The sequence below is a fragment of the Leptonotus elevatus genome, chromosome 1 (genome assembly GCF_054856555.1).
Source record: "Leptonotus elevatus isolate MCC_2025b chromosome 1, RoL_Lele_1.0, whole genome shotgun sequence".
NCBI classification, from domain to species: domain Eukaryota; kingdom Metazoa; phylum Chordata; class Actinopteri; order Syngnathiformes; family Syngnathidae; genus Leptonotus; species Leptonotus elevatus.
Genome location: NC_141239.1, coordinates 1 through 52,678, shown reverse-complemented (window position 1 = coordinate 52,678; position 52,678 = coordinate 1). Strand labels below are relative to the sequence as shown.

The 52,678-nt window shown below is 43.1% G+C and overlaps 8 protein-coding genes and 1 long non-coding RNA gene across 9 annotated transcripts; 1 reads left to right on the top strand and 8 right to left on the bottom strand.

Annotated features, from left to right (window-relative positions):
- The first annotated feature begins 823 nt into the window (after positions 1–823).
- LOC147180187 (uncharacterized) lies at positions 824–2,080 on the top strand. The gene is made up of 2 exons (XR_015096223.1): positions 824–1,080; positions 1,771–2,080. It is a non-coding gene; the product is annotated as an uncharacterized LOC147180187 (long non-coding RNA).
- Positions 2,081–11,318: 9,238 nt separating this feature from the next.
- On the bottom strand, positions 11,319–14,961 carry LOC147180186 (uncharacterized). Its single transcript, XM_086079464.1, has 2 exons — positions 13,795–14,961; positions 11,319–12,871 (listed from the first exon to the last, which is right to left on the bottom strand). Exons 1-2 carry the CDS (start codon positions 14,959–14,961, stop codon positions 11,360–11,362), a joined length of 2,679 nt encoding a protein of 892 aa, XP_085935590.1. The 3' UTR covers positions 11,319–11,359.
- A 1,814-nt stretch (positions 14,962–16,775) lies between these two features.
- On the bottom strand, positions 16,776–20,418 carry LOC147180185 (uncharacterized). Its single transcript, XM_086079337.1, has 2 exons — positions 19,252–20,418; positions 16,776–18,328 (listed from the first exon to the last, which is right to left on the bottom strand). Exons 1-2 carry the CDS (start codon positions 20,416–20,418, stop codon positions 16,817–16,819), a joined length of 2,679 nt encoding a protein of 892 aa, XP_085935463.1. The 3' UTR covers positions 16,776–16,816.
- A 1,814-nt stretch (positions 20,419–22,232) lies between these two features.
- On the bottom strand, positions 22,233–25,875 carry LOC147180184 (uncharacterized). Its single transcript, XM_086079244.1, has 2 exons — positions 24,709–25,875; positions 22,233–23,785 (listed from the first exon to the last, which is right to left on the bottom strand). Exons 1-2 carry the CDS (start codon positions 25,873–25,875, stop codon positions 22,274–22,276), a joined length of 2,679 nt encoding a protein of 892 aa, XP_085935370.1. The 3' UTR covers positions 22,233–22,273.
- A 1,567-nt stretch (positions 25,876–27,442) lies between these two features.
- LOC147180183 (uncharacterized) lies at positions 27,443–31,058 on the bottom strand. The gene is made up of 2 exons (XM_086079222.1): positions 29,892–31,058; positions 27,443–28,968 (listed from the first exon to the last, which is right to left on the bottom strand). Exons 1-2 carry the CDS (start codon positions 31,056–31,058, stop codon positions 27,457–27,459), a joined length of 2,679 nt encoding a protein of 892 aa, XP_085935348.1. The 3' UTR covers positions 27,443–27,456.
- Positions 31,059–32,872: 1,814 nt separating this feature from the next.
- On the bottom strand, positions 32,873–36,515 carry LOC147180182 (uncharacterized). The gene is made up of 2 exons (XM_086079111.1): positions 35,349–36,515; positions 32,873–34,425 (listed from the first exon to the last, which is right to left on the bottom strand). The coding sequence occupies exons 1-2, from the start codon at positions 36,513–36,515 to the stop codon at positions 32,914–32,916; spliced, it is 2,679 nt and encodes an 892-aa protein (XP_085935237.1). The 3' UTR covers positions 32,873–32,913.
- A 1,814-nt stretch (positions 36,516–38,329) lies between these two features.
- Positions 38,330–41,972, bottom strand: LOC147180181 (uncharacterized). Its single transcript, XM_086079005.1, has 2 exons — positions 40,806–41,972; positions 38,330–39,882 (listed from the first exon to the last, which is right to left on the bottom strand). Exons 1-2 carry the CDS (start codon positions 41,970–41,972, stop codon positions 38,371–38,373), a joined length of 2,679 nt encoding a protein of 892 aa, XP_085935131.1. The 3' UTR covers positions 38,330–38,370.
- Positions 41,973–43,786: 1,814 nt separating this feature from the next.
- Positions 43,787–47,429, bottom strand: LOC147180180 (uncharacterized). The gene is made up of 2 exons (XM_086078763.1): positions 46,263–47,429; positions 43,787–45,339 (listed from the first exon to the last, which is right to left on the bottom strand). Exons 1-2 carry the CDS (start codon positions 47,427–47,429, stop codon positions 43,828–43,830), a joined length of 2,679 nt encoding a protein of 892 aa, XP_085934889.1. The 3' UTR covers positions 43,787–43,827.
- Positions 47,430–49,243: 1,814 nt separating this feature from the next.
- Positions 49,244–50,765, bottom strand: LOC147180179 (uncharacterized; the record flags this gene model as incomplete). The annotated part of the gene is made up of 1 exon (XM_086078711.1): positions 49,244–50,765. A coding segment is annotated over one exon (1,481 nt), but the record flags the coding sequence as incomplete, so codon positions are not given.
- Between the last annotated feature and the right edge of the window lie 1,913 nt (positions 50,766–52,678).

The window sequence follows — 52,678 nt, the reverse complement described above, 5'->3', positions numbered from 1 at the left end:
CGCCTTTGTATCCTATGTAAACACTATCTACAAATACATTTTATTGTAGATGTTATGTATAATTGAATTGTAATTTTTTATTTATTCAATAGGAGTGGCCTTTGTTATATATGTAATCACTATCTATTAAAACAATAAAACAAAAACAATTTAAAAAAAAAACATAAAAAAAAAATATTATATAAAAAAAATAGTTGTAATTCCTAATGAGTATAATTAAATGCAAGTGTGCCTTGACAAGGTTTGGGCTGTAAAGAGCCTTCTTCAGGTCGAGCACACGACAATTGTTCAATGAATTGTCTGAGATGTTGCCTCTTGGAAAAGCAAATCCAAACTGAGCTTCCTCTAACAGGAACCGAACTATGGAGGTAAATTTGGTGCAAAACTAACTTGTGCAAAAAAATTTGTACCTGTAGAAAAAAAGTCTAAATTTGTATCTGTAAAAGTCGTGATTTGTATCAGTAAAAAAAATGTGTGCCTGTAAAAAAAAAAAAAATTGTCTGTAAAAGAAATTTGTACCTGTAAAAAAAAAATGTGCATGTGTAAAAGAAATTTGTATCTGTAAAAACAAATTTGTACCTGTAGAAGTCATGATTTGTATCTGTACAAAAAAAAATTTGTACCTGTACAAAAACTATAAATTTGTACCTGTAGAAATGACAACTTGTAGTCAAAGAAGTCGCCACTAGGAGTCACAAGTGGGTTTTCTGCTGCTGTTCAGTGACGTGAGTTTTGCCCCATTTGTCGCGCTACAAATGGAGCAAAACTAATTTGTACTTGTAGAGCGCCGTGATTTGTACTCTTAGAAGAAGAGGGCGGGCTCTGGAGGATTTGGGCGGGCTAAAGCTCAACCTCATTGGTTGAGCGAACGACCGTGGGTTGAACTCAAATGACGCCCATAAATCCGCAATTCCAAACAGAGTAGCCACACTAGTTTACGCGTCATTTTGGAAGAAGAGGACGTCCCAGGCGTGAAAATGTCAACATGGTTAAATATACGAACACCGCGTGGAACAGCTTAAACGTTGGTTGACATGCAGAGCACTCCAAGTGGGCAGAAAGAAAAGTTTTAGTATGAAGGTAAGATTTATTGTACGAACATAGCTCGTAATCCGGTGCTAGCTAGCTAGCTCATCTCATGTTGTTGTCACGAAAACTGAACACATTGAAGTCACGATTTGTATTTCAAGATTTGAAGCCTACCAGTGTAAACATACGATCAATAGCTTGTACCTGTAAAAAAAAAAAGTGGACAGTACTCAGCTACTTGTATTTGACTAACATTATATTCAAGCATCTGTACTCTTACTATCATAATAAAATGAAAACAAAACGTTTTTACTGCGAGTGGATCTTTAAGCCGCTCCAGGTATTTCAACCTCAACCCTTTATCCTCTGTATTTAATCATTTTATTTCAAATATTATAATTTATTGATAAATGTCAGTATTTTTGCAATGTATGCTTTGCAAACAGTTAAAATAAAAGGCTCTTACACTTTTAAACTTACACATTTGCTTTCAACACTGAAGCCAAATAAAAAGAATGCAAATGGGAATGTTTATAAACAATGTCTGTCTATCAGTATTCCCACTATTTCTGATATTAAGATGTGACAAAATCTTTTGTTTTTTTTCTGGCTAACAAGATAAAGCTAAACATTTAACTGATTACGTATAATGTCAGTGGCTGTGTTTTGATGACACAGCTAGGAAGCTATGATTATTTTTTATTGTATGAATATGCTGACCCAAGCATTCTATTCGCACAGATGCCAGCATGCAGTCAATCAAAGCTACTTCTTGATCAATCGCTAGACGGTGGCACATGGTGTGACATCAAACCTGCTTCAAAGTGGCTTTGAAGTCCAACAAATGAGAATCCTTGATACACTGGTTACGGTTCTGAGATCATTTCACTGCAAACACCTTTGGGAAAGTGAAGAAATTATGCTTTCTAAATGTCTTCCAATTTTGAGTTTGAAATGTTGCAGGAGTACAATTTAATCCATATTGAGAGTTATTTGAAATAGTCAGATCAAATAACAACATGTATCATTCAATAAACAAGATTGTGCATCATTTGAAATGTTTTATTTGATGTCCAGAAGAGCCGTTTCTGCATCCATCCAAGACGAGAACAGTATTCTTCTCACAAACAGAACAAAAGTTATTGATGGAGCTGTATGAGGAATTCAAGACTCACCAAAAAAGGCAATACTGCTGCTATCACTAAGACGAGGGAAATATGATTGGCAAAAAAGAAAAGAAAAAAGCAGACCGACTAAATATATAAGTTATAATTGTTTCATGTTAGATGTGTATTTAACATTAATCGTGTTATTAATTATTGATTTAATGTAAAGCACCTCGAATTTACCTCCATATTCATTCTTCACTGTTACATCTCAACAGTAGCCAAAAGCGATCATGGCAGCAAGTCGGCAAGTAGCCTATAACAATATATATAAAAAATAAGACTAAATAGGTGTTGCCCATTATTGTAGCCACCAGAAAAAAAGACTGACCACTGCCACAGGCAGATCTGCAAAATAATTTTCCATAATCCAGTTTGATGGAATACCCCCAGGTGTCATCTCCTGTCTCTTGGCTGCTTTCTGATGGAGTGGGTCATCCTTTTCACTGATGCTTCAGCAGTGTCTCCAGCAGTTGTCTCCACCTTTTTGAGCAAGATTTTGAAATATATGAGATTCTCATTTAATTAAAAATAAATAAACTAACATTTGACCTAGTTACTTTTGTTAAAGTAGCTGCGTGACAGTGACACTGCTCACATCTTAGTAATACAGATAGACTGGCATTTCAAAAGCAGAATAGCCAATATTTAAATAAGAGTAATGTTACATTGGAAAATGTAACTCAAGTAGAAATTAAAAGCACAGAAAAAATACTTGCACAAATATTTGAGTACTGTGAGTGATGAGTAAACTAAGAGTGTAAGAGCAAAATACTGACATTTATCAATAAATTATAATATTTGAAATAAAATGATTAAATACAGAGGATAAAGGGTTAAGGTTGAAATACCTGGAGCGGCTTAAAGATCCACTCGCAGTAAAAACGTTTTGTTTTCATTTTATTATGATAGTAAGAGTACAGATGCTTGAATATAATGTTAGTCAAATACAAGTAGCTGAGTACTGTCCACTTTTCTTTTTTTTTTTACAGGTACAAGCTATTGATCGTATGTTTATCGTATGTAGGCTTCAAATCTTGGAATACAAATCGTGACTTCAATGTGTTCAGTTTTCGGGACAACAACATGAGATGAGCTAGCTCGCTAGCACCGGATTACGAGCTATGTTCGTACAATAAATCTTACCTTCATACTAAAACTTCTTTCTTTCTGCCCACTTGGAGTGCTCTGCATGTCAACCAACGTTTAAGCTGTTATTGACATGTTATTTAAATACCCATGTCACTATTGTATCTCAACAATTGTTTTATTAATGTATTCATGCTTTTTATGGTTTGTTAATTATTTAGGGGTTAGGGTTGGCATAGCCAGTGTTTAGGGTTAGGTTTGGGGTTTAGGGTTAAGGTTAGGGTTTCAAACTAGGGCTAGTGTTTCAAATTAGGGCTACAAAATAGGATTAGTGTTTCAAACAAGGGCTAGGGTCTCAAATTAGGGTTTCAAACTAGGTCAAGGGTTTTAAATTAGGGTTTCAAATTAGGGCTAGGGTTTCAAACTAGGGCTAGGGTTTCAAACTAGGGCTAGGGTTTCATATTAGGGTTTCAAACTAGGGCTAGGTATCAAATTAGAGTTTCAAACTGGGGCTAGTGTTATAAATTAGGGTTTCAAACTGGGGCTAGTGTTACAAATTAGGGTTTCAAACAAGGGCTAGGGTCTCAAATTAGGGTTTCAAACTAGGGCTAGGGTTACGAATTAGGGTTTCAAACTAGGGTTAGGGTTCCAAATTTGGGTTTCAAACTAGGGCTAGGGTCTCAAATTAGGGTTTCAAGCTAGGGTTTCATATTAGGGTTTTAAACTAGGGCGAGGGTTTCATATTAGGGTTTTAAACTAGGGCGAGGGTTTCATATTAGGGTTTTAAACTAGGGCGAGGGTTTCATATTAGGGTTTTAAACTAGGGCGAGGGTTTCATATTAGGGTTTTAAACTAGGGCGAGGGTTTCATATTAGGGTTTTAAACTAGGGCGAGGGTTTTAAACTAGGGCGAGGGTTTTAAACTAGGGCGAGGGTTTCATATTAGGGTTTTAAACTAGGGCGAGGGTTTCATATTAGGGTTTCAAACTAGGGCGAGGGTTTCATATTAGGGTTTCAAACTAGGGCGAGGGTTTCATATTAGGGTTTCAAACTAGGGCGAGGGTTTCATATTAGGGTTTTAAACTAGGGCGAGGGTTTCATATTAGGGTTTTAAACTAGGGCGAGGGTTTCAAATTAGGGCTAGTGTTTCAAACAAGGGCTAGGGTCTCAAATTAGGGTTTCAAACAAGGGCTAGGGTTTCAAATTAGGGTTTCATATTAGGGTTTGAAACTCGGGTGATGGTTCAAAATTAGGGTTTTAAACTTGGGCTAGGGTTTCAAACTAGGGCTAGGGTTTCATATTAGGGTTTCAAACTAGAGCTGGGGTTTCATATTAGGGTTTCAAACTAGGGCTAGTGTTTCAAAATAGGGTTAGGGTTTTGAATTAGGGTTTTAAACTAGGGCGAGGGTTACAAATTAGGGTTTCAAACTAGGGCGAGGGTTACAAATGAGGGTTTCAAACTAGGATTAGGGTTTCATATTAGGGTTTCAAACTAGAATTAGGGTTTCATATTAGGGTTTCAAACTAGGGCTTGGGTTTCATATTAAGGTTTCAAACTAGGGCTAGGGTTTCAAATTAGGGTTTCAAACTAGGGCTAGGGTTTCAAAGTAGGGTTTCAAACTAGGGCTAGGGTTTCATATTAGGATTTCAAACTAGGGCGAGGGTTAAAAATGAGGGTTTTAAAGTAGGTCTAGGGTTTTAAATTAGGGTTTTAAACTGGGGCTAGGGTTTCAAATTAGGGCTAGGGTCTCAAATTAGGGTTTCAAACAAGGGCTAGGGTTTCAAACAAGGGCTAGGGTTTCAAATTAGGGTTTCAAACTAGGGCTAGGGTTTTAAATTAGGGTTTTAAACTGGGGCTAGGGTTTCAAATTAGGGCTAGGGTCTCAAATAAGGGTTTCAAACTAGGGCTAGTTTTTTAAACTAGGGCTAGTTTTTTAAACTAGGGCTAGTTTTTTAAACTAGGGCTAGTTTTTTAAACTAGGGCTAGTTTTTTAAACTAGGGCTAGTTTTTTAAACTAGGGCTAGGGTCTCATATTAGGGTTTCAAACTAGGGTAGGGGTTCCGAATTAGGGTTTCAAACTAGAACTAGGGCTTCAAACTCGGGCTACTGTTTCACATTAGGGTTTCAAACAAGGGCTCGTGTCTCAAATTAGGGGTTTAAACTAGGGCTAGGGTTCAAATTTAGGGTTTTAAACTAGGGCTAAGATTTAAAATTAGGGTTTTAAACTAGGGTTAAGGTTTCAAACTAGGGCTTGGGATTCAGATTAGGGTTTCAAACTAGGTTAGGGTTCCAAATTAAGGTTTCAAACAAGAGCTAGTGTCTCAAATTAGGGTTTCAAACGAGGGCTAGGGTCTCAAATTAGGGTTTCAAACAAGGGCTAGGGTCTCAAATTAGGGTTTCAAACAAGGGCTAGGGTTTCAAACGAGGGCTAGGGTTTCAAATTAGGGTTTCAAATTAGGGTTTCAAATTAGGGTTTCAAATTAGGGTTTCAAATTAGGGTTTCAAATTAGGGTTTCATATTAGGGTTTCATATTAGGGTTTCATATTAGGGTTTCATATTAGGGTTTCATATTAGGGTTTCAAGCTAGGGTTTCAAACTAGGGTTAAGGTTCAAAATTAGGGTTTTAAACTAGGGCTAGGATTTAAAATTAGGGTTTTCAAATAAGGGTTTCAAACTCGGGCTAGGGTTTCAAATTAGGGTTTCAAACTAGGGCTAGGGTTTCAAATTAGGGTTTCAAACTAGGGCTAGGGTTTCAAATTAGGGTTTCAAACTAGGGCTAGGGTTTCAAATTAGGGTTTCAAACTACGGCTAGGGTTAAAAAAATAGGGTTTCAAACTAGGGCTAGGGTTAAAAAAATATTGTTTCAAACAAGGGCTAGGGTTAGGGGTTGGGGGTTAAGGGTTAGGTTTTTGGAAAGGGGTTAACTCCCGGGTATCTCCCGCCTCATCATTTTGACTGGACGGTTGTCATTCCGCAACTCTTATGCTTATGTCTCTCACATCAGTTTAATAAAAAAATCTTAACAAAGATGTGTCTGTCTCTTGTTAAACATGTAACCTCCATAACTAGGGTTGGGTTAGGGGTTAGGGGTTAAGGGTCAGGGGTTAAGGGTCAGGGGTCAGGGGTTTCAAATTAGGGCTAGGGTCTCAAATTAGGGTTTCAAACAAGGGCTAGGGTTTCAAATTAGGGTTTCAAACAAGAGCTAGTGTCTCAAATTAGGGTTTCAAACAAGAGCTAGTGTCTCAAATTAGGGTTTCAAACAAGGGCTAGGGGTTAGGGGTTAAGGGTCAGGGGTCATGGGTCAGGAATAGGGTTAGGGTTAAGGGTCAGGGGTCAAGGGTCAGGGGTCAGGGGTTTCAAATTAGGGCTAGGGTCTCAAATTAGGGTTTCAAACAAGGGCTAGGGTTTCAAATTAGGGTTTCAAACAAGAGCTAGTGTCTCAAATTAGGGTTTCAAACAAGAGCTAGTGTCTCAAATTAGGGTTTCAAACAAGGGCTAGGGTTAGGGGTCAGGGGTTAAGGGCCAGGGGTTAAGGGTTAAGGGTCAAGGGTCAGGGGTTTCAAATTAGGGCTAGGGTCTCAAATTAGGGTTTCAAACAAGGGCTAGGGTTTCAAATTAGGGTTTCAAACAAGAGCTAGTGTCTCAAATTAGTGTTTCAAACAAGGGCTACGGTCAGGGGTTAAGGGTTAATGGTCAGGGGTTAAGGGTTAAGGGTCAGGGGTTAAGGGTCAAGGGTTAGGGTTAAGGGTCAGGGATTAAGGGTCAGGGGTTTCAAATTAGGGCTAGGGTTTCAAATTAGGGTTTCAAACAAGGGCTTGGGTTTCAAATTAGGGTTTCAAACAAGAGCTAGTGTCTCAAATTAGGGTTTCAAACAAGGGCTAGGGTTAGGGGTTAAGGGGTTAGGGGTTAAGGGTTAAGGGTCAGGGGTTTAAAATTAGGGCTAGGGTCTCAAATTAGGGTTTCAAACAAGGGCTTGGGTTTCAAATTAGGGTTTCAAACAAGAGCTAGTGTCTCAAATTAGGGTTTCAAACAAGGGCTAGGGTTAAGGGTCAAGGGTCAAGGGTTAGGGTTAAGGGTCAGGGGTTAAGGGTCAGGGGTCAGGGGTTTCAAATTAGGGCTAGGGTCTCAAATTAGGGTTTCAAACAAGGGCTAGGGTTTCAAATTAGGGTTTCAAACAAGAGCTAGTGTCTCAAATTAGAGTTTCAAACTAGGGGTTAGGGGTTAAGGGTCAGGGGTCAAGGGGCAGGGGTCAAGGGTCAGGGTTGAGGGTCAGGGGTCAGGGGTTTCAAATTAGGGCTAGGGTCTCAAATTAGGGTTTCAAACAAGGGCTAGGGTTTCAAATTAGGGCTAGGGTCTCAAATTAGGGTTTCAAACTAGGGTTAGGGTTAGGGGTTAGGGGTTAGGGGTTAGGGTTTAGGGGTTAGGGGTTAGGGTTAGGGTTTGGGGTTAGGGTTTGGGTTAGGGTTAGGGTTAGGGTTAGGGTTAGGGTTAGGGTTAGGGTTAGGGTTAGGGTTAGGGTTAGGGTTAGGGTTAGGGTTAGGGTTAGGGTTAGGGTTAGGGTTAGGGTTAGGGTTAGGGTTAGGGTTAGGGTTAGGGTTAGGGTTAGGGTTAGGGTTAGGGTTAGGGTTAGGGTTAGGGTTAGGGTTAGGGTTAGGGTTAGGGTTAGGGTTAGGGTTAGGGTTAGGGTTAGGGTTAGGGTTAGGGTTAGGGTTAGGGTTAGGGTTAGGGTTAGGGTTAGGGTTAGGGTTAGGGTTAGGGTTAGGGTTAGGGTTAGGGTTAGGGTTAGGGTTAGGGTTAGGGTTAGGGTTAGGGTTAGGGTTAGGGTTAGGGTTAGGGTTAGGGTTAGGGTTAGGGTTAGGGTTAGGGTTAGGGTTAGGGTTAGGGTTAGGGTTAGGGTTAGGGTTAGGGTTAGGGTTAGGGTTAGGGTTAGGGTTAGGGTTAGGGTTAGGGTTAGGGTTAGGGTTAGGGTTAGGGTTAGGGTTAGGGTTAGGGTTAGGGTTAGGGTTAGGGTTAGGGTTAGGGTTAGGGTTAGGGTTAGGGTTAGGGTTAGGGTTAGGGTTAGGGTTAGGGTTAGGGTTAGGGTTAGGGTTAGGGTTAGGGTTAGGGTTAGGGTTAGGGTTAGGGTTAGGGTTAGGGTTAGGGTTAGGGTTAGGGTTAGGGTTAGGGTTAGGGTTAGGGTTAGGGTTAGGGTTAGGGTTAGGGTTAGGGTTAGGGTTAGGGTTAGGGTTAGGGTTAGGGTTAGGGTTAGGGTTAGGGTTAGGGTTAGGGTTAGGGTTAGGGTTAGGGTTAGGGTTAGGGTTAGGGTTAGGGTTAGGGTTAGGGTTAGGGTTAGGGTTAGGGTTAGGGTTAGGGTTAGGGTTAGGGTTAGGGTTAGGGTTAGGGTTAGGGGTTAGGGTTAGGGTTAGGGTTAGGGTTAGGGTTAGGGTTAGGGTTAGGGTTAGGGTTAGGGTTAGGGTTAGGGTTAGGGTTAGGGTTAGGGTTAGGGTTAGGGTTAGGGTTAGGGTTAGGGTTAGGGTTAGGGTTAGGGTTAGGGTTAGGGTTAGGGTTAGGGTTAGGGTTAGGGTTAGGGTTAGGGTTAGGGTTAGGGTTAGGGTTAGGGTTAGGGTTAGGGTTAGGGTTAGGGTTAGGGTTAGGGTTAGGGTTAGGGTTAGGGTTAGGGTTAGGGTTAGGGTTAGGGTTAGGGTTAGGGTTAGGGTTAGGGTTAGGGTTAGGGTTAGGGTTAGGGTTAGGGTTAGGGTTAGGGTTAGGGTTAGGGTTAGGGTTAGGGTTAGGGTTAGGGTTAGGGTTAGGGTTAGGGTTAGGGTTAGGGTTAGGGTTAGGGTTAGGGTTAGGGTTAGGGTTAGGGTTAGGGTTAGGGTTAGGGTTAGGGTTAGGGTTAGGGTTAGGGTTAGGGTTAGGGTTAGGGTTAGGGTTAGGGTTAGGGTTAGGGTTAGGGTTAGGGTTAGGGTTAGGGTTAGGGTTAGGGTTAGGGTTAGGGTTAGGGTTAGGGTTAGGGTTAGGGTTAGGGTTAGGGTTAGGGTTAGGGTTAGGGTTAGGGTTAGGGTTAGGGTTAGGGTTAGGGTTAGGGTTAGGGTTAGGGTTAGGGTTAGGGTTAGGGTTAGGGTTAGGGTTAGGGTTAGGGTTAGGGTTAGGGTTAGGGTTAGGGTTAGGGTTAGGGTTAGGGTTAGGGTTAGGGTTAGGGTTAGGGTTAGGGTTAGGGTTAGGGTTAGGGTTAGGGTTAGGGTTAGGGTTAGGGTTAGGGTTAGGGTTAGGGTTAGGGTTAGGGTTAGGGTTAGGGTTAGGGTTAGGGTTAGGGTTAGGGTTAGGGTTAGGGTTAGGGTTAGGGTTAGGGTTAGGGTTAGGGTTAGGGTTAGGGTTAGGGTTAGGGTTAGGGTTAGGGTTAGGGTTAGGGTTAGGGTTAGGGTTAGGGTTAGGGTTAGGGTTAGGGTTAGGGTTAGGGTTAGGGTTAGGGTTAGGGTTAGGGTTAGGGTTAGGGTTAGGGTTAGGAATGAGGGATTGAGCCCTTCCTCGACCAGGATAGGGGAATTGATCCCCCCTCCTGGAGCGAAAGGGAATCGCACGGTCCTTCCGTCCTTGGTACCTCCCGTCGTCACGTTCCTTCCACTGATGTGTGGGCTGGCGTCTCCGCCCATTGCGGACAACAGTCCACCCACCATCCATCATACTTTTTTTTGAATCTCTGATTCCTTTTTATGGTAATTGATGTATAATAATGTTTTTAATCTTTTATTTAATAGTTAGGAGTTGCCTTTGTATCCTATGCAATCACTATCTACAAATCTATTTTATTTAAGATGTTATGTATAATTGATTTTTAATCTTTTATTTATTCAATAGGAGTGGCCTTTGTTATATATGTAATCACTATCTATTAATATAAAACAATAAACAAAAACAATCAAAAAAAATGTTTTATATAAAAAAATAGTTCTAATTCCTAATGAGTATAATTAAATGTAAGTGTGCCTTGACAACGTTTCGGCTCATCCAGAGCCTTCTTCAGGTAAATGGCACAATGAAACAATGAAAATGCAATTAAGCTCTTCCTGGCGAGAGATGTTGTCTCTGCAACGACCAAACTCCAACTGAGCAGCTGTGAGTCTGCGATCCTTTATATACTTGTGAAACCAGCCCGCCCCCAACTCAAATTGAACACGCCCACTCCATGTACAATGAAAAAGCAAACCTCATGAAATAACCTTGTAAATATCCAACCCTATTAGTTTATACACTTATGTACACTTAGTATTTAACTTTAAAGTACATATATATCCCCACAAATGTATTGTACATATTTACAACTCTTTAATTATGCATGCATTATATTTTAATCGTATTAACCTATTTTAACATCATGAATTAACTGTCCATTTTAATATCCCACTAATTATGCACCTATGATATTTTGATCTTGTTTAACACCATGAAATTGTGTTATTACCGTGTAATACAACACATGTATGTCATAATACAACATTCACACAATATACAGTTTTCATATTTACTATATACATGTAATTCACATCCCACTAGGGTTAGAAAGGTGTCCAGGGTTATATACAATTATAGGGTTGAGGTTAGGGTTAGCACTCAGTAGGGCCATAGTACATCCACTAGGTTAGGGTTAGTATAGCTGGGGTTGGGGTTAGGGTTAGGGTTGGGGTTAGGGTTAAAATAGCCAGGGTTGGGGTTAGAGTTAGGGTTGGGGTTAGGGTTAAGGTTAGGGTCAGGGTTAGGGTTAGGGTTAAGGTTAGGGTTGGGGTTGGGGTTAGGGTTAGGGTTAGGGTTAGGGTTAGGGTTGGTTAGGGTTAGGGTTAGGGTTAGGGTTAGGGTTGGGGTTAGGGTTAGGGTTAGGGTTAAGGTTAGGGTTAGGGTTAGGGTTGGGGTTGGGGTTGGGGTTAGGGTTCCAGGGTTGAGGGTTGGGGTTAGGGTTAGGGGTTAGGGTTAGGGGTTAGGGTTAGGGGTTAGGGTTAGGGTTAGGGTTAGGGTTAGGGTTAGGGTTAGGGGTTGGGGTTAAGGGTTGGGGTTTAAGGTTGGGGTTGGGGTTAGGATTTGGGTTGGAGTATATTTTAGCCTACACATTTAAACCCACCGGGACCTTAGTCCCCAATCTATAAATCCACTTTCTCTCCCAAGCTTTTCGTTTTTGATCCGTCCATCTGGTGTCACTCTGCAGTCCCGCTATCTGGAGCGCCTCAATCCCATGGTGTAAAAAATGAATGACCAAAGGTTTATCCATTTCTTTTTTATTTTTGATATTGTATCTATGTTGTGTTAAGCGAGTCATCAATGAATTTTTTGTCTCGCCCACATACTTTGCCCCACATTTTTTGCAAAAAATCAAATACACGATATTTTCCGATTTTGGGCAGAATTTTTGGTCTAATTTTATTATTGATTTGTCCCGTGCGTTTCTCACGAATGTCAATCTCGTAAAATATCTGCTCAGAGGTTGCCGTTTCATGGTTTGTAAGGTTGGTAATTTAGCCCGAACAAGCAAGTCCTGCAAATTCTTGTTCCTTCTGAACGCAGATATTACTCTTGATTGCGGCATCCAATCGGTTGGTCCCAAGATCTCTGCAAAGTTCTTCTTTATTCTGTTATGGAGAACCTTGGCCACCGAGAAGTACGTTGATATAAATGGGATAAGCTTGTCTGGGTTTTTGGTTCGTTTCTCTTGATATGATTTCAGACATTGTCTTAGAAATGACCTCGAATAGCCTCGTTTTTTCAGGGCATTAAATAGAACCTTCACCGCTTCCCAAAAATCTTCCATCCTGGTGCAGATTCGATAGAACCTGAGGATTTGGGACTTCACAATCCCTTTGAAAGTATGGGCCGGATGAAAACTCATTTTGTGGACTAGGGCGTGAGTATCCGTGATCTTAAAGTAGACTTTTATATCTAATTGGTGATCAATATTAAATTTTGGTCCCTTGAATACCGTAGTATCTAAAAAGTTGATTGAATCTCTGTTTATTTCTGCTTTAATTTGTATTGATGGGTCGTGTGAATTTAGAATATTTACAAAATTTTGGAACTCCGCCTCCGTCCCGGTCCATATGCCCCATATGTCATCCAAATACCGCAGATAGCCTATCGGTTTTTGGACACATTTGGCCAAAACTTCACATTCCCAATTTGCCATGAAGATATTTGCATAAGATGGGGCGAATTTCTTCCCCATCGCTGTTCCTTTTATTTGGAGGTAATATTTTTCATCAAAAACAAAGTCGTTCCTGGTCAAATTTATTTCTAATAATTTCAATAAATCCGAATCTGGTCGCGTAGGGTCTGGAAACTTCTCAAATATTCTCCTGACGCATTCTATCCCCGCTGAAATCGGGATGTTTGTGTACAAGCTTTCAACGTCCATAGAGAAAAAATAAAAATCGGAAGCGACTCGCACCCTTTTAACCATTTCGATAAAATGGTACGTGTCTCTAACAAATGATGGATGCCTCGTTGAGAGCGGGTTCAAGTAGTGGTCCAAGAATTCGGCCGTGGCATACGTGTCACTCCCGCAATCCGAAACTATCGGTCTCCCAGGCGGGACTTCATAAGGAATTGTCCATTTTTCCGGGTCCTTGTGGATTTTGGGAAGTATGTAAAAACGTCGCTCTCTAGGATTTGACTGTCCTATTAAATATTGGCTTTGTTTGGCATTTATAAATTTATTCTTTTTTAAGTTATTGACAATTTCGGCCACCATCGGCATCGTATCCCAATAAATTGGTTTAACCAGTTTTTTATAATATTCAGAATCATTTAATTGTCGTTCAACCTCCATTATGTACTGTTCCCTACTCAGGATGACAATTGCAGAACCTTTGTCAGCTGGTTTTATAACAATGTGCTTAGCTTTCATCAGCTCTCTCAAAGCTTGCACTTCCTCCACTGACAGGTTTAGCTTTTCTGGTGACTTTATATAATGGTCGCCAAATGTTTTTAAGTCCAAATCTATTAATTGGCCAATTTCTAATGGTAAATCGCCTATTGGAGGGATCCATGTGGAAGGTCCGACAAAATGTGGCGGCTCCCTTTTCCCCGAGTCCCTAAAATATGCTGTTAATTTTAATTTCCGATGGTAATTTTGTATATCCAATTGAAATTGAGCCTTCTGGTCCTTAGCAAGTCCCAGCGTGGGTATAAAAGACAGACCTTTGCTCAAGACCGAATGCTGTAGGTTTGTTAACTTGAAATGTTTGGCTAAAACCACCACATCCTTCGCCACCAAGGATCGAGCATCCCTAGTCACTCGGATGTGTGCTCTTTCTGCCCTTGCCCGGTCATGGCTTAATGGGCGGGTGCGTTTAAAAACGTCATCCAGTGATTAAAAATGGCTGTCGCGGTCTCCTCCGTCCAATGGATGTCGTCTGGTTCCACCTCAAATTGGTTAGCAGGCAATAATGGAATATACCCCATATTCCTCTCAATGTGTTCATTGATGATTTGGAGATTGTCCTTCTCCTCTGTGGGGAGTAAGTCCGAGAAATTAATTAATGGAACCCACACTTCTGCATAGGGAAACTTCCTCTTAGTGGACCGTATCGCCCCTTGCAGGTTCTTAATAGTGGTCTCCCTGGATTTATTCCCCCTACAGTTTATTCCAAACGCCAGTACGATCTTTTCTACCACCAAGCTCTCCGGCGCCAATGTCTTCTCCATGAGCGCTTGCCCATGGCGAAAGTGGCTTCCCGGGAAGCTGTCAAGCTGCAGATTGGCATTCCAGTAGGGTGGTATGCGAGCTAAGTTGGAGTCTCCAATAATCAGCCACTTTTTGGTGACCTGTAAGTCCCAGTCCGTGAGACGTCTCTGCGTATTCTGGTGGCAATTCACCCAATATCGCCGGGGGTTCGGGCCCACAAATTTCTCAAAAGACTCATGGAAGACCTCCTCCAGATCCGTGTCCTCATTCTCTCTGTGGAACGTGATCAATTCTGGTCCCACCATCATGCGTGACATGTCTTCTTCCTCAGACTCTGAGTCTCCAGTCCTACAGCTTACAGGTATTACTACGGGAGGGGTTGGAGACTGCCGACTCTGAATCACCTCGGAACCATCTGCTTGAGGACCCATTGGCAACTCCTCCTCCACATTCTCCTCGGTCAGGACCACCCCTCTGGTCCTTCTGGATGTCCGCGGTGCCTCCTTGCATTCGTCTATCGTCGTAAGCAGTGCTGGGATCACCTCTATCCCTAGCTGTCTACTCTCTTTCCTCACTACCCTCTGCTCCCTAGGAGGTTGTACCTCTTCCATCCCTTGGTTCTCTATCTCTTCCCTGAAGGCTGTCAGTCTAGCCTTGACCACTGGCACATTTCGAACAATAGGAGTTGATTGTTGAGGAGCTTGTGCCTGTTTCGGAACTGACTCCCTGACAGGGTCTCCCCCGTCGATCCTGGCCACTATGAGAGCCTCCGCATAATCGATCACTTCCTGTGAAAGGCGGGGTAGGTTACGCTTGGCCCATCTCACTGCCACCTCATATGCAGTAGTCCAATCTGGGGTCAGGGAATCCCCCAAATCCTCCAGACTATCTTCCAGACAGTCCTGGTAATGTTCTGACAAGATCTGACAAGTGGTATGCCCCCAGTTCTTGGCATTTCCCACTATCAAGTCCAGAGCATCTCTCTTGGGGAATGCAGGTTTAATCATGGTTGACAGAATATCAACCATCTTTGCAATCATCCGCGGTTGAGGTCTTCCTTCCATCGGATCCACGTTCTGCAAGTGGTGGAGCGTCTTAATCACACCATGCAGTTTGCGAACCAATTTGCCAAATCTGGCATTCGCTGGCTGACGTACCACCTCTAGTCCCCCTGATTGTGAGTGAGGTGCCCGCCGCTCTTGTCCTTTCTGACCTTGCCGCGCCACCGCTGCATAAGAACGAAAACCAGAACTGACGTTTCGAGAGGACCTCGGAGGAGGCACAGGCTGGTTAGGAATGAGGGATTGAGCCCTTCCTCGACCAGGATAGGGGAATTGATCCCCCCTCCTGGAGCGAAAGGGAATCGCACGGTCCTTCCGTCCTTGGTACCTCCCGTCGTCACGTTCCTTCCACTGATGTGTGGGCTGGCGTCTCCGCCCATTGCGGACAACAGTCCACCCACCATCCATCATACTTTTTTTTGAATCTCTGATTCCTTTTTATGGTAATTGATGTATAATAATGTTTTTAATCTTTTATTTAATAGTTAGGAGTTGCCTTTGTATCCTATGCAATCACTATCTACAAATCTATTTTATTTAAGATGTTATGTATAATTGATTTTTAATCTTTTATTTATTCAATAGGAGTGGCCTTTGTTATATATGTAATCACTATCTATTAATATAAAACAATAAACAAAAACAATCAAAAAAAATGTTTTATATAAAAAAATAGTTCTAATTCCTAATGAGTATAATTAAATGTAAGTGTGCCTTGACAACGTTTCGGCTCATCCAGAGCCTTCTTCAGGTAAATGGCACAATGAAACAATGAAAATGCAATTAAGCTCTTCCTGGCGAGAGATGTTGTCTCTGCAACGACCAAACTCCAACTGAGCAGCTGTGAGTCTGCGATCCTTTATATACTTGTGAAACCAGCCCGCCCCCAACTCAAATTGAACACGCCCACTCCATGTACAATGAAAAAGCAAACCTCATGAAATAACCTTGTAAATATCCAACCCTATTAGTTTATACACTTATGTACACTTAGTATTTAACTTTAAAGTACATATATATCCCCACAAATGTATTGTACATATTTACAACTCTTTAATTATGCATGCATTATATTTTAATCGTATTAACCTATTTTAACATCATGAATTAACTGTCCATTTTAATATCCCACTAATTATGCACCTATGATATTTTGATCTTGTTTAACACCATGAAATTGTGTTATTACCGTGTAATACAACACATGTATGTCATAATACAACATTCACACAATATACAGTTTTCATATTTACTATATACATGTAATTCACATCCCACTAGGGTTAGAAAGGTGTCCAGGGTTATATACAATTATAGGGTTGAGGTTAGGGTTAGCACTCAGTAGGGCCATAGTACATCCACTAGGTTAGGGTTAGTATAGCTGGGGTTGGGGTTAGGGTTAGGGTTGGGGTTAGGGTTAAAATAGCCAGGGTTGGGGTTAGAGTTAGGGTTGGGGTTAGGGTTAAGGTTAGGGTCAGGGTTAGGGTTAGGGTTAAGGTTAGGGTTGGGGTTGGGGTTAGGGTTAGGGTTAGGGTTAGGGTTAGGGTTGGTTAGGGTTAGGGTTAGGGTTAGGGTTAGGGTTGGGGTTAGGGTTAGGGTTAGGGTTAAGGTTAGGGTTAGGGTTAGGGTTGGGGTTGGGGTTGGGGTTAGGGTTCCAGGGTTGAGGGTTGGGGTTAGGGTTAGGGGTTAGGGTTAGGGGTTAGGGTTAGGGGTTAGGGTTAGGGTTAGGGTTAGGGTTAGGGTTAGGGTTAGGGGTTGGGGTTAAGGGTTGGGGTTTAAGGTTGGGGTTGGGGTTAGGATTTGGGTTGGAGTATATTTTAGCCTACACATTTAAACCCACCGGGACCTTAGTCCCCAATCTATAAATCCACTTTCTCTCCCAAGCTTTTCGTTTTTGATCCGTCCATCTGGTGTCACTCTGCAGTCCCGCTATCTGGAGCGCCTCAATCCCATGGTGTAAAAAATGAATGACCAAAGGTTTATCCATTTCTTTTTTATTTTTGATATTGTATCTATGTTGTGTTAAGCGAGTCATCAATGAATTTTTTGTCTCGCCCACATACTTTGCCCCACATTTTTTGCAAAAAATCAAATACACGATATTTTCCGATTTTGGGCAGAATTTTTGGTCTAATTTTATTATTGATTTGTCCCGTGCGTTTCTCACGAATGTCAATCTCGTAAAATATCTGCTCAGAGGTTGCCGTTTCATGGTTTGTAAGGTTGGTAATTTAGCCCGAACAAGCAAGTCCTGCAAATTCTTGTTCCTTCTGAACGCAGATATTACTCTTGATTGCGGCATCCAATCGGTTGGTCCCAAGATCTCTGCAAAGTTCTTCTTTATTCTGTTATGGAGAACCTTGGCCACCGAGAAGTACGTTGATATAAATGGGATAAGCTTGTCTGGGTTTTTGGTTCGTTTCTCTTGATATGATTTCAGACATTGTCTTAGAAATGACCTCGAATAGCCTCGTTTTTTCAGGGCATTAAATAGAACCTTCACCGCTTCCCAAAAATCTTCCATCCTGGTGCAGATTCGATAGAACCTGAGGATTTGGGACTTCACAATCCCTTTGAAAGTATGGGCCGGATGAAAACTCATTTTGTGGACTAGGGCGTGAGTATCCGTGATCTTAAAGTAGACTTTTATATCTAATTGGTGATCAATATTAAATTTTGGTCCCTTGAATACCGTAGTATCTAAAAAGTTGATTGAATCTCTGTTTATTTCTGCTTTAATTTGTATTGATGGGTCGTGTGAATTTAGAATATTTACAAAATTTTGGAACTCCGCCTCCGTCCCGGTCCATATGCCCCATATGTCATCCAAATACCGCAGATAGCCTATCGGTTTTTGGACACATTTGGCCAAAACTTCACATTCCCAATTTGCCATGAAGATATTTGCATAAGATGGGGCGAATTTCTTCCCCATCGCTGTTCCTTTTATTTGGAGGTAATATTTTTCATCAAAAACAAAGTCGTTCCTGGTCAAATTTATTTCTAATAATTTCAATAAATCCGAATCTGGTCGCGTAGGGTCTGGAAACTTCTCAAATATTCTCCTGACGCATTCTATCCCCGCTGAAATCGGGATGTTTGTGTACAAGCTTTCAACGTCCATAGAGAAAAAATAAAAATCGGAAGCGACTCGCACCCTTTTAACCATTTCGATAAAATGGTACGTGTCTCTAACAAATGATGGATGCCTCGTTGAGAGCGGGTTCAAGTAGTGGTCCAAGAATTCGGCCGTGGCATACGTGTCACTCCCGCAATCCGAAACTATCGGTCTCCCAGGCGGGACTTCATAAGGAATTGTCCATTTTTCCGGGTCCTTGTGGATTTTGGGAAGTATGTAAAAACGTCGCTCTCTAGGATTTGACTGTCCTATTAAATATTGGCTTTGTTTGGCATTTATAAATTTATTCTTTTTTAAGTTATTGACAATTTCGGCCACCATCGGCATCGTATCCCAATAAATTGGTTTAACCAGTTTTTTATAATATTCAGAATCATTTAATTGTCGTTCAACCTCCATTATGTACTGTTCCCTACTCAGGATGACAATTGCAGAACCTTTGTCAGCTGGTTTTATAACAATGTGCTTAGCTTTCATCAGCTCTCTCAAAGCTTGCACTTCCTCCACTGACAGGTTTAGCTTTTCTGGTGACTTTATATAATGGTCGCCAAATGTTTTTAAGTCCAAATCTATTAATTGGCCAATTTCTAATGGTAAATCGCCTATTGGAGGGATCCATGTGGAAGGTCCGACAAAATGTGGCGGCTCCCTTTTCCCCGAGTCCCTAAAATATGCTGTTAATTTTAATTTCCGATGGTAATTTTGTATATCCAATTGAAATTGAGCCTTCTGGTCCTTAGCAAGTCCCAGCGTGGGTATAAAAGACAGACCTTTGCTCAAGACCGAATGCTGTAGGTTTGTTAACTTGAAATGTTTGGCTAAAACCACCACATCCTTCGCCACCAAGGATCGAGCATCCCTAGTCACTCGGATGTGTGCTCTTTCTGCCCTTGCCCGGTCATGGCTTAATGGGCGGGTGCGTTTAAAAACGTCATCCAGTGATTAAAAATGGCTGTCGCGGTCTCCTCCGTCCAATGGATGTCGTCTGGTTCCACCTCAAATTGGTTAGCAGGCAATAATGGAATATACCCCATATTCCTCTCAATGTGTTCATTGATGATTTGGAGATTGTCCTTCTCCTCTGTGGGGAGTAAGTCCGAGAAATTAATTAATGGAACCCACACTTCTGCATAGGGAAACTTCCTCTTAGTGGACCGTATCGCCCCTTGCAGGTTCTTAATAGTGGTCTCCCTGGATTTATTCCCCCTACAGTTTATTCCAAACGCCAGTACGATCTTTTCTACCACCAAGCTCTCCGGCGCCAATGTCTTCTCCATGAGCGCTTGCCCATGGCGAAAGTGGCTTCCCGGGAAGCTGTCAAGCTGCAGATTGGCATTCCAGTAGGGTGGTATGCGAGCTAAGTTGGAGTCTCCAATAATCAGCCACTTTTTGGTGACCTGTAAGTCCCAGTCCGTGAGACGTCTCTGCGTATTCTGGTGGCAATTCACCCAATATCGCCGGGGGTTCGGGCCCACAAATTTCTCAAAAGACTCATGGAAGACCTCCTCCAGATCCGTGTCCTCATTCTCTCTGTGGAACGTGATCAATTCTGGTCCCACCATCATGCGTGACATGTCTTCTTCCTCAGACTCTGAGTCTCCAGTCCTACAGCTTACAGGTATTACTACGGGAGGGGTTGGAGACTGCCGACTCTGAATCACCTCGGAACCATCTGCTTGAGGACCCATTGGCAACTCCTCCTCCACATTCTCCTCGGTCAGGACCACCCCTCTGGTCCTTCTGGATGTCCGCGGTGCCTCCTTGCATTCGTCTATCGTCGTAAGCAGTGCTGGGATCACCTCTATCCCTAGCTGTCTACTCTCTTTCCTCACTACCCTCTGCTCCCTAGGAGGTTGTACCTCTTCCATCCCTTGGTTCTCTATCTCTTCCCTGAAGGCTGTCAGTCTAGCCTTGACCACTGGCACATTTCGAACAATAGGAGTTGATTGTTGAGGAGCTTGTGCCTGTTTCGGAACTGACTCCCTGACAGGGTCTCCCCCGTCGATCCTGGCCACTATGAGAGCCTCCGCATAATCGATCACTTCCTGTGAAAGGCGGGGTAGGTTACGCTTGGCCCATCTCACTGCCACCTCATATGCAGTAGTCCAATCTGGGGTCAGGGAATCCCCCAAATCCTCCAGACTATCTTCCAGACAGTCCTGGTAATGTTCTGACAAGATCTGACAAGTGGTATGCCCCCAGTTCTTGGCATTTCCCACTATCAAGTCCAGAGCATCTCTCTTGGGGAATGCAGGTTTAATCATGGTTGACAGAATATCAACCATCTTTGCAATCATCCGCGGTTGAGGTCTTCCTTCCATCGGATCCACGTTCTGCAAGTGGTGGAGCGTCTTAATCACACCATGCAGTTTGCGAACCAATTTGCCAAATCTGGCATTCGCTGGCTGACGTACCACCTCTAGTCCCCCTGATTGTGAGTGAGGTGCCCGCCGCTCTTGTCCTTTCTGACCTTGCCGCGCCACCGCTGCATAAGAACGAAAACCAGAACTGACGTTTCGAGAGGACCTCGGAGGAGGCACAGGCTGGTTAGGAATGAGGGATTGAGCCCTTCCTCGACCAGGATAGGGGAATTGATCCCCCCTCCTGGAGCGAAAGGGAATCGCACGGTCCTTCCGTCCTTGGTACCTCCCGTCGTCACGTTCCTTCCACTGATGTGTGGGCTGGCGTCTCCGCCCATTGCGGACAACAGTCCACCCACCATCCATCATACTTTTTTTTGAATCTCTGATTCCTTTTTATGGTAATTGATGTATAATAATGTTTTTAATCTTTTATTTAATAGTTAGGAGTTGCCTTTGTATCCTATGCAATCACTATCTACAAATCTATTTTATTTAAGATGTTATGTATAATTGATTTTTAATCTTTTATTTATTCAATAGGAGTGGCCTTTGTTATATATGTAATCACTATCTATTAATATAAAACAATAAACAAAAACAATCAAAAAAAATGTTTTATATAAAAAAATAGTTCTAATTCCTAATGAGTATAATTAAATGTAAGTGTGCCTTGACAACGTTTCGGCTCATCCAGAGCCTTCTTCAGGTAAATGGCACAATGAAACAATGAAAATGCAATTAAGCTCTTCCTGGCGAGAGATGTTGTCTCTGCAACGACCAAACTCCAACTGAGCAGCTGTGAGTCTGCGATCCTTTATATACTTGTGAAACCAGCCCGCCCCCAACTCAAATTGAACACGCCCACTCCATGTACAATGAAAAAGCAAACCTCATGAAATAACCTTGTAAATATCCAACCCTATTAGTTTATACACTTATGTACACTTAGTATTTAACTTTAAAGTACATATATATCCCCACAAATGTATTGTACATATTTACAACTCTTTAATTATGCATGCATTATATTTTAATCGTATTAACCTATTTTAACATCATGAATTAACTGTCCATTTTAATATCCCACTAATTATGCACCTATGATATTTTGATCTTGTTTAACACCATGAAATTGTGTTATTACCGTGTAATACAACACATGTATGTCATAATACAACATTCACACAATATACAGTTTTCATATTTACTATATACATGTAATTCACATCCCACTAGGGTTAGAAAGGTGTCCAGGGTTATATACAATTATAGGGTTGAGGTTAGGGTTAGCACTCAGTAGGGCCATAGTACATCCACTAGGTTAGGGTTAGTATAGCTGGGGTTGGGGTTAGGGTTAGGGTTGGGGTTAGGGTTAAAATAGCCAGGGTTGGGGTTAGAGTTAGGGTTGGGGTTAGGGTTAAGGTTAGGGTCAGGGTTAGGGTTAGGGTTAAGGTTAGGGTTGGGGTTGGGGTTAGGGTTAGGGTTAGGGTTAGGGTTAGGGTTGGTTAGGGTTAGGGTTAGGGTTAGGGTTAGGGTTGGGGTTAGGGTTAGGGTTAGGGTTAAGGTTAGGGTTAGGGTTAGGGTTGGGGTTGGGGTTGGGGTTAGGGTTCCAGGGTTGAGGGTTGGGGTTAGGGTTAGGGGTTAGGGTTAGGGGTTAGGGTTAGGGGTTAGGGTTAGGGTTAGGGTTAGGGTTAGGGTTAGGGTTAGGGGTTGGGGTTAAGGGTTGGGGTTTAAGGTTGGGGTTGGGGTTAGGATTTGGGTTGGAGTATATTTTAGCCTACACATTTAAACCCACCGGGACCTTAGTCCCCAATCTATAAATCCACTTTCTCTCCCAAGCTTTTCGTTTTTGATCCGTCCATCTGGTGTCACTCTGCAGTCCCGCTATCTGGAGCGCCTCAATCCCATGGTGTAAAAAATGAATGACCAAAGGTTTATCCATTTCTTTTTTATTTTTGATATTGTATCTATGTTGTGTTAAGCGAGTCATCAATGAATTTTTTGTCTCGCCCACATACTTTGCCCCACATTTTTTGCAAAAAATCAAATACACGATATTTTCCGATTTTGGGCAGAATTTTTGGTCTAATTTTATTATTGATTTGTCCCGTGCGTTTCTCACGAATGTCAATCTCGTAAAATATCTGCTCAGAGGTTGCCGTTTCATGGTTTGTAAGGTTGGTAATTTAGCCCGAACAAGCAAGTCCTGCAAATTCTTGTTCCTTCTGAACGCAGATATTACTCTTGATTGCGGCATCCAATCGGTTGGTCCCAAGATCTCTGCAAAGTTCTTCTTTATTCTGTTATGGAGAACCTTGGCCACCGAGAAGTACGTTGATATAAATGGGATAAGCTTGTCTGGGTTTTTGGTTCGTTTCTCTTGATATGATTTCAGACATTGTCTTAGAAATGACCTCGAATAGCCTCGTTTTTTCAGGGCATTAAATAGAACCTTCACCGCTTCCCAAAAATCTTCCATCCTGGTGCAGATTCGATAGAACCTGAGGATTTGGGACTTCACAATCCCTTTGAAAGTATGGGCCGGATGAAAACTCATTTTGTGGACTAGGGCGTGAGTATCCGTGATCTTAAAGTAGACTTTTATATCTAATTGGTGATCAATATTAAATTTTGGTCCCTTGAATACCGTAGTATCTAAAAAGTTGATTGAATCTCTGTTTATTTCTGCTTTAATTTGTATTGATGGGTCGTGTGAATTTAGAATATTTACAAAATTTTGGAACTCCGCCTCCGTCCCGGTCCATATGCCCCATATGTCATCCAAATACCGCAGATAGCCTATCGGTTTTTGGACACATTTGGCCAAAACTTCACATTCCCAATTTGCCATGAAGATATTTGCATAAGATGGGGCGAATTTCTTCCCCATCGCTGTTCCTTTTATTTGGAGGTAATATTTTTCATCAAAAACAAAGTCGTTCCTGGTCAAATTTATTTCTAATAATTTCAATAAATCCGAATCTGGTCGCGTAGGGTCTGGAAACTTCTCAAATATTCTCCTGACGCATTCTATCCCCGCTGAAATCGGGATGTTTGTGTACAAGCTTTCAACGTCCATAGAGAAAAAATAAAAATCGGAAGCGACTCGCACCCTTTTAACCATTTCGATAAAATGGTACGTGTCTCTAACAAATGATGGATGCCTCGTTGAGAGCGGGTTCAAGTAGTGGTCCAAGAATTCGGCCGTGGCATACGTGTCACTCCCGCAATCCGAAACTATCGGTCTCCCAGGCGGGACTTCATAAGGAATTGTCCATTTTTCCGGGTCCTTGTGGATTTTGGGAAGTATGTAAAAACGTCGCTCTCTAGGATTTGACTGTCCTATTAAATATTGGCTTTGTTTGGCATTTATAAATTTATTCTTTTTTAAGTTATTGACAATTTCGGCCACCATCGGCATCGTATCCCAATAAATTGGTTTAACCAGTTTTTTATAATATTCAGAATCATTTAATTGTCGTTCAACCTCCATTATGTACTGTTCCCTACTCAGGATGACAATTGCAGAACCTTTGTCAGCTGGTTTTATAACAATGTGCTTAGCTTTCATCAGCTCTCTCAAAGCTTGCACTTCCTCCACTGACAGGTTTAGCTTTTCTGGTGACTTTATATAATGGTCGCCAAATGTTTTTAAGTCCAAATCTATTAATTGGCCAATTTCTAATGGTAAATCGCCTATTGGAGGGATCCATGTGGAAGGTCCGACAAAATGTGGCGGCTCCCTTTTCCCCGAGTCCCTAAAATATGCTGTTAATTTTAATTTCCGATGGTAATTTTGTATATCCAATTGAAATTGAGCCTTCTGGTCCTTAGCAAGTCCCAGCGTGGGTATAAAAGACAGACCTTTGCTCAAGACCGAATGCTGTAGGTTTGTTAACTTGAAATGTTTGGCTAAAACCACCACATCCTTCGCCACCAAGGATCGAGCATCCCTAGTCACTCGGATGTGTGCTCTTTCTGCCCTTGCCCGGTCATGGCTTAATGGGCGGGTGCGTTTAAAAACGTCATCCAGTGATTAAAAATGGCTGTCGCGGTCTCCTCCGTCCAATGGATGTCGTCTGGTTCCACCTCAAATTGGTTAGCAGGCAATAATGGAATATACCCCATATTCCTCTCAATGTGTTCATTGATGATTTGGAGATTGTCCTTCTCCTCTGTGGGGAGTAAGTCCGAGAAATTAATTAATGGAACCCACACTTCTGCATAGGGAAACTTCCTCTTAGTGGACCGTATCGCCCCTTGCAGGTTCTTAATAGTGGTCTCCCTGGATTTATTCCCCCTACAGTTTATTCCAAACGCCAGTACGATCTTTTCTACCACCAAGCTCTCCGGCGCCAATGTCTTCTCCATGAGCGCTTGCCCATGGCGAAAGTGGCTTCCCGGGAAGCTGTCAAGCTGCAGATTGGCATTCCAGTAGGGTGGTATGCGAGCTAAGTTGGAGTCTCCAATAATCAGCCACTTTTTGGTGACCTGTAAGTCCCAGTCCGTGAGACGTCTCTGCGTATTCTGGTGGCAATTCACCCAATATCGCCGGGGGTTCGGGCCCACAAATTTCTCAAAAGACTCATGGAAGACCTCCTCCAGATCCGTGTCCTCATTCTCTCTGTGGAACGTGATCAATTCTGGTCCCACCATCATGCGTGACATGTCTTCTTCCTCAGACTCTGAGTCTCCAGTCCTACAGCTTACAGGTATTACTACGGGAGGGGTTGGAGACTGCCGACTCTGAATCACCTCGGAACCATCTGCTTGAGGACCCATTGGCAACTCCTCCTCCACATTCTCCTCGGTCAGGACCACCCCTCTGGTCCTTCTGGATGTCCGCGGTGCCTCCTTGCATTCGTCTATCGTCGTAAGCAGTGCTGGGATCACCTCTATCCCTAGCTGTCTACTCTCTTTCCTCACTACCCTCTGCTCCCTAGGAGGTTGTACCTCTTCCATCCCTTGGTTCTCTATCTCTTCCCTGAAGGCTGTCAGTCTAGCCTTGACCACTGGCACATTTCGAACAATAGGAGTTGATTGTTGAGGAGCTTGTGCCTGTTTCGGAACTGACTCCCTGACAGGGTCTCCCCCGTCGATCCTGGCCACTATGAGAGCCTCCGCATAATCGATCACTTCCTGTGAAAGGCGGGGTAGGTTACGCTTGGCCCATCTCACTGCCACCTCATATGCAGTAGTCCAATCTGGGGTCAGGGAATCCCCCAAATCCTCCAGACTATCTTCCAGACAGTCCTGGTAATGTTCTGACAAGATCTGACAAGTGGTATGCCCCCAGTTCTTGGCATTTCCCACTATCAAGTCCAGAGCATCTCTCTTGGGGAATGCAGGTTTAATCATGGTTGACAGAATATCAACCATCTTTGCAATCATCCGCGGTTGAGGTCTTCCTTCCATCGGATCCACGTTCTGCAAGTGGTGGAGCGTCTTAATCACACCATGCAGTTTGCGAACCAATTTGCCAAATCTGGCATTCGCTGGCTGACGTACCACCTCTAGTCCCCCTGATTGTGAGTGAGGTGCCCGCCGCTCTTGTCCTTTCTGACCTTGCCGCGCCACCGCTGCATAAGAACGAAAACCAGAACTGACGTTTCGAGAGGACCTCGGAGGAGGCACAGGCTGGTTAGGAATGAGGGATTGAGCCCTTCCTCGACCAGGATAGGGGAATTGATCCCCCCTCCTGGAGCGAAAGGGAATCGCACGGTCCTTCCGTCCTTGGTACCTCCCGTCGTCACGTTCCTTCCACTGATGTGTGGGCTGGCGTCTCCGCCCATTGCGGACAACAGTCCACCCACCATCCATCATACTTTTTTTTGAATCTCTGATTCCTTTTTATGGTAATTGATGTATAATAATGTTTTTAATCTTTTATTTAATAGTTAGGAGTTGCCTTTGTATCCTATGCAATCACTATCTACAAATCTATTTTATTTAAGATGTTATGTATAATTGATTTTTAATCTTTTATTTATTCAATAGGAGTGGCCTTTGTTATATATGTAATCACTATCTATTAATATAAAACAATAAACAAAAACAATCAAAAAAAATGTTTTATATAAAAAAATAGTTCTAATTCCTAATGAGTATAATTAAATGTAAGTGTGCCTTGACAACGTTTCGGCTCATCCAGAGCCTTCTTCAGGTAAATGGCACAATGAAACAATGAAAATGCAATTAAGCTCTTCCTGGCGAGAGATGTTGTCTCTGCAACGACCAAACTCCAACTGAGCAGCTGTGAGTCTGCGATCCTTTATATACTTGTGAAACCAGCCCGCCCCCAACTCAAATTGAACACGCCCACTCCATGTACAATGAAAAAGCAAACCTCATGAAATAACCTTGTAAATATCCAACCCTATTAGTTTATACACTTATGTACACTTAGTATTTAACTTTAAAGTACATATATATCCCCACAAATGTATTGTACATATTTACAACTCTTTAATTATGCATGCATTATATTTTAATCGTATTAACCTATTTTAACATCATGAATTAACTGTCCATTTTAATATCCCACTAATTATGCACCTATGATATTTTGATCTTGTTTAACACCATGAAATTGTGTTATTACCGTGTAATACAACACATGTATGTCATAATACAACATTCACACAATATACAGTTTTCATATTTACTATATACATGTAATTCACATCCCACTAGGGTTAGAAAGGTGTCCAGGGTTATATACAATTATAGGGTTGAGGTTAGGGTTAGCACTCAGTAGGGCCATAGTACATCCACTAGGTTAGGGTTAGTATAGCTGGGGTTGGGGTTAGGGTTAGGGTTGGGGTTAGGGTTAAAATAGCCAGGGTTGGGGTTAGAGTTAGGGTTAGGGTTAGGGTTAGGGTTAGGGTTAAGGGTTGGGGTTAAGGGTTGGGGTTTAAGGTTGGGGTTGGGGTTAGGATTTGGGTTGGAGTATATTTTAGCCTACACATTTAAACCCACCGGGACCTTAGTCCCCAATCTATAAATCCACTTTCTCTCCCAAGCTTTTCGTTTTTGATCCGTCCATCTGGTGTCACTCTGCAGTCCCGCTATCTGGAGCGCCTCAATCCCATGGTGTAAAAAATGAATGACCAAAGGTTTATCCATTTCTTTTTTATTTTTGATATTGTATCTATGTTGTGTTAAGCGAGTCATCAATGAATTTTTTGTCTCGCCCACATACTTTGCCCCACATTTTTTGCAAAAAATCAAATACACGATATTTTCCGATTTTGGGCAGAATTTTTGGTCTAATTTTATTATTGATTTGTCCCGTGCGTTTCTCACGAATGTCAATCTCGTAAAATATCTGCTCAGAGGTTGCCGTTTCATGGTTTGTAAGGTTGGTAATTTAGCCCGAACAAGCAAGTCCTGCAAATTCTTGTTCCTTCTGAACGCAGATATTACTCTTGATTGCGGCATCCAATCGGTTGGTCCCAAGATCTCTGCAAAGTTCTTCTTTATTCTGTTATGGAGAACCTTGGCCACCGAGAAGTACGTTGATATAAATGGGATAAGCTTGTCTGGGTTTTTGGTTCGTTTCTCTTGATATGATTTCAGACATTGTCTTAGAAATGACCTCGAATAGCCTCGTTTTTTCAGGGCATTAAATAGAACCTTCACCGCTTCCCAAAAATCTTCCATCCTGGTGCAGATTCGATAGAACCTGAGGATTTGGGACTTCACAATCCCTTTGAAAGTATGGGCCGGATGAAAACTCATTTTGTGGACTAGGGCGTGAGTATCCGTGATCTTAAAGTAGACTTTTATATCTAATTGGTGATCAATATTAAATTTTGGTCCCTTGAATACCGTAGTATCTAAAAAGTTGATTGAATCTCTGTTTATTTCTGCTTTAATTTGTATTGATGGGTCGTGTGAATTTAGAATATTTACAAAATTTTGGAACTCCGCCTCCGTCCCGGTCCATATGCCCCATATGTCATCCAAATACCGCAGATAGCCTATCGGTTTTTGGACACATTTGGCCAAAACTTCACATTCCCAATTTGCCATGAAGATATTTGCATAAGATGGGGCGAATTTCTTCCCCATCGCTGTTCCTTTTATTTGGAGGTAATATTTTTCATCAAAAACAAAGTCGTTCCTGGTCAAATTTATTTCTAATAATTTCAATAAATCCGAATCTGGTCGCGTAGGGTCTGGAAACTTCTCAAATATTCTCCTGACGCATTCTATCCCCGCTGAAATCGGGATGTTTGTGTACAAGCTTTCAACGTCCATAGAGAAAAAATAAAAATCGGAAGCGACTCGCACCCTTTTAACCATTTCGATAAAATGGTACGTGTCTCTAACAAATGATGGATGCCTCGTTGAGAGCGGGTTCAAGTAGTGGTCCAAGAATTCGGCCGTGGCATACGTGTCACTCCCGCAATCCGAAACTATCGGTCTCCCAGGCGGGACTTCATAAGGAATTGTCCATTTTTCCGGGTCCTTGTGGATTTTGGGAAGTATGTAAAAACGTCGCTCTCTAGGATTTGACTGTCCTATTAAATATTGGCTTTGTTTGGCATTTATAAATTTATTCTTTTTTAAGTTATTGACAATTTCGGCCACCATCGGCATCGTATCCCAATAAATTGGTTTAACCAGTTTTTTATAATATTCAGAATCATTTAATTGTCGTTCAACCTCCATTATGTACTGTTCCCTACTCAGGATGACAATTGCAGAACCTTTGTCAGCTGGTTTTATAACAATGTGCTTAGCTTTCATCAGCTCTCTCAAAGCTTGCACTTCCTCCACTGACAGGTTTAGCTTTTCTGGTGACTTTATATAATGGTCGCCAAATGTTTTTAAGTCCAAATCTATTAATTGGCCAATTTCTAATGGTAAATCGCCTATTGGAGGGATCCATGTGGAAGGTCCGACAAAATGTGGCGGCTCCCTTTTCCCCGAGTCCCTAAAATATGCTGTTAATTTTAATTTCCGATGGTAATTTTGTATATCCAATTGAAATTGAGCCTTCTGGTCCTTAGCAAGTCCCAGCGTGGGTATAAAAGACAGACCTTTGCTCAAGACCGAATGCTGTAGGTTTGTTAACTTGAAATGTTTGGCTAAAACCACCACATCCTTCGCCACCAAGGATCGAGCATCCCTAGTCACTCGGATGTGTGCTCTTTCTGCCCTTGCCCGGTCATGGCTTAATGGGCGGGTGCGTTTAAAAACGTCATCCAGTGATTAAAAATGGCTGTCGCGGTCTCCTCCGTCCAATGGATGTCGTCTGGTTCCACCTCAAATTGGTTAGCAGGCAATAATGGAATATACCCCATATTCCTCTCAATGTGTTCATTGATGATTTGGAGATTGTCCTTCTCCTCTGTGGGGAGTAAGTCCGAGAAATTAATTAATGGAACCCACACTTCTGCATAGGGAAACTTCCTCTTAGTGGACCGTATCGCCCCTTGCAGGTTCTTAATAGTGGTCTCCCTGGATTTATTCCCCCTACAGTTTATTCCAAACGCCAGTACGATCTTTTCTACCACCAAGCTCTCCGGCGCCAATGTCTTCTCCATGAGCGCTTGCCCATGGCGAAAGTGGCTTCCCGGGAAGCTGTCAAGCTGCAGATTGGCATTCCAGTAGGGTGGTATGCGAGCTAAGTTGGAGTCTCCAATAATCAGCCACTTTTTGGTGACCTGTAAGTCCCAGTCCGTGAGACGTCTCTGCGTATTCTGGTGGCAATTCACCCAATATCGCCGGGGGTTCGGGCCCACAAATTTCTCAAAAGACTCATGGAAGACCTCCTCCAGATCCGTGTCCTCATTCTCTCTGTGGAACGTGATCAATTCTGGTCCCACCATCATGCGTGACATGTCTTCTTCCTCAGACTCTGAGTCTCCAGTCCTACAGCTTACAGGTATTACTACGGGAGGGGTTGGAGACTGCCGACTCTGAATCACCTCGGAACCATCTGCTTGAGGACCCATTGGCAACTCCTCCTCCACATTCTCCTCGGTCAGGACCACCCCTCTGGTCCTTCTGGATGTCCGCGGTGCCTCCTTGCATTCGTCTATCGTCGTAAGCAGTGCTGGGATCACCTCTATCCCTAGCTGTCTACTCTCTTTCCTCACTACCCTCTGCTCCCTAGGAGGTTGTACCTCTTCCATCCCTTGGTTCTCTATCTCTTCCCTGAAGGCTGTCAGTCTAGCCTTGACCACTGGCACATTTCGAACAATAGGAGTTGATTGTTGAGGAGCTTGTGCCTGTTTCGGAACTGACTCCCTGACAGGGTCTCCCCCGTCGATCCTGGCCACTATGAGAGCCTCCGCATAATCGATCACTTCCTGTGAAAGGCGGGGTAGGTTACGCTTGGCCCATCTCACTGCCACCTCATATGCAGTAGTCCAATCTGGGGTCAGGGAATCCCCCAAATCCTCCAGACTATCTTCCAGACAGTCCTGGTAATGTTCTGACAAGATCTGACAAGTGGTATGCCCCCAGTTCTTGGCATTTCCCACTATCAAGTCCAGAGCATCTCTCTTGGGGAATGCAGGTTTAATCATGGTTGACAGAATATCAACCATCTTTGCAATCATCCGCGGTTGAGGTCTTCCTTCCATCGGATCCACGTTCTGCAAGTGGTGGAGCGTCTTAATCACACCATGCAGTTTGCGAACCAATTTGCCAAATCTGGCATTCGCTGGCTGACGTACCACCTCTAGTCCCCCTGATTGTGAGTGAGGTGCCCGCCGCTCTTGTCCTTTCTGACCTTGCCGCGCCACCGCTGCATAAGAACGAAAACCAGAACTGACGTTTCGAGAGGACCTCGGAGGAGGCACAGGCTGGTTAGGAATGAGGGATTGAGCCCTTCCTCGACCAGGATAGGGGAATTGATCCCCCCTCCTGGAGCGAAAGGGAATCGCACGGTCCTTCCGTCCTTGGTACCTCCCGTCGTCACGTTCCTTCCACTGATGTGTGGGCTGGCGTCTCCGCCCATTGCGGACAACAGTCCACCCACCATCCATCATACTTTTTTTTGAATCTCTGATTCCTTTTTATGGTAATTGATGTATAATAATGTTTTTAATCTTTTATTTAATAGTTAGGAGTTGCCTTTGTATCCTATGCAATCACTATCTACAAATCTATTTTATTTAAGATGTTATGTATAATTGATTTTTAATCTTTTATTTATTCAATAGGAGTGGCCTTTGTTATATATGTAATCACTATCTATTAATATAAAACAATAAACAAAAACAATCAAAAAAAATGTTTTATATAAAAAAATAGTTCTAATTCCTAATGAGTATAATTAAATGTAAGTGTGCCTTGACAACGTTTCGGCTCATCCAGAGCCTTCTTCAGGTAAATGGCACAATGAAACAATGAAAATGCAATTAAGCTCTTCCTGGCGAGAGATGTTGTCTCTGCAACGACCAAACTCCAACTGAGCAGCTGTGAGTCTGCGATCCTTTATATACTTGTGAAACCAGCCCGCCCCCAACTCAAATTGAACACGCCCACTCCATGTACAATGAAAAAGCAAACCTCATGAAATAACCTTGTAAATATCCAACCCTATTAGTTTATACACTTATGTACACTTAGTATTTAACTTTAAAGTACATATATATCCCCACAAATGTATTGTACATATTTACAACTCTTTAATTATGCATGCATTATATTTTAATCGTATTAACCTATTTTAACATCATGAATTAACTGTCCATTTTAATATCCCACTAATTATGCACCTATGATATTTTGATCTTGTTTAACACCATGAAATTGTGTTATTACCGTGTAATACAACACATGTATGTCATAATACAACATTCACACAATATACAGTTTTCATATTTACTATATACATGTAATTCACATCCCACTAGGGTTAGAAAGGTGTCCAGGGTTATATACAATTATAGGGTTGAGGTTAGGGTTAGCACTCAGTAGGGCCATAGTACATCCACTAGGTTAGGGTTAGTATAGCTGGGGTTGGGGTTAGGGTTAGGGTTGGGGTTAGGGTTAAAATAGCCAGGGTTGGGGTTAGAGTTAGGGTTGGGGTTAGGGTTAAGGTTAGGGTCAGGGTTAGGGTTAGGGTTAAGGTTAGGGTTGGGGTTGGGGTTAGGGTTAGGGTTAGGGTTAGGGTTAGGGTTGGTTAGGGTTAGGGTTAGGGTTAGGGTTAGGGTTGGGGTTAGGGTTAGGGTTAGGGTTAAGGTTAGGGTTAGGGTTAGGGTTGGGGTTGGGGTTGGGGTTAGGGTTCCAGGGTTGAGGGTTGGGGTTAGGGTTAGGGGTTAGGGTTAGGGGTTAGGGTTAGGGGTTAGGGTTAGGGTTAGGGTTAGGGTTAGGGTTAGGGTTAGGGGTTGGGGTTAAGGGTTGGGGTTTAAGGTTGGGGTTGGGGTTAGGATTTGGGTTGGAGTATATTTTAGCCTACACATTTAAACCCACCGGGACCTTAGTCCCCAATCTATAAATCCACTTTCTCTCCCAAGCTTTTCGTTTTTGATCCGTCCATCTGGTGTCACTCTGCAGTCCCGCTATCTGGAGCGCCTCAATCCCATGGTGTAAAAAATGAATGACCAAAGGTTTATCCATTTCTTTTTTATTTTTGATATTGTATCTATGTTGTGTTAAGCGAGTCATCAATGAATTTTTTGTCTCGCCCACATACTTTGCCCCACATTTTTTGCAAAAAATCAAATACACGATATTTTCCGATTTTGGGCAGAATTTTTGGTCTAATTTTATTATTGATTTGTCCCGTGCGTTTCTCACGAATGTCAATCTCGTAAAATATCTGCTCAGAGGTTGCCGTTTCATGGTTTGTAAGGTTGGTAATTTAGCCCGAACAAGCAAGTCCTGCAAATTCTTGTTCCTTCTGAACGCAGATATTACTCTTGATTGCGGCATCCAATCGGTTGGTCCCAAGATCTCTGCAAAGTTCTTCTTTATTCTGTTATGGAGAACCTTGGCCACCGAGAAGTACGTTGATATAAATGGGATAAGCTTGTCTGGGTTTTTGGTTCGTTTCTCTTGATATGATTTCAGACATTGTCTTAGAAATGACCTCGAATAGCCTCGTTTTTTCAGGGCATTAAATAGAACCTTCACCGCTTCCCAAAAATCTTCCATCCTGGTGCAGATTCGATAGAACCTGAGGATTTGGGACTTCACAATCCCTTTGAAAGTATGGGCCGGATGAAAACTCATTTTGTGGACTAGGGCGTGAGTATCCGTGATCTTAAAGTAGACTTTTATATCTAATTGGTGATCAATATTAAATTTTGGTCCCTTGAATACCGTAGTATCTAAAAAGTTGATTGAATCTCTGTTTATTTCTGCTTTAATTTGTATTGATGGGTCGTGTGAATTTAGAATATTTACAAAATTTTGGAACTCCGCCTCCGTCCCGGTCCATATGCCCCATATGTCATCCAAATACCGCAGATAGCCTATCGGTTTTTGGACACATTTGGCCAAAACTTCACATTCCCAATTTGCCATGAAGATATTTGCATAAGATGGGGCGAATTTCTTCCCCATCGCTGTTCCTTTTATTTGGAGGTAATATTTTTCATCAAAAACAAAGTCGTTCCTGGTCAAATTTATTTCTAATAATTTCAATAAATCCGAATCTGGTCGCGTAGGGTCTGGAAACTTCTCAAATATTCTCCTGACGCATTCTATCCCCGCTGAAATCGGGATGTTTGTGTACAAGCTTTCAACGTCCATAGAGAAAAAATAAAAATCGGAAGCGACTCGCACCCTTTTAACCATTTCGATAAAATGGTACGTGTCTCTAACAAATGATGGATGCCTCGTTGAGAGCGGGTTCAAGTAGTGGTCCAAGAATTCGGCCGTGGCATACGTGTCACTCCCGCAATCCGAAACTATCGGTCTCCCAGGCGGGACTTCATAAGGAATTGTCCATTTTTCCGGGTCCTTGTGGATTTTGGGAAGTATGTAAAAACGTCGCTCTCTAGGATTTGACTGTCCTATTAAATATTGGCTTTGTTTGGCATTTATAAATTTATTCTTTTTTAAGTTATTGACAATTTCGGCCACCATCGGCATCGTATCCCAATAAATTGGTTTAACCAGTTTTTTATAATATTCAGAATCATTTAATTGTCGTTCAACCTCCATTATGTACTGTTCCCTACTCAGGATGACAATTGCAGAACCTTTGTCAGCTGGTTTTATAACAATGTGCTTAGCTTTCATCAGCTCTCTCAAAGCTTGCACTTCCTCCACTGACAGGTTTAGCTTTTCTGGTGACTTTATATAATGGTCGCCAAATGTTTTTAAGTCCAAATCTATTAATTGGCCAATTTCTAATGGTAAATCGCCTATTGGAGGGATCCATGTGGAAGGTCCGACAAAATGTGGCGGCTCCCTTTTCCCCGAGTCCCTAAAATATGCTGTTAATTTTAATTTCCGATGGTAATTTTGTATATCCAATTGAAATTGAGCCTTCTGGTCCTTAGCAAGTCCCAGCGTGGGTATAAAAGACAGACCTTTGCTCAAGACCGAATGCTGTAGGTTTGTTAACTTGAAATGTTTGGCTAAAACCACCACATCCTTCGCCACCAAGGATCGAGCATCCCTAGTCACTCGGATGTGTGCTCTTTCTGCCCTTGCCCGGTCATGGCTTAATGGGCGGGTGCGTTTAAAAACGTCATCCAGTGATTAAAAATGGCTGTCGCGGTCTCCTCCGTCCAATGGATGTCGTCTGGTTCCACCTCAAATTGGTTAGCAGGCAATAATGGAATATACCCCATATTCCTCTCAATGTGTTCATTGATGATTTGGAGATTGTCCTTCTCCTCTGTGGGGAGTAAGTCCGAGAAATTAATTAATGGAACCCACACTTCTGCATAGGGAAACTTCCTCTTAGTGGACCGTATCGCCCCTTGCAGGTTCTTAATAGTGGTCTCCCTGGATTTATTCCCCCTACAGTTTATTCCAAACGCCAGTACGATCTTTTCTACCACCAAGCTCTCCGGCGCCAATGTCTTCTCCATGAGCGCTTGCCCATGGCGAAAGTGGCTTCCCGGGAAGCTGTCAAGCTGCAGATTGGCATTCCAGTAGGGTGGTATGCGAGCTAAGTTGGAGTCTCCAATAATCAGCCACTTTTTGGTGACCTGTAAGTCCCAGTCCGTGAGACGTCTCTGCGTATTCTGGTGGCAATTCACCCAATATCGCCGGGGGTTCGGGCCCACAAATTTCTCAAAAGACTCATGGAAGACCTCCTCCAGATCCGTGTCCTCATTCTCTCTGTGGAACGTGATCAATTCTGGTCCCACCATCATGCGTGACATGTCTTCTTCCTCAGACTCTGAGTCTCCAGTCCTACAGCTTACAGGTATTACTACGGGAGGGGTTGGAGACTGCCGACTCTGAATCACCTCGGAACCATCTGCTTGAGGACCCATTGGCAACTCCTCCTCCACATTCTCCTCGGTCAGGACCACCCCTCTGGTCCTTCTGGATGTCCGCGGTGCCTCCTTGCATTCGTCTATCGTCGTAAGCAGTGCTGGGATCACCTCTATCCCTAGCTGTCTACTCTCTTTCCTCACTACCCTCTGCTCCCTAGGAGGTTGTACCTCTTCCATCCCTTGGTTCTCTATCTCTTCCCTGAAGGCTGTCAGTCTAGCCTTGACCACTGGCACATTTCGAACAATAGGAGTTGATTGTTGAGGAGCTTGTGCCTGTTTCGGAACTGACTCCCTGACAGGGTCTCCCCCGTCGATCCTGGCCACTATGAGAGCCTCCGCATAATCGATCACTTCCTGTGAAAGGCGGGGTAGGTTACGCTTGGCCCATCTCACTGCCACCTCATATGCAGTAGTCCAATCTGGGGTCAGGGAATCCCCCAAATCCTCCAGACTATCTTCCAGACAGTCCTGGTAATGTTCTGACAAGATCTGACAAGTGGTATGCCCCCAGTTCTTGGCATTTCCCACTATCAAGTCCAGAGCATCTCTCTTGGGGAATGCAGGTTTAATCATGGTTGACAGAATATCAACCATCTTTGCAATCATCCGCGGTTGAGGTCTTCCTTCCATCGGATCCACGTTCTGCAAGTGGTGGAGCGTCTTAATCACACCATGCAGTTTGCGAACCAATTTGCCAAATCTGGCATTCGCTGGCTGACGTACCACCTCTAGTCCCCCTGATTGTGAGTGAGGTGCCCGCCGCTCTTGTCCTTTCTGACCTTGCCGCGCCACCGCTGCATAAGAACGAAAACCAGAACTGACGTTTCGAGAGGACCTCGGAGGAGGCACAGGCTGGTTAGGAATGAGGGATTGAGCCCTTCCTCGACCAGGATAGGGGAATTGATCCCCCCTCCTGGAGCGAAAGGGAATCGCACGGTCCTTCCGTCCTTGGTACCTCCCGTCGTCACGTTCCTTCCACTGATGTGTGGGCTGGCGTCTCCGCCCATTGCGGACAACAGTCCACCCACCATCCATCATACTTTTTTTTGAATCTCTGATTCCTTTTTATGGTAATTGATGTATAATAATGTTTTTAATCTTTTATTTAATAGTTAGGAGTTGCCTTTGTATCCTATGCAATCACTATCTACAAATCTATTTTATTTAAGATGTTATGTATAATTGATTTTTAATCTTTTATTTATTCAATAGGAGTGGCCTTTGTTATATATGTAATCACTATCTATTAATATAAAACAATAAACAAAAACAATCAAAAAAAATGTTTTATATAAAAAAATAGTTCTAATTCCTAATGAGTATAATTAAATGTAAGTGTGCCTTGACAACGTTTCGGCTCATCCAGAGCCTTCTTCAGGTAAATGGCACAATGAAACAATGAAAATGCAATTAAGCTCTTCCTGGCGAGAGATGTTGTCTCTGCAACGACCAAACTCCAACTGAGCAGCTGTGAGTCTGCGATCCTTTATATACTTGTGAAACCAGCCCGCCCCCAACTCAAATTGAACACGCCCACTCCATGTACAATGAAAAAGCAAACCTCATGAAATAACCTTGTAAATATCCAACCCTATTAGTTTATACACTTATGTACACTTAGTATTTAACTTTAAAGTACATATATATCCCCACAAATGTATTGTACATATTTACAACTCTTTAATTATGCATGCATTATATTTTAATCGTATTAACCTATTTTAACATCATGAATTAACTGTCCATTTTAATATCCCACTAATTATGCACCTATGATATTTTGATCTTGTTTAACACCATGAAATTGTGTTATTACCGTGTAATACAACACATGTATGTCATAATACAACATTCACACAATATACAGTTTTCATATTTACTATATACATGTAATTCACATCCCACTAGGGTTAGAAAGGTGTCCAGGGTTATATACAATTATAGGGTTGAGGTTAGGGTTAGCACTCAGTAGGGCCATAGTACATCCACTAGGTTAGGGTTAGTATAGCTGGGGTTGGGGTTAGGGTTAGGGTTGGGGTTAGGGTTAAAATAGCCAGGGTTGGGGTTAGAGTTAGGGTTGGGGTTAGGGTTAAGGTTAGGGTCAGGGTTAGGGTTAGGGTTAAGGTTAGGGTTGGGGTTGGGGTTAGGGTTAGGGTTAGGGTTAGGGTTAGGGTTGGTTAGGGTTAGGGTTAGGGTTAGGGTTAGGGTTGGGGTTAGGGTTAGGGTTAGGGTTAAGGTTAGGGTTAGGGTTAGGGTTGGGGTTGGGGTTGGGGTTAGGGTTCCAGGGTTGAGGGTTGGGGTTAGGGTTAGGGGTTAGGGTTAGGGGTTAGGGTTAGGGGTTAGGGTTAGGGTTAGGGTTAGGGTTAGGGTTAGGGTTAGGGGTTGGGGTTAAGGGTTGGGGTTTAAGGTTGGGGTTGGGGTTAGGATTTGGGTTGGAGTATATTTTAGCCTACACATTTAAACCCACCGGGACCTTAGTCCCCAATCTATAAATCCACTTTCTCTCCCAAGCTTTTCGTTTTTGATCCGTCCATCTGGTGTCACTCTGCAGTCCCGCTATCTGGAGCGCCTCAATCCCATGGTGTAAAAAATGAATGACCAAAGGTTTATCCATTTCTTTTTTATTTTTGATATTGTATCTATGTTGTGTTAAGCGAGTCATCAATGAATTTTTTGTCTCGCCCACATACTTTGCCCCACATTTTTTGCAAAAAATCAAATACACGATATTTTCCGATTTTGGGCAGAATTTTTGGTCTAATTTTATTATTGATTTGTCCCGTGCGTTTCTCACGAATGTCAATCTCGTAAAATATCTGCTCAGAGGTTGCCGTTTCATGGTTTGTAAGGTTGGTAATTTAGCCCGAACAAGCAAGTCCTGCAAATTCTTGTTCCTTCTGAACGCAGATATTACTCTTGATTGCGGCATCCAATCGGTTGGTCCCAAGATCTCTGCAAAGTTCTTCTTTATTCTGTTATGGAGAACCTTGGCCACCGAGAAGTACGTTGATATAAATGGGATAAGCTTGTCTGGGTTTTTGGTTCGTTTCTCTTGATATGATTTCAGACATTGTCTTAGAAATGACCTCGAATAGCCTCGTTTTTTCAGGGCATTAAATAGAACCTTCACCGCTTCCCAAAAATCTTCCATCCTGGTGCAGATTCGATAGAACCTGAGGATTTGGGACTTCACAATCCCTTTGAAAGTATGGGCCGGATGAAAACTCATTTTGTGGACTAGGGCGTGAGTATCCGTGATCTTAAAGTAGACTTTTATATCTAATTGGTGATCAATATTAAATTTTGGTCCCTTGAATACCGTAGTATCTAAAAAGTTGATTGAATCTCTGTTTATTTCTGCTTTAATTTGTATTGATGGGTCGTGTGAATTTAGAATATTTACAAAATTTTGGAACTCCGCCTCCGTCCCGGTCCATATGCCCCATATGTCATCCAAATACCGCAGATAGCCTATCGGTTTTTGGACACATTTGGCCAAAACTTCACATTCCCAATTTGCCATGAAGATATTTGCATAAGATGGGGCGAATTTCTTCCCCATCGCTGTTCCTTTTATTTGGAGGTAATATTTTTCATCAAAAACAAAGTCGTTCCTGGTCAAATTTATTTCTAATAATTTCAATAAATCCGAATCTGGTCGCGTAGGGTCTGGAAACTTCTCAAATATTCTCCTGACGCATTCTATCCCCGCTGAAATCGGGATGTTTGTGTACAAGCTTTCAACGTCCATAGAGAAAAAATAAAAATCGGAAGCGACTCGCACCCTTTTAACCATTTCGATAAAATGGTACGTGTCTCTAACAAATGATGGATGCCTCGTTGAGAGCGGGTTCAAGTAGTGGTCCAAGAATTCGGCCGTGGCATACGTGTCACTCCCGCAATCCGAAACTATCGGTCTCCCAGGCGGGACTTCATAAGGAATTGTCCATTTTTCCGGGTCCTTGTGGATTTTGGGAAGTATGTAAAAACGTCGCTCTCTAGGATTTGACTGTCCTATTAAATATTGGCTTTGTTTGGCATTTATAAATTTATTCTTTTTTAAGTTATTGACAATTTCGGCCACCATCGGCATCGTATCCCAATAAATTGGTTTAACCAGTTTTTTATAATATTCAGAATCATTTAATTGTCGTTCAACCTCCATTATGTACTGTTCCCTACTCAGGATGACAATTGCAGAACCTTTGTCAGCTGGTTTTATAACAATGTGCTTAGCTTTCATCAGCTCTCTCAAAGCTTGCACTTCCTCCACTGACAGGTTTAGCTTTTCTGGTGACTTTATATAATGGTCGCCAAATGTTTTTAAGTCCAAATCTATTAATTGGCCAATTTCTAATGGTAAATCGCCTATTGGAGGGATCCATGTGGAAGGTCCGACAAAATGTGGCGGCTCCCTTTTCCCCGAGTCCCTAAAATATGCTGTTAATTTTAATTTCCGATGGTAATTTTGTATATCCAATTGAAATTGAGCCTTCTGGTCCTTAGCAAGTCCCAGCGTGGGTATAAAAGACAGACCTTTGCTCAAGACCGAATGCTGTAGGTTTGTTAACTTGAAATGTTTGGCTAAAACCACCACATCCTTCGCCACCAAGGATCGAGCATCCCTAGTCACTCGGATGTGTGCTCTTTCTGCCCTTGCCCGGTCATGGCTTAATGGGCGGGTGCGTTTAAAAACGTCATCCAGTGATTAAAAATGGCTGTCGCGGTCTCCTCCGTCCAATGGATGTCGTCTGGTTCCACCTCAAATTGGTTAGCAGGCAATAATGGAATATACCCCATATTCCTCTCAATGTGTTCATTGATGATTTGGAGATTGTCCTTCTCCTCTGTGGGGAGTAAGTCCGAGAAATTAATTAATGGAACCCACACTTCTGCATAGGGAAACTTCCTCTTAGTGGACCGTATCGCCCCTTGCAGGTTCTTAATAGTGGTCTCCCTGGATTTATTCCCCCTACAGTTTATTCCAAACGCCAGTACGATCTTTTCTACCACCAAGCTCTCCGGCGCCAATGTCTTCTCCATGAGCGCTTGCCCATGGCGAAAGTGGCTTCCCGGGAAGCTGTCAAGCTGCAGATTGGCATTCCAGTAGGGTGGTATGCGAGCTAAGTTGGAGTCTCCAATAATCAGCCACTTTTTGGTGACCTGTAAGTCCCAGTCCGTGAGACGTCTCTGCGTATTCTGGTGGCAATTCACCCAATATCGCCGGGGGTTCGGGCCCACAAATTTCTCAAAAGACTCATGGAAGACCTCCTCCAGATCCGTGTCCTCATTCTCTCTGTGGAACGTGATCAATTCTGGTCCCACCATCATGCGTGACATGTCTTCTTCCTCAGACTCTGAGTCTCCAGTCCTACAGCTTACAGGTATTACTACGGGAGGGGTTGGAGACTGCCGACTCTGAATCACCTCGGAACCATCTGCTTGAGGACCCATTGGCAACTCCTCCTCCACATTCTCCTCGGTCAGGACCACCCCTCTGGTCCTTCTGGATGTCCGCGGTGCCTCCTTGCATTCGTCTATCGTCGTAAGCAGTGCTGGGATCACCTCTATCCCTAGCTGTCTACTCTCTTTCCTCACTACCCTCTGCTCCCTAGGAGGTTGTACCTCTTCCATCCCTTGGTTCTCTATCTCTTCCCTGAAGGCTGTCAGTCTAGCCTTGACCACTGGCACATTTCGAACAATAGGAGTTGATTGTTGAGGAGCTTGTGCCTGTTTCGGAACTGACTCCCTGACAGGGTCTCCCCCGTCGATCCTGGCCACTATGAGAGCCTCCGCATAATCGATCACTTCCTGTGAAAGGCGGGGTAGGTTACGCTTGGCCCATCTCACTGCCACCTCATATGCAGTAGTCCAATCTGGGGTCAGGGAATCCCCCAAATCCTCCAGACTATCTTCCAGACAGTCCTGGTAATGTTCTGACAAGATCTGACAAGTGGTATGCCCCCAGTTCTTGGCATTTCCCACTATCAAGTCCAGAGCATCTCTCTTGGGGAATGCAGGTTTAATCATGGTTGACAGAATATCAACCATCTTTGCAATCATCCGCGGTTGAGGTCTTCCTTCCATCGGATCCACGTTCTGCAAGTGGTGGAGCGTCTTAATCACACCATGCAGTTTGCGAACCAATTTGCCAAATCTGGCATTCGCTGGCTGACGTACCACCTCTAGTCCCCCTGATTGTGAGTGAGGTGCCCGCCGCTCTTGTCCTTTCTGACCTTGCCGCGCCACCGCTGCATAAGAACGAAAACCAGAACTGACGTTTCGAGAGGACCTCGGAGGAGGCACAGGCTGGTTAGGAATGAGGGATTGAGCCCTTCCTCGACCAGGATAGGGGAATTGATCCCCCCTCCTGGAGCGAAAGGGAATCGCACGGTCCTTCCGTCCTTGGTACCTCCCGTCGTCACGTTCCTTCCACTGATGTGTGGGCTGGCGTCTCCGCCCATTGCGGACAACAGTCCACCCACCATCCATCATACTTTTTTTTGAATCTCTGATTCCTTTTTATGGTAATTGATGTATAATAATGTTTTTAATCTTTTATTTAATAGTTAGGAGTTGCCTTTGTATCCTATGCAATCACTATCTACAAATCTATTTTATTTAAGATGTTATGTATAATTGATTTTTAATCTTTTATTTATTCAATAGGAGTGGCCTTTGTTATATATGTAATCACTATCTATTAATATAAAACAATAAACAAAAACAATCAAAAAAAATGTTTTATATAAAAAAATAGTTCTAATTCCTAATGAGTATAATTAAATGTAAGTGTGCCTTGACAACGTTTCGGCTCATCCAGAGCCTTCTTCAGGTAAATGGCACAATGAAACAATGAAAATGCAATTAAGCTCTTCCTGGCGAGAGATGTTGTCTCTGCAACGACCAAACTCCAACTGAGCAGCTGTGAGTCTGCGATCCTTTATATACTTGTGAAACCAGCCCGCCCCCAACTCAAATTGAACACGCCCACTCCATGTACAATGAAAAAGCAAACCTCATGAAATAACCTTGTAAATATCCAACCCTATTAGTTTATACACTTATGTACACTTAGTATTTAACTTTAAAGTACATATATATCCCCACAAATGTATTGTACATATTTACAACTCTTTAATTATGCATGCATTATATTTTAATCGTATTAACCTATTTTAACATCATGAATTAACTGTCCATTTTAATATCCCACTAATTATGCACCTATGATATTTTGATCTTGTTTAACACCATGAAATTGTGTTATTACCGTGTAATACAACACATGTATGTCATAATACAACATTCACACAATATACAGTTTTCATATTTACTATATACATGTAATTCACATCCCACTAGGGTTAGAAAGGTGTCCAGGGTTATATACAATTATAGGGTTGAGGTTAGGGTTAGCACTCAGTAGGGCCATAGTACATCCACTAGGTTAGGGTTAGTATAGCTGGGGTTGGGGTTAGGGTTAGGGTTGGGGTTAGGGTTAAAATAGCCAGGGTTGGGGTTAGAGTTAGGGTTGGGGTTAGGGTTAAGGTTAGGGTCAGGGTTAGGGTTAGGGTTAAGGTTAGGGTTGGGGTTGGGGTTAGGGTTAGGGTTAGGGTTAGGGTTAGGGTTGGTTAGGGTTAGGGTTAGGGTTAGGGTTAGGGTTGGGGTTAGGGTTAGGGTTAGGGTTAAGGTTAGGGTTAGGGTTAGGGTTGGGGTTGGGGTTGGGGTTAGGGTTCCAGGGTTGAGGGTTGGGGTTAGGGTTAGGGGTTAGGGTTAGGGGTTAGGGTTAGGGGTTAGGGTTAGGGTTAGGGTTAGGGTTAGGGTTAGGGTTAGGGGTTGGGGTTAAGGGTTGGGGTTTAAGGTTGGGGTTGGGGTTAGGATTTGGGTTGGAGTATATTTTAGCCTACACATTTAAACCCACCGGGACCTTAGTCCCCAATCTATAAATCCACTTTCTCTCCCAAGCTTTTCGTTTTTGATCCGTCCATCTGGTGTCACTCTGCAGTCCCGCTATCTGGAGCGCCTCAATCCCATGGTGTAAAAAATGAATGACCAAAGGTTTATCCATTTCTTTTTTATTTTTGATATTGTATCTATGTTGTGTTAAGCGAGTCATCAATGAATTTTTTGTCTCGCCCACATACTTTGCCCCACATTTTTTGCAAAAAATCAAATACACGATATTTTCCGATTTTGGGCAGAATTTTTGGTCTAATTTTATTATTGATTTGTCCCGTGCGTTTCTCACGAATGTCAATCTCGTAAAATATCTGCTCAGAGGTTGCCGTTTCATGGTTTGTAAGGTTGGTAATTTAGCCCGAACAAGCAAGTCCTGCAAATTCTTGTTCCTTCTGAACGCAGATATTACTCTTGATTGCGGCATCCAATCGGTTGGTCCCAAGATCTCTGCAAAGTTCTTCTTTATTCTGTTATGGAGAACCTTGGCCACCGAGAAGTACGTTGATATAAATGGGATAAGCTTGTCTGGGTTTTTGGTTCGTTTCTCTTGATATGATTTCAGACATTGTCTTAGAAATGACCTCGAATAGCCTCGTTTTTTCAGGGCATTAAATAGAACCTTCACCGCTTCCCAAAAATCTTCCATCCTGGTGCAGATTCGATAGAACCTGAGGATTTGGGACTTCACAATCCCTTTGAAAGTATGGGCCGGATGAAAACTCATTTTGTGGACTAGGGCGTGAGTATCCGTGATCTTAAAGTAGACTTTTATATCTAATTGGTGATCAATATTAAATTTTGGTCCCTTGAATACCGTAGTATCTAAAAAGTTGATTGAATCTCTGTTTATTTCTGCTTTAATTTGTATTGATGGGTCGTGTGAATTTAGAATATTTACAAAATTTTGGAACTCCGCCTCCGTCCCGGTCCATATGCCCCATATGTCATCCAAATACCGCAGATAGCCTATCGGTTTTTGGACACATTTGGCCAAAACTTCACATTCCCAATTTGCCATGAAGATATTTGCATAAGATGGGGCGAATTTCTTCCCCATCGCTGTTCCTTTTATTTGGAGGTAATATTTTTCATCAAAAACAAAGTCGTTCCTGGTCAAATTTATTTCTAATAATTTCAATAAATCCGAATCTGGTCGCGTAGGGTCTGGAAACTTCTCAAATATTCTCCTGACGCATTCTATCCCCGCTGAAATCGGGATGTTTGTGTACAAGCTTTCAACGTCCATAGAGAAAAAATAAAAATCGGAAGCGACTCGCACCCTTTTAACCATTTCGATAAAATGGTACGTGTCTCTAACAAATGATGGATGCCTCGTTGAGAGCGGGTTCAAGTAGTGGTCCAAGAATTCGGCCGTGGCATACGTGTCACTCCCGCAATCCGAAACTATCGGTCTCCCAGGCGGGACTTCATAAGGAATTGTCCATTTTTCCGGGTCCTTGTGGATTTTGGGAAGTATGTAAAAACGTCGCTCTCTAGGATTTGACTGTCCTATTAAATATTGGCTTTGTTTGGCATTTATAAATTTATTCTTTTTTAAGTTATTGACAATTTCGGCCACCATCGGCATCGTATCCCAATAAATTGGTTTAACCAGTTTTTTATAATATTCAGAATCATTTAATTGTCGTTCAACCTCCATTATGTACTGTTCCCTACTCAGGATGACAATTGCAGAACCTTTGTCAGCTGGTTTTATAACAATGTGCTTAGCTTTCATCAGCTCTCTCAAAGCTTGCACTTCCTCCACTGACAGGTTTAGCTTTTCTGGTGACTTTATATAATGGTCGCCAAATGTTTTTAAGTCCAAATCTATTAATTGGCCAATTTCTAATGGTAAATCGCCTATTGGAGGGATCCATGTGGAAGGTCCGACAAAATGTGGCGGCTCCCTTTTCCCCGAGTCCCTAAAATATGCTGTTAATTTTAATTTCCGATGGTAATTTTGTATATCCAATTGAAATTGAGCCTTCTGGTCCTTAGCAAGTCCCAGCGTGGGTATAAAAGACAGACCTTTGCTCAAGACCGAATGCTGTAGGTTTGTTAACTTGAAATGTTTGGCTAAAACCACCACATCCTTCGCCACCAAGGATCGAGCATCCCTAGTCACTCGGATGTGTGCTCTTTCTGCCCTTGCCCGGTCATGGCTTAATGGGCGGGTGCGTTTAAAAACGTCATCCAGTGATTAAAAATGGCTGTCGCGGTCTCCTCCGTCCAATGGATGTCGTCTGGTTCCACCTCAAATTGGTTAGCAGGCAATAATGGAATATACCCCATATTCCTCTCAATGTGTTCATTGATGATTTGGAGATTGTCCTTCTCCTCTGTGGGGAGTAAGTCCGAGAAATTAATTAATGGAACCCACACTTCTGCATAGGGAAACTTCCTCTTAGTGGACCGTATCGCCCCTTGCAGGTTCTTAATAGTGGTCTCCCTGGATTTATTCCCCCTACAGTTTATTCCAAACGCCAGTACGATCTTTTCTACCACCAAGCTCTCCGGCGCCAATGTCTTCTCCATGAGCGCTTGCCCATGGCGAAAGTGGCTTCCCGGGAAGCTGTCAAGCTGCAGATTGGCATTCCAGTAGGGTGGTATGCGAGCTAAGTTGGAGTCTCCAATAATCAGCCACTTTTTGGTGACCTGTAAGTCCCAGTCCGTGAGACGTCTCTGCGTATTCTGGTGGCAATTCACCCAATATCGCCGGGGGTTCGGGCCCACAAATTTCTCAAAAGACTCATGGAAGACCTCCTCCAGATCCGTGTCCTCATTCTCTCTGTGGAACGTGATCAATTCTGGTCCCACCATCATGCGTGACATGTCTTCTTCCTCAGACTCTGAGTCTCCAGTCCTACAGCTTACAGGTATTACTACGGGAGGGGTTGGAGACTGCCGACTCTGAATCACCTCGGAACCATCTGCTTGAGGACCCATTGGCAACTCCTCCTCCACATTCTCCTCGGTCAGGACCACCCCTCTGGTCCTTCTGGATGTCCGCGGTGCCTCCTTGCATTCGTCTATCGTCGTAAGCAGTGCTGGGATCACCTCTATCCCTAGCTGTCTACTCTCTTTCCTCACTACCCTCTGCTCCCTAGGAGGTTGTACCTCTTCCATCCCTTGGTTCTCTATCTCTTCCCTGAAGGCTGTCAGTCTAGCCTTGACCACTGGCACATTTCGAACAATAGGAGTTGATTGTTGAGGAGCTTGTGCCTGTTTCGGAACTGACTCCCTGACAGGGTCTCCCCCGTCGATCCTGGCCACTATGAGAGCCTCCGCATAATCGATCACTTCCTGTGAAAGGCGGGGTAGGTTACGCTTGGCCCATCTCACTGCCACCTCATATGCAGTAGTCCAATCTGGGGTCAGGGAATCCCCCAAATCCTCCAGACTATCTTCCAGACAGTCCTGGTAATGTTCTGACAAGATCTGACAAGTGGTATGCCCCCAGTTCTTGGCATTTCCCACTATCAAGTCCAGAGCATCTCTCTTGGGGAATGCAGGTTTAATCATGGTTGACAGAATATCAACCATCTTTGCAATCATCCGCGGTTGAGGTCTTCCTTCCATCGGATCCACGTTCTGCAAGTGGTGGAGCGTCTTAATCACACCATGCAGTTTGCGAACCAATTTGCCAAATCTGGCATTCGCTGGCTGACGTACCACCTCTAGTCCCCCTGATTGTGAGTGAGGTGCCCGCCGCTCTTGTCCTTTCTGACCTTGCCGCGCCACCGCTGCATAAGAACGAAAACCAGAACTGACGTTTCGAGAGGACCTCGGAGGAGGCACAGGCTGGTTAGGAATGAGGGATTGAGCCCTTCCTCGACCAGGATAGGGGAATTGATCCCCCCTCCTGGAGCGAAAGGGAATCGCACGGTCCTTCCGTCCTTGGTACCTCCCGTCGTCACGTTCCTTCCACTGATGTGTGGGCTGGCGTCTCCGCCCATTGCGGACAACAGTCCACCCACCATCCATCATACTTTTTTTTGAATCTCTGATTCCTTTTTATGGTAATTGATGTATAATAATGTTTTTAATCTTTTATTTAATAGTTAGGAGTTGCCTTTGTATCCTATGCAATCACTATCTACAAATCTATTTTATTTAAGATGTTATGTATAATTGATTTTTAATCTTTTATTTATTCAATAGGAGTGGCCTTTGTTATATATGTAATCACTATCTATTAATATAAAACAATAAACAAAAACAATCAAAAAAAATGTTTTATATAAAAAAATAGTTCTAATTCCTAATGAGTATAATTAAATGTAAGTGTGCCTTGACAACGTTTCGGCTCATCCAGAGCCTTCTTCAGGTAAATGGCACAATGAAACAATGAAAATGCAATTAAGCTCTTCCTGGCGAGAGATGTTGTCTCTGCAACGACCAAACTCCAACTGAGCAGCTGTGAGTCTGCGATCCTTTATATACTTGTGAAACCAGCCCGCCCCCAACTCAAATTGAACACGCCCACTCCATGTACAATGAAAAAGCAAACCTCATGAAATAACCTTGTAAATATCCAACCCTATTAGTTTATACACTTATGTACACTTAGTATTTAACTTTAAAGTACATATATATCCCCACAAATGTATTGTACATATTTACAACTCTTTAATTATGCATGCATTATATTTTAATCGTATTAACCTATTTTAACATCATGAATTAACTGTCCATTTTAATATCCCACTAATTATGCACCTATGATATTTTGATCTTGTTTAACACCATGAAATTGTGTTATTACCGTGTAATACAACACATGTATGTCATAATACAACATTCACACAATATACAGTTTTCATATTTACTATATACATGTAATTCACATCCCACTAGGGTTAGAAAGGTGTCCAGGGTTATATACAATTATAGGGTTGAGGTTAGGGTTAGCACTCAGTAGGGCCATAGTACATCCACTAGGTTAGGGTTAGTATAGCTGGGGTTGGGGTTAGGGTTAGGGTTGGGGTTAGGGTTAAAATAGCCAGGGTTGGGGTTAGAGTTAGGGTTGGGGTTAGGGTTAAGGTTAGGGTCAGGGTTAGGGTTAGGGTTAAGGTTAGGGTTGGGGTTGGGGTTAGGGTTAGGGTTAGGGTTAGGGTTAGGGTTGGTTAGGGTTAGGGTTAGGGTTAGGGTTAGGGTTGGGGTTAGGGTTAGGGTTAGGGTTAAGGTTAGGGTTAGGGTTAGGGTTGGGGTTGGGGTTGGGGTTAGGGTTCCAGGGTTGAGGGTTGGGGTTAGGGTTAGGGGTTAGGGTTAGGGGTTAGGGTTAGGGGTTAGGGTTAGGGTTAGGGTTAGGGTTAGGGTTAGGGTTAGGGGTTGGGGTTAAGGGTTGGGGTTTAAGGTTGGGGTTGGGGTTAGGATTTGGGTTGGAGTATATTTTAGCCTACACATTTAAACCCACCGGGACCTTAGTCCCCAATCTATAAATCCACTTTCTCTCCCAAGCTTTTCGTTTTTGATCCGTCCATCTGGTGTCACTCTGCAGTCCCGCTATCTGGAGCGCCTCAATCCCATGGTGTAAAAAATGAATGACCAAAGGTTTATCCATTTCTTTTTTATTTTTGATATTGTATCTATGTTGTGTTAAGCGAGTCATCAATGAATTTTTTGTCTCGCCCACATACTTTGCCCCACATTTTTTGCAAAAAATCAAATACACGATATTTTCCGATTTTGGGCAGAATTTTTGGTCTAATTTTATTATTGATTTGTCCCGTGCGTTTCTCACGAATGTCAATCTCGTAAAATATCTGCTCAGAGGTTGCCGTTTCATGGTTTGTAAGGTTGGTAATTTAGCCCGAACAAGCAAGTCCTGCAAATTCTTGTTCCTTCTGAACGCAGATATTACTCTTGATTGCGGCATCCAATCGGTTGGTCCCAAGATCTCTGCAAAGTTCTTCTTTATTCTGTTATGGAGAACCTTGGCCACCGAGAAGTACGTTGATATAAATGGGATAAGCTTGTCTGGGTTTTTGGTTCGTTTCTCTTGATATGATTTCAGACATTGTCTTAGAAATGACCTCGAATAGCCTCGTTTTTTCAGGGCATTAAATAGAACCTTCACCGCTTCCCAAAAATCTTCCATCCTGGTGCAGATTCGATAGAACCTGAGGATTTGGGACTTCACAATCCCTTTGAAAGTATGGGCCGGATGAAAACTCATTTTGTGGACTAGGGCGTGAGTATCCGTGATCTTAAAGTAGACTTTTATATCTAATTGGTGATCAATATTAAATTTTGGTCCCTTGAATACCGTAGTATCTAAAAAGTTGATTGAATCTCTGTTTATTTCTGCTTTAATTTGTATTGATGGGTCGTGTGAATTTAGAATATTTACAAAATTTTGGAACTCCGCCTCCGTCCCGGTCCATATGCCCCATATGTCATCCAAATACCGCAGATAGCCTATCGGTTTTTGGACACATTTGGCCAAAACTTCACATTCCCAATTTGCCATGAAGATATTTGCATAAGATGGGGCGAATTTCTTCCCCATCGCTGTTCCTTTTATTTGGAGGTAATATTTTTCATCAAAAACAAAGTCGTTCCTGGTCAAATTTATTTCTAATAATTTCAATAAATCCGAATCTGGTCGCGTAGGGTCTGGAAACTTCTCAAATATTCTCCTGACGCATTCTATCCCCGCTGAAATCGGGATGTTTGTGTACAAGCTTTCAACGTCCATAGAGAAAAAATAAAAATCGGAAGCGACTCGCACCCTTTTAACCATTTCGATAAAATGGTACGTGTCTCTAACAAATGATGGATGCCTCGTTGAGAGCGGGTTCAAGTAGTGGTCCAAGAATTCGGCCGTGGCATACGTGTCACTCCCGCAATCCGAAACTATCGGTCTCCCAGGCGGGACTTCATAAGGAATTGTCCATTTTTCCGGGTCCTTGTGGATTTTGGGAAGTATGTAAAAACGTCGCTCTAGGGTTAGGGTTAGGGTTAGGGTTAGGGTTAGGGTTAGGGTTAGGGTTAGGGTTAGGGTTAGGGTTAGGGTTAGGGTTAGGGTTAGGGTTAGGGTTAGGGTTAGGGTTAGGGTTAGGGTTAGGGTTAGGGTTAGGGTTAGGGTTAGGGTTAGGGTTAGGGTTAGGGTTAGGGTTAGGGTTAGGGTTAGGGTTAGGGTTAGGGTTAGGGTTAGGGTTAGGGTTAGGGTTAGGGTTAGGGTTAGGGTTAGGGTTAGGGTTAGGGTTAGGGTTAGGGTTAGGGTTAGGGTTAGGGTTAGGGTTAGGGTTAGGGTTAGGGTTAGGGTTAGGGTTAGGGTTAGGGTTAGGGTTAGGGTTAGGGTTAGGGTTAGGGTTAGGGTTAGGGTTAGGGTTAGGGTTAGGGTTAGGGTTAGGGTTAGGGTTAGGGTTAGGGTTAGGGTTAGGGTTAGGGTTAGGGTTAGGGTTAGGGTTAGGGTTAGGGTTAGGGTTAGGGTTAGGGTTAGGGTTAGGGTTAGGGTTAGGGTTAGGGTTAGGGTTAGGGTTAGGGTTAGGGTTAGGGTTAGGGTTAGGGTTAGGGTTAGGGTTAGGGTTAGGGTTAGGGTTAGGGTTAGGGTTAGGGTTAGGGTTAGGGTTAGGGTTAGGGTTAGGGTTAGGGTTAGGGTTAGGGTTAGGGTTAGGGTTAGGGTTAGGGTTAGGGTTAGGGTTAGGGTTAGGGTTAGGGTTAGGGTTAGGGTTAGGGTTAGGGTTAGGGTTAGGGTTAGGGTTAGGGTTAGGGTTAGGGTTAGGGTTAGGGTTAGGGTTAGGGTTAGGGTTAGGGTTAGGGTTAGGGTTAGGGTTAGGGTTAGGGTTAGGGTTAGGGTTAGGGTTAGGGTTAGGGTTAGGGTTAGGGTTAGGGTTAGGGTTAGGGTTAGGGTTAGGGTTAGGGTTAGGGTTAGGGTTAGGGTTAGGGTTAGGGTTAGGGTTAGGGTTAGGGTTAGGGTTAGGGTTAGGGTTAGGGTTAGGGTTAGGGTTAGGGTTAGGGTTAGGGTTAGGGTTAGGGTTAGGGTTAGGGTTAGGGTTAGGGTTAGGGTTAGGGTTAGGGTTAGGGTTAGGGTTAGGGTTAGGGTTAGGGTTAGGGTTAGGGTTAGGGTTAGGGTTAGGGTTAGGGTTAGGGTTAGGGTTAGGGTTAGGGTTAGGGTTAGGGTTAGGGTTAGGGTTAGGGTTAGGGTTAGGGTTAGGGTTAGGGTTAGGGTTAGGGTTAGGGTTAGGGTTAGGGTTAGGGTTAGGGTTAGGGTTAGGGTTAGGGTTAGGGTTAGGGTTAGGGTTAGGGTTAGGGTTAGGGTTAGGGTTAGGGTTAGGGTTAGGGTTAGGGTTAGGGTTAGGGTTAGGGTTAGGGTTAGGGTTAGGGTTAGGGTTAGGGTTAGGGTTAGGGTTAGGGTTAGGGTTAGGGTTAGGGTTAGGGTTAGGGTTAGGGTTAGGGTTAGGGTTAGGGTTAGGGTTAGGGTTAGGGTTAGGGTTAGGGTTAGGGTTAGGGTTAGGGTTAGGGTTAGGGTTAGGGTTAGGGTTAGGGTTAGGGTTAGGGTTAGGGTTAGGGTTAGGGTTAGGGTTAGGGTTAGGGTTAGGGTTAGGGTTAGGGTTAGGGTTAGGGTTAGGGTTAGGGTTAGGGTTAGGGTTAGGGTTAGGGTTAGGGTTAGGGTTAGGGTTAGGGTTAGGGTTAGGGTTAGGGTTAGGGTTAGGGTTAGGGTTAGGGTTAGGGTTAGGGTTAGGGTTAGGGTTAGGGTTAGGGTTAGGGTTAGGGTTAGGGTTAGGGTTAGGGTTAGGGTTAGGGTTAGGGTTAGGGTTAGGGTTAGGGTTAGGGTTAGGGTTAGG

Excerpts from the sequence above, each read along its gene's own strand:
- LOC147180186 (XM_086079464.1), bottom strand. The coding sequence starts at position 14,961 with ATGGTTGATATTCTGTCAACCATGATTAAACCTGCATTCCCCAAGAGA. Across the intron at positions 12,872-13,794 it reads TTCCCTATGCAGAAGTGTGG|GACCCGGAAAAATGGACAAT; the intron begins GTTCCATTAATT and ends AAAATCCACAAG.
- LOC147180185 (XM_086079337.1), bottom strand. The coding sequence starts at position 20,418 with ATGGTTGATATTCTGTCAACCATGATTAAACCTGCATTCCCCAAGAGA. Across the intron at positions 18,329-19,251 it reads TTCCCTATGCAGAAGTGTGG|GACCCGGAAAAATGGACAAT; the intron begins GTTCCATTAATT and ends AAAATCCACAAG.
- LOC147180184 (XM_086079244.1), bottom strand. The coding sequence starts at position 25,875 with ATGGTTGATATTCTGTCAACCATGATTAAACCTGCATTCCCCAAGAGA. Across the intron at positions 23,786-24,708 it reads TTCCCTATGCAGAAGTGTGG|GACCCGGAAAAATGGACAAT; the intron begins GTTCCATTAATT and ends AAAATCCACAAG.
- LOC147180183 (XM_086079222.1), bottom strand. The coding sequence starts at position 31,058 with ATGGTTGATATTCTGTCAACCATGATTAAACCTGCATTCCCCAAGAGA. Across the intron at positions 28,969-29,891 it reads TTCCCTATGCAGAAGTGTGG|GACCCGGAAAAATGGACAAT; the intron begins GTTCCATTAATT and ends AAAATCCACAAG.
- LOC147180182 (XM_086079111.1), bottom strand. The coding sequence starts at position 36,515 with ATGGTTGATATTCTGTCAACCATGATTAAACCTGCATTCCCCAAGAGA. Across the intron at positions 34,426-35,348 it reads TTCCCTATGCAGAAGTGTGG|GACCCGGAAAAATGGACAAT; the intron begins GTTCCATTAATT and ends AAAATCCACAAG.
- LOC147180181 (XM_086079005.1), bottom strand. The coding sequence starts at position 41,972 with ATGGTTGATATTCTGTCAACCATGATTAAACCTGCATTCCCCAAGAGA. Across the intron at positions 39,883-40,805 it reads TTCCCTATGCAGAAGTGTGG|GACCCGGAAAAATGGACAAT; the intron begins GTTCCATTAATT and ends AAAATCCACAAG.
- LOC147180180 (XM_086078763.1), bottom strand. The coding sequence starts at position 47,429 with ATGGTTGATATTCTGTCAACCATGATTAAACCTGCATTCCCCAAGAGA. Across the intron at positions 45,340-46,262 it reads TTCCCTATGCAGAAGTGTGG|GACCCGGAAAAATGGACAAT; the intron begins GTTCCATTAATT and ends AAAATCCACAAG.